Here is a 72,089-nt window from a genome sequence, read left to right on the forward strand (position 1 = left end):
TATTAGATTCCCGATCCCTTATAGTCCAGTGTGTGGCTAGTGAGCTCTTTATGGCGCTGTAGAGAAGGAAGATGTCACTCTGTAAGCCATATTAGTTTCTCAAGTCTTAGAAGGTCAGGAGGGCCCTGTTGGAGACCATGTCACCTATTGTGTTAATGCCACGGAGCCGCGGTGAGGTAGTATCCAGGCGAGGTAGCAACCTTGATGACTGTCTGACTACAAGTGCTCCTCCCCTCCCGTTTTTGCAGGCTCATGGGCAGTTGATGGGCTAATTATAAACCCATACCAGCATAATACCTATTGGGGTACAGTATACAGTGCATGTAGATTGTAATATACACCACATAGTGTTTATCTTAATTAGAAATCACGTTTTATCTTTAATAATTTGAGTGTGGAAGGGGTCTTTCTTGGTCCTTATGAGAAGCCAAGGGAGGGCTTCGAAACATGTCGACACAGGAAGTACTGCCCATTGAAGCATAGTACCTCCGTCTCATTCCCCATTTTTAACAATACCAGCCCAAAGGAACATTAAAATGTATTTTTCCGAGAGCCAGGTAGTTTTTTAATTATACACCACTTTCACTCACTTCTGACCCTTCCACTCACACTCCTACACCACACATAGTATTGTTTCATAAGCAGTGCTCCCGCGTATGAAGCATGCCACCAAGGGTCCTTTTGGTGGATGAGGGGTATTTTAACAGAGCTAGGTGCTTTCCATCAGTGTAGGAGACACATGAAGTCTGGAGGAACACTTCTTTCCATTTCTATATGGGTGGATCCCCTTGTTGATATATATTGACTAGAGGAGGATGCATCCACCTCTTATGCTCTATAAGCATTACCTCTTCACTCAAGTCACAGAAGCTGATATGCAGGGTTTGAGTCAGTAGATAACTTTCTCCAAGGAGCAGGAGAATGGCAAGATAGGAAAAAATTGAGGCTTTTGATTGATTTAGTAGGGCATAGAGGTCAGTGCCTAATTATGCCCTTTTCCAAAAAAAAAGACTGAGACGTACTTGAAGCTCAAAGAAGCATTGTGGGCATATTTCAACTCTAAGAGAAATGTGGACCAAGAACGCCACAACTTCATTTCATCACACCTGGAGCCAGGCAGATCCTCAGCAACTTGCATTGTGAGGCTAGAAAATCTGGTTCAACATTGCTCCATCAATACAATCACCAATGAGGACGCTGTGCGACTGCAAGTCATTGAGGGCTGCCTATCACCAATCACGCAACGTAAACTTCTCAAAAAGCCAATCACATTTGGAGAAAACAGTGTGAAAGACAAAACTGGGGAAATAATCAAAAACAAAGGAGCATAGCCTAATGCAAGGAAGGTGACCAAAATAGTAGGAGTGTCTCTCACACAATCAAGAAAGACCTATAAGACAAAGAGAAATGGAAAGGGGAGAGGGAACAATGAGAGTTCTTAGGAGAAGCAAAATCGGAAAGCAGTGAGACACCACAGAAGAAGATATGCCACACAATACTATTGTACTATGTACCCACAACAAGAGGAGGGTGTGGAAGAGTCCTGGTGGAGTAGAAGAACAAAGTAACAGGCAGGGCTCCTAAATAAAGCATAGATTAGAACCATAACTCGTGTCTGTGTGATCTGTCCACCCTGCACTCATGAGCGGATCCTCCGTGAGAGCGGAGGAGCATCGCACTGTAAAAAAAAATGCCCAGAGCAGCTATAAAATAAAATGGTAATAAAGTTTATTTATTACCATTTTATTTTTCAGCAACCTGTCCTGAATCGAGTGTCAGGACGCGGCGGGGCAATTGCTGCTGAGTGGCAGCAGGGAGCTGTGCACTTATGTTTAAAGTTTGCATGTCCCTTTGGCCGGCCGTCTTGCGACAGCCAGCCAGACATGCACATTTTAAACTTCTCTAACCTGGCTGTCTTAGATAACCGGGTTAGAGAATGCACAGGCCTCCAGCGCTCCTAAGAGCGCTGAGAGAGGCCACTACCGCCAATCCTGATGCTTCTCCCATTCTGTGAGAGCAGCGCCAGAATTGGGTAGTGCAGTTTCCTGGGTCCCGGGCTTCCAGGAGAGAAGACACCTGAGGGAGGACAAAGTTGCGCAAAAAGTGAGGAAGGTAAGTGGCTTTTTTAAAATTATTTTAATATCACCCGTAATTACGTGTCAGCCGTCATCGCATGCACTCAAGATATAACAACCCCTCCATCTACGACAGAGTTGATCCCCCCTCAAATGCATCAAGGTGGGTTACTTGAAGATTATTATATGGTCTCCTACCCACTTCAGGTGTGCATATATTCTATAGTGTTTGCTGGCGGAGTCCATGCCCCTAATATCCCAGGATAAGAAGGTGTATCTACGCTGCCATATGTCCTGGTGTCACTGGTGTTGAGATTGCCTTACTGTAACAAGAGCTTTTCTATTAACTTCGTAGCACGGAGGCCAACAGGCCAAACAGAACACGCCTACTCACCAAGATAGAGGGCAACAGAAAAAGTTTATGACTACTAGTCGAATAGTCCAGATAGATCTCAGTATGGTACCAGGGTAGTAACTCTAATAACACACCCTGCGGCAATCACTGGCATGGGGGTGGGGGAAACATAGACAGCGCAACAGGGATATATGGGTGCAACAATGAGCTGGCCCTACAAACCTCATGAGATAGTGAGACCTACTTATAAGGGGAGTCCCCTGTTAATAGGGATAGAGTTGTTGAGGGAGGATAACAGCGTAAATGGAGAAATGTCCCTGTTGGGATCACTGATGTAATAGAGCATAGGAGTGTTGAAGGCCTGTTTGTGGGATAGTGGCGCCCTAGTGCTTTTAGTCGGTGTATATGAGAAGCTAGTGTGTAGCATAACACCTGGGAGAGTGAACTGTTAGAAGGTGCAGAGAAGTGAATCACAAGGGGCGATTTAGAAGATGTCACCTGCTGTCTGGGGTTTACTTGTGGGACTCCCAAGGCAGCCTCGGATTGGAGAGGTCGGCAATCGGGCATCGGTTGATGGGCCTCTGGTTGAGGCCAGTTGATGGTCCGGTTTTTTGGTCGACTAAGGACTCCACCCCTGGTGTACAGTGTGAAGGACTGTTGTTACAGCCTTAACAAATATGATCTTATGCAGATGAATTCAGCCCAGAGGACTAATGTCAGAGGCAGAATGACAATCAGAGCTTCGCTCAGACTGTCACAGCGTGAGGTGTGCCTGCCTCCCTCCATGTGTGACAGAGTCTGCAAGGAGCTGCTGATGGGAAACCATTAGCAGTTACCTTTCAAGGGACTGCAGCTGGGGAGAACACTGGAGGTGGGGGTTGGTGAGGGCCAGCGAGGGAGCTCCTCAGTTTAGTTTCCTCCTCCTCCACTTCATGCAAGCAGCGGAGATAAATCAGTCTCTGCTTTTCTCTTTTGTCCACCAGACAACAATTACTACAGTCAACAGGGATAGGTTGTGGCCTTAGTTGACTTTGAAACTGGAAAACCAGGTTCAAGTCCCTGCCTCAGTTCAACATCCAGTGATTCTCTGCAAATCACTTAATCTACATGAACCTAAACAAATATAAAATTGCCCTCTGTAATGTTATCTGGTGCTCATGTAAAGCGCTCCAATGCCTCTGGGCCCAGTTCATTCTATATAAAACTGCATGTAAGGAAAGTGACACCTTTTTTGTTTATTTTTTCATTTACACACTAGCATCATTCCCTTTCTCCGAACCTACATGTGATGCTAGCCGCAAGTAAAACAAAAAGCACAGATGCACCTTTCACCAGTCCCTGAACATTGGAGGGCCTTTCATATGTACTGCAAAAAATAAAATGAGTATCATAAAGTGAGTGTAAAAGGCAGTTTAATCAAAACATCCACAGCAAACGTAAAGATAAAAAACACAATTGAAAGTGAGTTCCTAGTATTTTTGATAATTCTGTGCTTCTAAAGTACATTCTTTTCATTGGAATGTTAATTTCCTATTTGAGTCATGGCCCTATAAACTTTAAAATACTTTTATTATTGCAAATGTTTGTCATCATTTAGCTCAATTATCCTAACTAAGCAGTGTATTGCGAAAGGTTGTGATCTGCGAATGAGGGCCACTTTTTTTGGGCTTCCCGGGCCGAATTGTGGCCCCAAACCCAACCCTGCCCCAAGGTGGGTCTCGCGGAGTCCGAATGGGATGAGTCGGTTCCTGGGTATCCACTGGAGGGAATGCCATGGGATGCCTCAAGGTAGCTGCCGACAGAAGGGCATCCTGCCGCCCTCAGAGGCCTGTCCGAGGGCAGGGGCAGTTGTCCTTGCAGGCTTCAGAGCCCCTGCTGGTCGATCTTGTCGATTTCACATTTGAGCAAATTCAGACTGCAGTTTACCCAAAAGCCGTTGTGTAACTCCATTAAACCTATAGATTGTATTTTTGCTGAAAAAGCAGTAGCCTGCCTTTAAAGTCAGTGATATTGGCAACTATTACAGTTTTATCTAGTTTAAAAGGCTAGATTCTCAGTTTAAATGGTGCAACTTCTCTTCATTACACCCCCGCCCCCCTCATAAAATAATCCTCACTCCAATGCAGCTCAGTGGGCGGCTAATACCGTTCTCCCTCTTCCTGTGTCAAGATCTCAATCTGCAGTACTTCGAATTCAGGAAATGTTGGTGTTTTTAACATAAATATTGGGTCATTTCAGAAGGCAGGTCAGCTTCACTCACAGGAGCCCCAGGGTGACTTGCACAGCTCAGGGTGATTTCAAGGTGACAGTGCAGACCTCTCTGTCCCCTTTTACGTGATTTCTGTTTCCATCTGTGGAATGTGTCTGACTCTTAAACCTCTCCTCCAGGGCCTTTCAAATGTTGGAGGCAAGTACGAGCACTGCTGCTGGCAGCTGTCCACGCCGCGCCGGCCAATTGCTATTTTAGGCGCCGCCATTCCCGACCTCAGTTAGAAATTCGGGTCTGGAATATAGAACCGTACATACGCCTGTTTAGCCTCGGCGTTATCATTTCTCTGCGCCTAGAAATTATGTTGGATGCATAGCGAGCTATAAAAATAATGTGCTTCCTGTCAAGTGGCCGACGGGTAAAACTGATCGTTATTTCACTCTCGTCTCCCCTGGTATCGGCCTAAAAGAACCTCTGGCTGTCCCGGGTTGAACCCAATATTGGCGCCTGGGCCTGGGTATGGTTGCTTCCATTTTGAGTGAATACATGGTACACGTGAATCTGGATCTCTCTGTGTTAGATTAACTTTCTTAAGTAGTACCTATCAGTGTGCCTGTTTTAGATCAGCTTTGTTCCTCACGTTTCTTTGGCTGTCGTGTTATATATTAACATTGGTCTACAGGTGATTGCGGTTGTCCTTGTTTTAGGTGAACAGTCCTGTTGGTTTTGTAGATTTCACTTTTGTATATTATTTTACTGTGATTGTGTCTGCCGCTAATGAACATCAGTACATATGCTTCTCTGTATATCTGTATTTTGTATCTCTGGCCTATCACATATCCAGAGGTGTTCCTTGGTCATCCCCTTTCAGCCATTGGTTCATTTAGGTTAGGCCCCTTCAGCCATTGGTTCATTTAGGTCAGACCCCTTCAGCCATTGGTTCATTTAGGTTAGGCCCCTTTCAGCCATTGGTTCATTTAGGTCAGACCCCTTCAGCCATTGGTTCATTTAGGTTAGACCCCTTCAGCCATTGCTGGAAGAAAGCGTCAGTCTTGCTCGTTCTTGGATATTATGTCTGTTCGCCTGCACAAGAGGGATTCTCATTGCGGTGCATGCAGGGTGGAGTAAAGTATCCTTGCACGACAGTGGAGGCCCAGTGTGTTCCTAAAATTGTTACCCCACTCCCTTTGATGCTGCTCCATTGTTGACTTAACACCTATTTAGGATGGTTTCACCTAAAAGTGGTTCTACATTTCTGCTGATGTTACACCAACGGTTATTTTGCACCTAAAATTATTTTACACTCTAATGTGCTTTAGGCTTTTAAATGTTATTCACGCTCATGCTGATGTTGCGCCAATTGAGATTTTGCACCTAAGTGTGCTGTCTACCAAATGTGATGTCAAACCTAATGTAACATCCTACCACTATTTTCTCTTTGTACTGAATGATTTTGTACCTAATTATAGTACCACACTTTTATTGACTGTACAAAGAGTGATTTTATACTGAACTGCATATGTGCTGCAAAATTAGATTTTTGCTCCGAAATGTGTTTCTGCACCCAAGTGTGATTCTTGCTCTTAAGTGTGATTCTTGCTCTTAAATGTGTTTTTGCATTTTAAACTATCTCCACACTCTTTTAGATGTTGTACCAATGATGATTTTCCACCCAACTGTGACTTTGCACATAAATATCTTTTTGCATCTAAAAGTATTTCCCCATCCATGTTCATGGTGCACCAAGGTAATTAACACCTACATTTCTTTTTGCACCTAAATGTGATTGATATTTGCTGCAAGTGTTTTCACACTCCTGTTGATGATGCTGCACCAGTGTTGATTTTACACCTTGAATGATTTTGCACCAACTTTAAATTATTCTCCTAAATGCGAAACCACACTGTTGCTTGCTTTGCAAAAACTTGTGATTATGGGCCCAAATGCGATTTTTGTACCTAAGTTCGATTTTGCACATAAATGTAACTTGTACTTCAAATGTTTTCCACACTCAAGCTGATGCAAGAATGATTTTGCACACTCGTGTGCTATCAACTTGATGTGAGGGTATTCTAATGCATACTTTTTACAAATTAGTGTGAAAAATGACTGTCACATTTTCTCTTTATACCGAGTGACATCCCTTGCCGAAATCTTGTGGCTGTTCGATACTGAACCTGCATCTAAAAATAATACCTTACTCTCAATTTCTCCTATTTCCCCATACCCATCAAAAACGACTATCAAGTTCACAAACAGTGAGCCATGACAGCCCAACCTAACACCTTAATCAGTGTCAAATACATAAAAGTAACCTACTCATGTGTTTTCTCTAAAAACATGCCCCCTGTACTAATACACTATGCTGTTCCTGCTTAGTATCAAACCCCGAAACCGGTCCTAGGATGCTTGTTTCCGGTCCAGAGAGGGCCTGGCTTGACAGTTGGGCTGGACTGTTCCCAGGAGGCACAGGGTCAAGACTGATTTGCATATAGCCAGGTCTAAACTGGGGTGTCATGGTGAGCAAAAGAATGATGCATTTAACCCAGATCTCTTGACTGGGGGTGAATGTTTTGATTTGTTCTGCATTCCGTCCATCAATTGTGTGTCTTTTGCTTTCTCGCCCTAAGTGTACCAGGTATGCTCAGACGTGAGTCCTGGGCTCTCCATGCCACTGGAATCAAGCTATTCTGGCTGAAGAGGGGTGACACCCCGAAACCGGTCCTAGTATGCTTGTTTCCGGTTCAGGGAGGACCTGGCTTGGCAGTTCGGGCTAGACTGTTCCCAAGAGGCACAAGGTCAAGACTGATTTGCATATAGCCAAGTCTAAACTGGGGTGGCATAGTGAGCAATAGAATGATGGATTTAACCCAGATCTCTTGACTGGGGGTGAATGTTTTGATTTGTTCTGCATTCTGTCCATCAATTGTGTGTCTTTAGTATCAAACAACATAAAACTCCCTTACAGGAAAAAAGTATTTTAGCTTTCCAAAACCACCTGAGCTACACATCACCCTGAATGAAAATGGAATGGTATGAGTTAAACCTTGGATAACAACCTGCATATCTTCACCATATTGTTTGATACCATGAAGACCTTAAACGCTTCTACTGTGTCCACGGGTGTTAACACTGATACCATGTCTACCATCTTTACTCGCTAAGACACTTGTAGCTCACTCTCCTCCACTATCTTTATAATCACACACACATCCCATGGGAAGTAGAGCCTTACAACATAATGCCAGCATAAATTAAGATAGTCGCGACCATAACCATGAACACATTAGTCCTACACTGACACAGAGTAAACCACCATCAAGGACAGTGGTGGCCGGTAATTTTAGCAGGGAGGTGGTGGGCTGGACACACATGCACACATATGCACTCACTCACAGCCATGCATTCACACATACGTGCACACACACACCCATTAACAGCACTCACAAATATTTCCATTCATACATACAAGCATGCACCAAAGATTCAAACACATAAAACCTGCCTGTGCTGCTGCTTTGGGGGGGAGCCTCGGAGGTCCCAGGAGGATTGGGACTGCTGCCTCCTCTCAAACGCTGATTTTAGGTCAGCCAATGAGAAGAGTCAGCAGTCCCTCACTCGTCACAGAGTGGGATGTGGTCAGTGAGACTACTGACCCCGCTCCACTCTGTGACGATGTATCACAGATTGCCTCGGACCTGGGCACCTCAGTTTTAAGCCCTGAAGTTCCCAGGGTCCCCCTGGGCACTTCAGGGCTTAAAACTGAGGTGCCCAGGTCCGAGGCAATCAGTGACGCTTTCCCTTGTCATGTGGGGGTGGGCCTCAAGGCACTTTTGCCAGGCTGAGGAGGTCACACCCACAGGACTGGGAAATCCTCAGCATGGCAAAGTTCAGCTCAGGCAGCCAGGCGCTTGCGCATTCAGCGCATTTACAGGTCCTGGCTGGTTGACCTGAACAAGAAGAGTGTCTGTCAGGTTGATCTTTGCTCAGCCTGCCGCACTCTTCTTGCGGGTGAAAAATGTTAGGGCGTGATTCCCCTGCCCACATGAACGGGCAGCGGCTGATCAAGGATCAAACCCACAGCCCTCCCGGTAGATATCACCACCCTCGATAGAGCCTCCCTTTGTCAACCAACCTTCTGGTGCAGTCTAGCGACAAAAAAACAACAGCACATACCCTGACTGTCCACAGAAGGATTCAACCAACAATAGGTGTGATTTACATGAAAGCTGCAAGTACTTGCATTATCCTTCATTACAACCATTTACTACTGGCCTGAGCAGAATCTCTTATCCACCGCCAAAGTAACCTATTTGTGATCAAATTGAAGTTGGATCACCTGCATGATATGAGGGGCTCAATCAATCAAATTCTTTATTCAGCATGAATACTGCTACCATAAAGGATCATAAAATATATCACAAATAAATATAACATTTAAAATCAATAAAAATTAAAACAGTCAAATCATTTCTAAAAATATTTGTTAAAATACAATGCTTCTCCTAAGATGTATTTCGCCCCAAATATAAATTGCAGTACTAAAACATACGAAAGGATTCTCAAGTGCAAGAATATGACGTGCCACCGTTTTAAAATCCCTGATAGTTTGTGCAAGAAAAATTGTTTTAAAATAAAGTTTTCTCAAACCTTCATAAAAACCACAGAATAAGATAAAGTGCTGCGTGCTTTGTGTCGATACACCATCACAGGGACAAGGCGTCACACTTTCAGGATATTTATTCATATCAGGAAATGCAACCAGGTGATGAGCAGTGCCCAACCGCATTCTGGTTTGGACAAAATGGTGTTGCCAGTTGGATACCAAGATAAGGTGTGATTGGCACCCGACTGGCAGATGGCTCAATGAATGTGTCATAACTGTTTGCTTATAGGATTCTTCCTGTTATTTTTACAGTTAAATACAGTCACAAAGCAATGTGTTTTCTGTCTGCATTTATTTTTAAAAGTGGATAAATATAGAAAACTGGGCTTTTTTAAGTGACTCTCTGTGCTGTCTTTCACAAATTATAGCCCAACAGCTGAGCAGAAGGCCAGCATGGGAAATTAAAAAACAGAATGAAATTTCTTTAAATAATGGCTATGTACTTTTTGCTAGAACCCGCCACTCACTGATCATTTGGATACCTCTCATGTATTTGATAGCGGATTTCACCGCCTGTGAGGCATTACATTGATACTACATATGTTTAATCTGTGATGTAACGCCATGTCATTTTGGTTATTAATGACTTTGCTGACCATTTAATTATTGTTTTATCCTCATTCTTTATTTTTGTATGCCTATTTCGTATGTTCCTCTTTTTTCATATTGTATGTATTGCCTTTTTTGGAAACAACCAATAAAAAAACTTTTGAAATAAAAAAATAAATAATGGCTATGGCAACATACATTTGTGGTATAATGCTAATATTTACCTGTGGGTGTATTGCTATGTAATATTTGGCAGCTGAAACACGACAGACATCAAATTATGACTGCGTGCCTAGTAGTTAAATAAATATGTAAATGTACAGTTTTACAACTTCATTTATCCACAAAACACAAAATAAATATGGATAAATACAGATGGAAATGTTGAAAAAATAAATACCATAAAACCGGGAGCCCTATATATAATTCATGAAGGAGGCCTTGATTACACGCATCTCAATGGAGAGGCTACTTTCGTGGTCTCTCAGCACAGGTAGATTGAACAATAAAAAATCTATTTATATATAACAACCATGGAATCTTAAGAGCATAGTCTAAGGCACGATATGAGGGGCTCATTTTTTTAAATGACAAGCAGCCCACTAGTTCAGCGAAGGTGCTGACCGCCACTTCCTTGACTGAAGACGGCCCACCTTACAGATTCTCCCCTTCCTGATGGGGATATCTGTGCCCTCAGTGGACCTATAGCTGGGGGTTGAACTGAAGTCACATATGACTGGGAGTGGATGGAATGTTTTTTTCATCCTCTCGGCATTCATTCACTTATTTTTAACTGAAACAAACTCTTAAAGCAAAAGTTTGTTTCAGAACAACAACTTTAAAAAAAATTGACACTGGTACTTTAGCACCAGAAAGGGCATAATTTGCCAAAAAAGGACAGTAATTCCTAATGAACACAAATTCCTGCCAGGTGCAAACTACAAGTCTGCGCTCTTTTGGCTCGTTTTGCAAGTTCCATCGAGATGGCCACCATACACAAGATTGTTCCAGGTACTATCAGATATATATTCTTTCTCATCTACATTCAAGGGATTCTTGAAAAGTTCGCTGTTCACACTGTAGTCTTGGACAACCATTCTTACAACCAATTCCTTGGTTTTATATATATTGTTTTTATATTTGTTTTACATTTTTATTAAATCATCACCAATACTTTAAGTACATGAGAATTTAATGAGAGTAAATGTTAAACAGCACCATATGAGAAAAAACCTATATCATAAGAGCTACAATTAAACTGGGTGTAAAATAGCAACTTCATCATTATTATAAAGAAAAACCATTTAAAGATAGGAAAAATAAAGAGACAGTTATCTTCCATACAATCCGGTAGCATACTGGTACCTTTTTTATACATTTAATTACCCTCCTTCCATCTTTTTAGAGGGGCTCGTATGTTTTCTTCTTTTCTTCTTGCTTTTGGGACCTTTTTTCATATACCCCTTTTTCTATGTTATTAGTGGCTAATAGTCTACCTAACCATTGCTGAAATCCGGTTGCCAGAGGATCCAACCAAGCTGAGGCAATGCATATTCTAGCAACTGCCATGGCTATGAAAAGAAAGGGACGATAGTCTGGTGCATCATTATTGCTAATTCCCAGCAGTATAAGTTGGGCTGTTAGATTAATTTTTATTTTCAGGGATATATTCATCAACTTTTCGATTTCACCTAACCAAGTACCTAGAGCGGAGCATGTCCCAAACATATGCATCAGGTCGACTTCAGTACTGCTGCAGCTAGGGCATGTGATTCCATCCTGTCCGCCCCACTGAGCAATTCTAGCCGGGATATAGTATAATGAGAACAGTGTTTTGTAGTGTTGTGCCTGTAATCCTGCCGACCGGAGCACTGTGCTTCCTATTTCCAGGGACTCTAAAAATATATTGTGTTCTGTGCCCAGCTTTTGTTCCCATTTAGACCCATGTTTCTCAAGGTCATCCTGGATAAGTGTAGCCAGCTTCGAGTAAATCTGAATAATTGTGCACCCTTCTTTAGAGCGGACCACATCCACAACTCCATTATTGTTGAAACCTATTATCCCCCTTTCTTTGGGGTTAAATAACTCTGGACTTGAAAGTATTAAAACAAGTTCCTAGTATGTATCCCAAATCTGATTTGGATATCACTAAATGCTAGTATACCCGATGTATCTAGAAGATCTCCTATCGAGCGGATTCCTGCTTCCTCCCATCTTGACATAATATTATCCCGAAAGATCTCTGGCATAGTTGGATATTTAAAGAGTTGCGTATAAAAATCAGCCAGCCATCCCCGACATTTCTTTTAAGGGATACCCAAATCTTAAAAGCCGCGTGCAGAGTTTTAAATCTAACTTTTTTATAGTAACTTGGCTCACTATAGTTCAGGAAGCAACCCCGTGCGACCTCCCCTATTAGTAGTTCATACACATCCTCTGACCCGGGTTGATTCCTCTGCTCCTCTGTTTTCCCTCCCAACAATACAGGCATATGCCGGTGAGTGGCAGCCCTATAGTATACTCTTAAATCAGGGACCCCCCCCATCCTCCTTTCTCCCTTGCTAATGTCATGAGTTTGAGTGCCCTTCTAGTCTTACCGTGCGACCAGATGAGCCTGTTGAGCATATTTTCCATTTCTTTGAACCGGGACTTCCCAAACCCCAGAGGGATAGTCCTGGAGAGATATACTATCTTGGGGAGAAACAGCATCTTTATTATGTTGCATCTACCTACAATAGAGAGGTGAAGATTATGCCACCTGTCGAAGTCATTTTTCCCTTTCCTTATTATTGAAGCAATGTTAACCTCCACTAATTGCTCAAGTTCAGATGTAATATTTATCCCTAGATATGTAGCCATATTTGTGACTCGTGTATCTGCAAAAGCGGAGACCCTATTGACGACTATTTGGGTTTTCTGCTGGTTAAGCTTATACCCTGAGATTAGCCCGAATTCAGCTGCTTCGTTACCTATTTCGGTGACTGCAGTTTGGGGTTCAGGTGTAACAACCGCCAAATCGTCCACATACACGAGGATTTTGGTCTCCAGCTCCTGAAATCTCATTGCTTTAATTGTACAGTTTCCTTCAATTCTTCGTATCAGGGGGTTGATGTATATGGCAAAGAGTAGGGGGAGGAGGGACACCCCTGTTTAGTTCCCCTTGAGATCTGTATTGGTTTCGTATACTCCCCATTTACTCGAACGCAGGCCACCGGGTTCTTGTAAAGGCCCATAATTGCCTTAATAAATCCTTCTCTTAGCCCATACCGTTCAAGGGTACCCCACAGGTAGTCCCAGGAGACCCCGTCGAACACTTCGAACACTTTCTCAGTGTCGAGAGGAATAAGTGCCATAGGGTCTCCTGACACAGCTGCTGCGTCAAAGAGTGTTATTGCCCTACAGACATGTTCAGTGGTTCCCCTTCCAGGTATAAACCAGTGCTGTCGTGAGTGGATTACCTTACTTATGATGGAGCTTAATTGAGTAGCAAATACTTTCGAGAAGATTTTGGAGTCACTGTTCATTAGAGTGATAGGTCTGTATGATCCTGGTTCTCGCGGGGGTTTGCCTTTTTTTAAGAAGATGACTATTACCACCTGAGCCCAAGACTCAGGTATTGAGTTCCCCCCTTGTGCCAGTCTGAACGCTTCTAACATGCCCCATTTTAGTAGATATTAAAAAGATTTTATAAAATTTCAGGGGGATCTAAACCGGCCTCACCGCCTTGCCGGAAGGGAGATTCATCAGGGCCCTGTGTATTTCTTCCCCTGACAAATTCATCTCCATAAGGTCTATATCGTTAGTGGCAAATTGCTTTATTTGGATGTTTTTCAGATATTCACTAACAGTGTGATGGGATGGCTCGAGTTCCTCCTGGTATAGTTAGCTATAATATTTATGAAATTCCTCTCATGTGCCCCTAGGTTCTTTGACGAAATTCCCATCTTTGTCCTGTATCTCAACTATCTCCCCCATCACCCTTCTATGCCTTGTCCGAACAGCCAGCATATGTCCTTCTTGCTCACTAAGTTCATAACACCCCTTGCGTCATGCAAGAAGTTTCTCAGCTGCCTTGGTTGATGAGATTTGCCCAATTTCAGCTTTAGTCAACGCGATTTTATGTATCCAACCCTCTAGTGGTGCCCCTTGTGCTATTCCCCTTATGAATTCCTCTTCTTGAACAGCCATTGCATAATATAATGTATTAGCTCGTTTGGTTTCCTGTTTTCTCCTTCGAGAGCTATAGCTAAGTGTCTCACCTCTGACCCCGGCTTTGAATGTGTCCCGGACCACCCCGCTACTAGCACTGTCCCTATTTATTTCCAAAAAACCCTCAATCCAGGTATTCATGTGTGCAATATAGTCTGGGTCTTTTAGCAAACCTCTCTCGAATGTCCAGTCTTTTCTCTCCGCCCCCTTGAGATTAACAGTTAATACTAGAGGGTTGTGATTTGAGAACACTCTAGGGTACTTTTCTATGGCACTATCTGAGGCTAAGTGAGATGAGGAAAAAAAATAGCTAAATCGTGTTACCATTTTATGCAGCGCAGAATAATACGTGTTCCCAGGATCCGGAGCTTTAGTCTGTGCCCAGATATCGACCAGTACATTATCTTGAATCAGTGACAACAAAGCCCTACACACCTTGTTTTTACGGCCTGAGTATTTGCTGATGCCCCCTCCCATCTAATGCCCAAGCCATTAATGTTTAAGTCACCACATAGTATGACTGGTGTTTCTCGTGAAGCCAGCTCTGAGTTCACCTCCACCAAGACCTCCAGATCTTCACCCGTAAACCCATAGACGGAACAGAAGGTGAAACTATATTCACGGCAGCAACCTTCTGCCAACACCCACCGTCCAAGTTTGTCTGCCTGGTAATTCTTCAATTTGACATCAATCCTGCGAGATAATATAGCGACCCCTTTGGTCCTGGCCCCCTGCGACGTATTCGCAACCAAGTTATACCCAAGCTGCTCCATTAATTTACCCCTAGAGTCCTCAATATGTGTCACCTGTAAACACAAGATATCTGCCCTTAGCCTTTTCAGTTCTATTGTGATTCTTTGCCTTTTGTTTTGGTCATTCAAACCACATACATTAATTGATGCTTTTTGAATTTTCAACATCGAATATCCGGAAAAACCTTCCCTGAATGTGTGTTGCCCCGAATTGTCCTTAACTCCTCCTGTTTCAAATCAGTGCTGTTTGCATGTAGCTTGTGTCCCCTATTTCTTTTATGAACCTCATGAACCACTTTTCTACACCTGTTTCCCCCCTCCGGTACCACCTCCATGCCCTCATGCTCCTCCACACTGCCCCCCACCCACCCCCCCCAAATTTGAGCAAATAGGTCATAGCATGACCCATTTGATGTCGCTTGTATGGCTGCCGAGGTGCCCCCATGCCCTACCCCCAGCCCCTATAGATTGCCCATCTTACCCCCACTTCTGCCTTCCATAGTACAGACCCTAACAACTGAATATTCTGGGAGAAGCACATGTGGGCAGCATTGCAATTGGTAGTGATGTAACTGGTAGTGATCCAATTGTTTACAATGTTATTCCTCTGAAGACTCTAAAATTTTTATCATGGAATGTGGCAGGTCTGACGAATAAATTACACTGTACAGAGTGGGGGGCCCTGGTGGACCAACACGATATTTGTCTTTTCCAGGAGCCTGGGCCAGGGATGAACATTTCAGAGTAGGATTTGCCACTTACCATGTCCCTGCTAGGTAGGGAGGCAAAGGAAGACTCTCGGGCGGTCTCACTATTTGGGTCGCACTCCATCTGGGTTGTACAGCGGAGAATCTGCTTACACACTCCGATGATGTTCAATGCATAATTATCAAATGGCCCAATTCTTTCAAGTTAGCCACTGTGAACGTGTATTCACGCCCTGTAAGTCTGGCGTCTGAGTCGCCTACTATAGATGTATTATCTAATTTTCTTAGTTCACTGTTAGGCGACTGCCACCTCTTGGTAGCTGGTGATGTGAATTGCCACTATGAGCCCCTCTTGGGAATTAACGAAGGGGCACTCATGGGAGAGGACGACTATTGGGCTATTCCACCTTGCCAATCCCCCCGACCAAAGACATGGTCTCCGTTGGCGACCCAGATCTTGGCTCTTGCTTTAAATAACTCTTTAAGGGCTTGTAACAGGCGTACACCGTCCGACATTTCGTTGATTTGTACCTTTAACAAGAGGGGCCAAGAATCACGCCTGGACTATTTTATGGTCGAAACAAGGTTGTGGTCTAGAGTTGTTGACTTCAGGGTAATCCAAAGGTCAGATAGCGACCACAATGCATTATGCTTGGAAATGAAACCCTTAGGCCCAACTGAAATTTTAAGACTGGACCCGAATGACCCAGATGAAGGGCTGTTGCTCTCTAATAACAGAGGTAGGGTAAAATGGGGTAAACTATTGCAATCACGAGATGATTTAGGCAAACTATATGATATTGTCCTCCTTAGACTAATGGAGGTCGAGGTCCTAATCACTAAAGTCCCTATCCCAGATTATAATGAAAAGCTAAGGTCTATTCATTCGGCCTTAGTTTCAAATCTAGCTGAAGTTCTTAATCCCATGGCTTCAGCAAAGAAGAAAAGAACTCCAGCTGCGTCCTGGTACAACTCCACTTGCAGGAAGGCCAAGTCGAAGTTGATTTTGGCAGTCAAATCGGCAACATGCAAATCCCAGCTCAGGGACTTGCGATTACATTATAAGGGGGTAATGGCCAATGCAAGAAAAGACTGGGACATGGACAGGTGGACTAACCTAACCACTTCTCTGGAAGCTAGGGACGCCCGTAGATTCTGGTCATTAGTTAGTACAGGCTCGGGGGAACTCAGATCAGCAATAGAACCTAACATTGCTTCAACGGCATGGGAAGCACACTTTCAAGCCCTATATTCAGACAATCATCCAAAGGATGTTGTGTTGGCACCATTAGTTTCATCCACTTGCCCAGAGGTACTAGAATTCTCCCTGGAGGAGGTAACTCGTGTGATTTGCAAACTTGCTGTGGGTAAGGCCCCGGGGCTCGACAAAGTCCCGGGGGACTTATTCAGACACCAACCAGGGATTTGGGACCCTTATTTTTTCATCCTCTTTAATGCAATCCTTAGAGGCATGCAAGTCCCAGATACTTGGCTGGGAGCAGAGATTGTCCCGATTTTTAAGAAGGGCTCTCCCCTGCTCCCAGCCAATTATAGGCCTATTAGCCTCATAGATGTCCCGGAAAAAATGTTTGCACGGCTGGTTCTGGATCGTTTGCTGGCGTGGATAGAGGAAAATGATATTCTAACTCCTCTTCAAGCAGGGTTCAGGAGGAACACGTCCACCATGGACCAGATCTTTCGCCTGATACTATTATACTGGAAAACGGCAAAGATTGAGGGTGTTAGCCACCGGTCTCCGGCCTCCGGTCCGCATTCGACCTAGTCCAACGCGACAAACTTTGGGGGGTCCTCAACAATCTTGGTGTTCCGCAACAAATTCTGCAGCTATTGATGAGACTACATGAGGGGAACTTTGCCCAGGTTAGATGTGGTAGGAATGGGGCACTGTCATCAAGGTTCCTGGTCGGCAGAGGTGTGAGACAGGGTTGTGTCTTGGCACCAACCCTGTTCTCTCTCTATGTCAACTGTGTAATTGCTCATCTGGAAAATGTACCAAACAATGATGCCCCAAGGTTGGCAGGTAGGAGGGTTCCTGCGATCATGTTCGCCGACGATACGCTCCTTCTCTCTAAGTCCCCCATGGGAATCCAACGTATACTGAATGGCTTCGAAGATTTTTGTCGAATTCGTGGTCTGGACATAAATGTTAATAAAACAAAATTCATGATATTTAATCCTCCGGCTTCCACCCGTGCTAGCCCGACCCTGGGAAGTGTAATGCTGGAAAGGGTCACGACATTTCAATATTTGGGGGTCACTCTCGAAGAGAATCTCTCCTGGGGTCCGCAACAGGTCAAATCACAATTGAAATTGTCACAGCTGGCGGGGGGTATTCTTAAGGTCTCAAACTCATCGACATACAAGCCAGTGAGCCCAGCCCTGGAGATTTATAAGACCCAAGCAAGGGCTGCAGCCCTCTATGGTGGGGAGTTGTGGGGGCATTTAAGTGGTTCAACCATTGCGAAAATAGAAACCAAATTTATTAGGCAGCTCCTGACACTCCCTCAGGGCACTCCGCTCCTCCCCCTCAGGTTAGATCTGGGACTAGGATCAATAGAAGACGAGCTAGCACTAAAGCCCTTAAGGTTTTGGTGCAGGCTATGGGCAACACCAGATCTGTCATATTACAGGCAAGAGCTCAAGCAGATATTAACTTATAGTAGCTCTGGGAAAATCCCCTGGTTGGCATTTATTAAACATGAATTCTTAAGATTGGGATTATCGCCCTTATGGGATAGCCCGGAAAGCTCCTGTTGCCAAGTCTCGAGTAAGTCCCTTCCTCGGATTTTTAAGGAAAAACACCTGAATTCCATTATATGTGCTTCTAATACTGGTACCCTGACTAAATCATTTCTAACTGTCAAAAACGTCTATTTCTTTGAGAATTTCATGGATATTGTTTTTCCGCTCCAGGCAAGGAAACTCTTTTTACAATGGAGATATGGCACTTTAGCTTTAAAAGCCTTTACTAGCAACTGGTCAGTTACAGCAAATAAGTCCTGCCCCGGGTGTAGTTGTGATGTAGAGGATGAACTTCATGTTCTCTTCTTCTGCCCTGCATACATCAAATCCAGGAAGCACTGGCTGGTTCCCCTTTGTAAAAACCTTGGTTTTAAAAACTGTTTACCAGCTTTTAGAATTCTCAAGTCCGACTCATCAAGTCCTATTGTCTTTGCACTTTCTAAGTTCTTGCTAGCTATGTGGTCGAAGCGGCGCCAATTAATTGACATTGAATGTTAATGATTAAATACATTTATTTTTATCTTTTTATAAAGACGTCCAATGTTCCTATGAAATTTATCTTTTAAAATGTTAATGGTTTTTAACCATGTTTTTATTAAGTTTTATCTTGTACTCTTTTATGGCCAACATGGCCGAAATAAAGAACCTTTGAATTGAAAGAAAATAACGGGTGATGAATAGGAGAAAAATATCCAGCACTTTCTTTTATTTTCTGTTTTTTCTACCAGTGATTATTTCACCCTTCCCTCGTTACATTTTTTGTTCGATCAATACATATCTGTCCCCATCACCCAGTCTCCAAATGTAGGCTTAGCGTCACACTCTAGCTTCCTGTTGCCCTTGTAGCCCCGAGTTCTCTTGTCTCCTGTAGTTCCTTCAGGTAATCTTGAGCCTTGATTTCTGACATCAACACCCTGACTTTTCCTCTGTATAGAACTTTAAGGGGCGCAGGGCTCAGCAGATAGGCTTCGGTGCCGAGTTCCCAGAATGGACGTAATCTCCATTGCCTTTCCACCGTGGTGTGGCAGCAATCTGGGCGTGCGAAAAATGTATGGCTGTTATGGGATTGTTTCGCTTTCGGTCTTGCCTTATCTGAGATGGACTGCCAAAGGAGGAAATTCGCGAAGAAGACTAGGATCGCCCTGGGTCGTTCCGATTGCCCTGCCGTGATGTTTTTTCTCTGGGTCAATGAAAAGCGATGAGTCCACTAAATCTCAGTGTCCCAGTTCCAGTTTGATAGTTCGGGTAAGGCTCCTTTCAAAAGGTCTACCATGAAGTTTCTTACATCGCTGCCTTCACAATTTTCCGCAATCCCCAGGAATCGTAGGTTTCTTCAGCACTGGCGATTCTCAAAGTCTTCGAGCTTCCACATCATGTCAACTGCCTTTGTCTCCTGAATTTCCTTATGTTCTTGCATTTTCCCTAGCTCACACTCGAGGGTCGCTGTTCTCTCCTCGACATGTGTCACCCTTTCTTTCATTTCTGAGCACATTTTGCTCACCTTCCGGATAGATCCCTGTAATTTCTTTGTAGCCTGGTGTGCTGTGTGGTTTTCTTGGTGAGCTTCCCCTTGTATTTGTTTGAGAGTGGCATATATTAGGTCCATCGAGGGAGCATCATTAGGGCTGAGAGCAGCGCTATGTGTCGTTTGAGTCTGATCGACCATGCCTTCGTTGTAAACCTGGCTTGTGGCAGAGTAATCCCATTTTAGCCTGCGGGTGGTTTTGCCATTACCATCCGTTCTGCCTTTTTCCCCCTCTAGATCTCGATCTGCGCTTTAGGGTGGCTGCTCTATCATTGCTTTTATTAACAGATGAGTCACCAGTCCCTGATTCTTCATCCGTGATCTCAGGGGTGGAAGTTAAGTGCTCTGACTCGTCTGTGAGGGAGAAGATCTCCCCCCCCCCATAATCCAGTAACCCGTTGAGTTCTTCAGCCATGGCTCGCCCAGCCGCCCTTGAAATGCTGTCGCCCCATTCTGGTAGGTAGCAACAGTTTCAATCATAATGTTTCAATGACAGTATTAAAATTAAGAGAATTCTTCTTGAGCAGTTCCAAGTAAATTTATTGAAAGCACGGCTACAGCATCCTCTTGAGTTGAAGTCCAGATGCAACTGGCATTCACATACACATGAAGAACATTCTAAAAGAATATAGAACCAATGACAAAATTAAACGTGGCGCATGCCAAAGAAAAGGAAAGAAACATAGCAATATAATGAATGTAAGATGCAACACATCTCCCTCATTTAAAAAACAAAGAGGGTAAGATACATCCAACCTTGCATATCAAACAAAATCCTTAAACGCTTTTGGAGCATATCTTACACGAGTATTAGTTTTGATTCTGTGAGCAATGGAATCAGAATTCTGTCCCTTAATAGGGCTCTCACTTTGGTACTCTGCATTCCTTGAACCATGCATCAAATACTCAGGACATTTAGCAACGCTCCTTGTATTCCATACCTTACCATCCTGAGTAATCACACTGTTACTGAAAACTTTTTTTACTTGCATGGCTTTACCATATCTATTGGTACCTTTGCTGATTAAACCAGGTTTACGGATTTTAACCCAATCTTCAATTTTAAAATCATGAGCCTTTGTTTTCCACTTTTTGTTATACCATAAACTGGTTCTGTTTTGTTTATTTTCTACTCTTTTGGCAGTGTCATGTATACACTCACTCTCATGTGAACTTGATTTGCATTTCTCTCTAAACCACCATGGGCAAACACTGGAAGCAGGGTCTCTTCCCTTGAGTAATTTGAAGGGACTGACCTCAGTGGTAGAGTGTGGGGTGATGCGATATACCCAAAGACGTTCTCTGATAGCAGCAAGCCAATTTCCACTTTTTTTGAGGGAGTCAATCACATAACTAACCCTGGGCGTAGTTTGCGAAATAGCGCTACGCGTAGCTTCGCAAACTGCGTAGTGCACTGTGCAAGATGCTGTTCGCACAGTGCTGGATGCTTGTCGGCACTGTGCAATCAGTGTAAACTGCATGTTGCACAGTGCAAGCGGTCGTTTTCTGCCACTCGAGTAGATTTCTACTCGAGCGGCAGCTTTCTCAACGCAGACTGGTAGTTTCTCATCGCGAGCGGTCGCGAGCATACGCGACCACTCGCAATGAGAAACCTGACCTCCCCGCGTTGAGACGCTCGCCGTGAGGAAATAGTCTCGCCGGGATTGTCATTTTGTTTGCTCGCGATCGCCAATTTGACGTTGAGGACCGCGAGCAAGCAAAAAATGACCGCTGCACTACACACTGTGCTACGTGCAATTCGCGTAGTGTGAAGTAGCGCAAACTTTGCAAACTACGTGAGCATAGCGTAGTGCTTTGCTCAGGCTTACACAGAACCCTTTAATACACGGTTGAACCTCTCAACTTGTCCATTTTCATGCGGTTCGTAAAGTGATGTAAGTCTATGTTTGATACCATAATTTTTAAGGAAAAGTTCTATTTCCACAGAAGTCAGCTGTAACCCATTGTCTGAAACAAGAATAGAGGGGCAACTCTCATGTGCAAAAATTTCTTTAAAGAAATGTATAACTGCATCAATGGTGACATTGGGGACAAACTTAACTTCAGGCCACTGCGAATGATAGTCAATTAATACTAACGCAAAACGTGAACTATCAGGTAGTATGTGGAAAGGACCAGAAATATTGAATGCCACTTTCTCCCATGGCTCTTCAGGCCATTTAACAGCTTTAAGTGGTGGTGTATGAACTTTCAACATTTTCTCACTTGAGACACATTCCTGACATTCTCTGACAACCTTGTCTATGAACCTGTCCATACCAGGCCACCAGAAATGATTCCTGATGACCTGTTTCATAGCTGAAATACCAGGATGTGTTTTGTGGCATAATTTTAAAATAACATCTTGTACCCCTTTTGGAGGGATACATTTACCATCCTTGAATATAAAGTTTTCTTGCATAACTAATTAATTGGCAACATTGAAAAACGGTAACAAATCTGACCTTAAATCATTCTTCCTTGGCCATCCTTCTTTAATGAATTTCACTAGATCACACCACTTGTCATCTTCTAATTTACTTTTACTCCATAATTGTTCTGTGATATCTTGAAACTGTGTAGGAATAACATAATTAATATTCAAAATAAAATCCACTTCTTTGATATTATTTATCAAATCCTGGTTGCATGGAAAATGTGACAAGCAATCAGCAGTCACATTTTTTTTTCCAGGTACATATTCTACCTTGAAATGGTACTCTTGAAGTTTAGAAGCTAAGCGAGCAATGCTGGCTGTAGAATTCCATCCTCCCCCTGTGGAAAGAATATATACTAAAGGTTTGTGATCAGTTTTGATGGTAAATTTGCTTCCCCAGATATAAATTCTGTAGTGTTCTACAGCCCAAACACACGCTAATAACTCCCTTTCTATTACAGAATACTTGCATTCAGCTTCGTTAAGCGTTCTTGAGGCAAAAGCAACATTGTATTCACTGATACCTACTTTCTGAGACAACACACTACCAAGGCCATTCATGCTAGCATCCACCGTTACTATGCAATCCTTCCCCATACGGAAAGGTTTCAAGGTGGGAGCATTAATGGTATCTTTTTTTACACATTCAAAAACTTTTTGTTGTTCAGAATTCCATTCATACACCACATTTTTCCTAAGTAACTTCCTTAATGGTTCCATTTTTGTAGCAAAATTTTCCACAAATTTGCTATAATACTCACACATCCCTAAGAACAATAATAATTGATCTTTGTTAGTAGGTGAAGGTGCATTTTGAATGGCATCAACATTAGATTTTTTTGGAAAAACACCTTCACCAGAAAGTGTGTGACCTAAATACTCGACAGAATGTTTAAATAGTTTGCACTTGTGTGCCTTGAGGGTAAGCCCAGAACACTCCAACCTCTTACAAACCTCCTTTAAATGAGTTTCATGTTCTGTAATGTTTTTTGAAAAGACCAAAATGTCGTCCTGAAAACATTTAACAAATGTGTCTACATCCATAAATATATGGAACATAATCCTTTGAAACACCGACACTGCTGACGCCAAACCAAAAGGCATCCTGGTGTATTGAAACAGACCTTGTGGTGTTATAAAAGCGGTATATTTTTTAGACTCTTCAGTTAGTTCTATTTGATGATATGCAGACCTTAGATCTAATGTGGAGAATATTTGTGCTCCATCTAACATTGAGACTAGCTCATTGATATTTGGTAATGGGTGACAGTCAATCACAATGTTTGAATTAAGACCTCTTAGGTCAACACATACACAAAGTTTTTGATCTGGTTTGTGCACCAAAACAATGGGCTAAACCCACTCAGAAGACTCTGTGGGCTCAATTATCCCTTCCTCAGATAATTTATTAAGCATTTGTTTCAATTCATCTCTCACATTAATGGGTACGCCTCTTAACTTTTGTTTGACAGGCGTGGAATTCTCTTTTAAAACAATTTTATGTGCAAAATGTTTAAGTTTTCCTAAGTTGTCGCAAAACACTTTGTCATAAGTTTTAATAAGTTTAATATCTTTATCCTTGTTCACATTGTCATAAACAACAGCAATGCTTTGCATCTCTTGTTCTGAGCATAAAGACACTGGTTTTTTTTAACGTGGATTTAACACTATCCCTAGTCTCCACTGGTCACGCCAACCCAGGACATTAATTCCTTTTATAGTAATGTATAGCTTTATATAAGCACATCTTCCTTCAAATTGTAGCTGAACCAGAAAAAAACCTTCAATATCAATTTTAGAACCTTAAAAACTTTCAGCAATAATATCAGATTGTTGCAAATTTTCATAACAGTACACTGTGCTCAATTTTTCATTGAAATATTGTAAAGTAATGATTGTCCACAGAGAACCAGAATCAATCATGAGTTCAATGTCTTTGTCGCCAATCTGAAAACTGGACTTGGGAGAGAATACATAAATGCACTTCATCCACTTGGGCAATGTGTGTGATGGATACCACATAACCTCTGTTATGATCAGGAATTTCTTTGATGGAGTAACTTTACTAGTTTCAGAGGTACCCACAATTGCACTCCTGGACTGATTGTATCGTTTGTCTCTACAAACACATCCAAAATGACCTATTCTTCCGCAAATTTTACATTCTCTGTTAATAGCAGGACATCCTTGAAAAGAAGCAACATGAAATTTGCTTCCACATATATAGCACCAGTTACGTACAGTGGAATTGTCATTTCTTTTGTAAAAGTAATTATTATATCTTGGAACTGCTTTTTGGGTTTTAATGCACATATTTCCTCTTCAATTGTGTTTTTGTCAACACAGTTTTTTTTACTGCGTTTGACCGTTTCCATCCACTTTTCGGACATTTTCATAGATTTAGCTGTTGCGATGGCTTCAGCCAAATCTGGATTTCCCATGAACCAAAGTCTTTCTTGAATTGTGTTGTTCTTAACATGGACGATTATTTGATCACGAATCATCTCATCCGTGATGTTGCCAAAGTTGCAATGAATACTTAAGGCACGTAAAGCCGTTACAAAGTCATTAAATAATTCATCCTCTTTTTGAGCTCGAGTGTAAAATTTAAATCTATTGGGTGCAATACTAGTGACTGGTTTGAATCTTTTCTCCATTCTGGCCAATGCTTCCACGTAAACATTCATACCATTCCCATCACCCTCACCTCCTCTTGTCTGTGATGTAATTTGGGGCAAGGCTCTAAAAACCATCTGTCCTTCAGATCCGAGACAATGTAGGAAAATACTTTTCTTCCTCTCAGCGCCCATGCGCTCACCATCTATTGCCTTCATGTAATTAATGAACTCCTCCTTCCACCTTGTCCAAGGTAGAGGAGGATCTCCTTTATTTTGGAGAAATTTTGCTGGTGGATCAAATTGCATTTTGCTGATATAAAGGTTGTATAATGTTTTAGAAAAATGAGTAGTTGAATAAATATAAAATGGCACAGTGTTACAATAAAAATAGCATCCATTCGTTATCCATATATCTGGATATGAGAATTTCCAAATGGAAAATGTCTGAAAATATATTAAAGTAGATACATATAAGTAAGTAGTCACTAACATACTGTTTAAAATTCACATTGAGCAATGTAACTTGTCCGCGCGTTGATCGTACTTGCAGGGAAAAAAAACTGTAGACAAATGTAATGTCAGCGCGGTGAATCGGCAATAGAGAAAAAGAAAATAACTGGTTACCTAGGTAACCAAAATGGCTGACCTTGCGCTGCACGCACGTGATGACGTCAGTACGCTGGTGACATCATCTGGTCAATGCTTGTTTGGAGAATCTTCAACCTCGAACGCTGACAATCTCCAAGGTGACCGGGAAGAAAGGAGATAGCCACGGGAGGTATGTTGAGAGATTACTTTCAAATGATGCAGTCAGACTTGCGCACAAAACAAACAAAACGGAGAATAATACGAAGATTTACCAATCCAAAGTAGTTGTCGGTACTCATATGTCATCCGCAGTAATAAAAGGAAGCAATATGAGTAAGCTGAAAACTCTGTAGTTGCAGAAAAGTGAAATTAGCATAAATAAATAAAAATCCGGTGTGGTTCGATAACCAGTCGCTCTACTCCCATGCAGTAAAGTAGGTAGAGTTGCTGGCTAACTCGTCGCCAGTATTAAAATTAAGAGAAATCTTCTTGAGCAGTTCCATGTAAATTTATTGAAAGCACGTCTACAGCATCCTCTTGAGTTGAAGTCCAGATGCAACTGGCATTCACTCAGAGGAATACACATGAAGAACATTCTAAAAGAATATAGAACCAATGACAAAAGTAAATGTGGCGCATGCCAAAGTAAAGTAAAGAAAAGGAAAGAAACATAGCAATATAATGAATGTAAGATGCAACAGACAGACTCTATTTCGGTTAGTATTGGCAAGCTGTCTGGGACAAACATAGGATTTCCATTACCTGCCTGGTTAGGCGGTCTGTCTCCTCTCAGCCTCTCATTCTGTGGCCTCGATGCCTGCTTTGTTTCCTGCTGTTTGGGATGCTGCTCCTCCTGTTCCTCAATCTGCTCTTCATTCCGCTCTGTTGCAGAAAATTGTACCTGCCCGTCTGTTGCTGGGGCTGCGGCTGCAGGGTCGGAGCTGGAGAAATCAGTTCCTGGCTTCTCCTTTCCCGGCACCGCCCGCAGAGGTGAAGGCAGAGACTGAGGCAGGGATTTCTCGGCCGTTGCCGCACCATTAGAAAATGCCTCCGTGATTACTGGTTGTTTACCACGATCTCCAGGGATGACTCGGCGGCTAAAGCGTCCGTCTGTAACCCGATCCTTGGCGGGCCTCGGGTAGGCCTACTCCGCTCTCCCAGTTACGTTGCCGCACCAGAGACCGCGGCCCGTTGCTGTCACTCCAGGATCTTTCGCAGCATCCTTCGGCGCTCTGTTTACTTTGGGGGCCATATCCGCGGCTTGCAGTAGTCTCCCATGGGCGCAAACCGCTAATTCTGCCGTGCCTCTGAGAAAGGAGGCGACACGTTGTTCCAGCCACCACAGCCTTTTCCACCAGGTTGAGATGCTGCGCCCCACCAGGTAAAGGAAATCAGTTCTTTGCATTCCAATACTTATCCAAATCTAGGCATTGTTTTATTTTTTATGTGCACTTCGTTTAGTCCTCAAAAGCGGGGCATTATCGAAGATAGGAGCAGGGCACAGAGGCAGCTCTCTCCCTGGCGATCAGTCAGCCGCCATCTTGCCCCCCCCCAATTCCTTTGTTTTCCAATGATATCCAGCGCCAAAATCCATGCATCTTACACATGTTAACATTACATGAAACTTGATATAATTTAACATAACACAAGATCATATATGTCATTGTGGATGTCCCTGGCTTCTTTAACATTGGTCATTGGCTTACTGTGGTTTTAGGTGAACATTGGTTTAAAAGTGTTATAACCACACCCGCTCTTTTTCAGATTTTTGAACGTCTTAGCCACTTACACACCAATATGAAAGACACAGCACAAAGTAAAGCAAATGAGAGACTTGTACACAGCACTTGCCTCACCTTGCAAGCTGAATTTCCTACCCACCGTGACACAATCACACCAGAGACTAATGTTCTTTTCAGACGTAAAATCTTTATTTACAGTCTAACACAACAGATTAAGACCTAGAAGTACTTAGGTCGCTGCCAAGTTAAGTGATAGCTGCACAGTCATATCTCATTGAAAGCAGTTCTAAGGTCTTTGGTATCACATGAATTATTTTTGCTTCATGTCTATGCCCCTCTCCGTACTTATGTAGAAGCTGAGGGATGCGGCCTGCCTCTTTAGGCAAGTAGAATGTTCAGGCACAAGTATCTTCTGCTAGACCTTGATACGTTAAAGAAAACTCCAACTCGCAATTCGCTTGAGTCTGTAAAACTTCAGTGCAAAAAAGAAATAAGTCTGTGAACCACAGAAATAACCAACAGGGGGCTTACCTATGCATCCGCAATGAAGCTCAGCTCACCAACAGAAGGCAAGACCCAAATTCAATTATAAGGAATTGGCGTAGGGCAGCACTACAAGCCAGTTTGCTGCGCTGCCCTACACCAATTCAAAAGGGCAGGAATGCACAGTATTTACAAGATACGGTGCATTCCTGTCCTTTCATCCAGCGCACAATTTGCAGCCGAGCGCAAACGCAAGCACCCTTGCACCATGGTTCAAGGGTGTCTGTGTTGTTTGACATGATTATTTTGTAGCAGAACGGGGCACCTTCCTGCACAAAAACAATCATGAGAGGCGTTGTCCTCGTTCTCTGTGTGCACACGTGGAAAGAGGAAAAAGCAAGGAGAAATGTAAATATTTCTCCTTGTTACGCCTGCTCTGGGGAGGCATACGTTTTTGGCACTGCCCCAGGTTTAGATGATGATGTAAATCATGGGCAGCGTCAAAATCCCTGGGTGTTGTGTGGGAACACCCTCAGCAATGCTCATGGAATGCGTCCTTGACGCAGAGTAACGCAGCAGAGTGCTTGCACTCCCTTCCCTTACTTCATATCTATGAGGCCATGCTGAACCACGCAGGGTGGCTTTGCGTCACCTCATAGACACGATTGAGAGGCCTGCGCCACCGGATCCTCATAAAAAGTGCGCCCTGGAGGCCTCCTGTAAATGAGGGCCAGAGTACTTTGTGTTGAACACATGATTTCTCATGAAGAGTACAAGCAGGTGCCTTGCTGAGCTCATGAGCATTACTAGACGGTGTTAACGAGTAATAAAAATGTAAACAGTTTGAACTGAGCAAGCTGGTTTGTAAATTTCACGTCTGGGAAGCGGGGCATAGCACATTTAAGCTTCAGAGATGAATATGTCTGGTAGGCAAAGTTAGCATGTGCAAGAAAACATTGCTGCTGGAGGTTACTGTTGCATGTAAATGCATATAAACTCTTCACAGATGTTTGCTAGGACCTGTGCATGGAAAGAGGGCTTGGTGGTCTTTGTGAGTTACACAATCTTTTCACTTGCAATTGAGGCGAATGGAGACACTTTGGGCTTCACTACGCAAAAACGAGCATGACAGAGATGGAAGCTTTGGTATTTTACTCTCTACATCATCTCACACAACTTCACCTATTAGTCTTTCCTTTATTATGTTTTTATTTATTTTTTCACTAATTAATTAATCTACCTTTTCTTTCCACTGATTTTGGTATGGTAAACTTAAACTGATTCAGTTGCACCAATGGGTGTGTGTTATAACTAAGAGTTATTGTCCCTGCGCATATTAAATATCTGATTTAGAAGTTGTGCTTTTGTTATTTATAAACTGAAGCCCCTGAAGAAGGGCCAAGGGGCGCGAAATGCATTGGGCACGCTACATCATTGTATCATCTGTATCAAAAGAATTCTCTGTGTCAACAACAGCATAAAATGCTTTATTGAAACAATTGCACTTGTTTTATGTGAACAATGTTTATGATTATGCTTGTATGATTTATTGACTTTTTGTTTGCTATTTTGTCAGAGCTTTATGAATAGTTGGATAAACTTGAAAATTTGAGTAGTTTTTTCAGGACGACAAGCAGCAACGCAGTGCTACAATGCACAGTGGTCAAGTGTAATTACTTGAAATAAGGTGTTATTTAAGGAGAAATGTCTGCTCACATCTAGGTTGAACTCCCTACCTTTCAGTACAGACCATCCAAACCAGACATCAGCATCTTTATGGTGGCTCTGCAGGTGGAGAACCAGGTCCATATTCTTACTCTAGAGAGTCAAGTCCCAATAGAGGAATTCATTTTGAGCTGTCTGCTGCCTCCTCAATGACTAATTGTTTGTTTGAACTGTAAACATTGTGCCAAAGTGGTATGTTGAGAATTTTGAAGTCCCAACAACATAATTACGCTTTCATTCTCTGCTTATTGCATGGATGTTTCCTGTATAACACTTATATAAAATGTGAGCAACTGATTAAATAACTATCACTGATTGCACTTTGAGTGTGAGTTATCATCAAAGAATTATCGAAGAAAAGTTTCCAAAAAATCAAAATTATTGAAGAAGTAGAATATTTCGTCAATATTTAAATGTTATATTGTGGTTGGTTACAAAGGGTACCACTCACTGTAAATAATCAGCTTTTTTGACAGATGAATAATTCCTTTAAAGATTATTGTTGATCCATTTGAATAGCACACATGCACCAATGAATCCACTGAGTTTACCTAATCTGAGTAAAGAAATTTCAATATTCACAAAAAAACAGCCAAAAATGACAACACTTTACGTGCCTGCTGGCTAAATAGCAGAGATTGTGTGCTACTCACAGTGCTTCAAAAAGCAACTATGTTTATTTGACAGCCCATTAAGCAGCAGATCAGAACCAATTCCTCTCTGCAGGTAGGAAACAACCCTGGGTGGGCACGTCAGTTTCGCCCATTCCTATTGGGCAGGATATAGCATGTGGTCCATCGCTATAATATGCATGGTTTACATAAAAGGCTTAATCCACACCCCAACTAACTGAATCCATATCAGTCCGTGTCTCCTTCTGTCCTATACTGTTTGACATTCCAAAACAAACCCTACAGAGGTCTTCCCACCAGAATCACTGGCCGAGCCTGCATAAATGTGACCCAAAATACTCACAACTGTGTTCTCCGACAACGCTACTGCTATCCAATAACACAGTGTACTAAGCCAACAAAACTACAGAATGCTACACACTCCCCTCTATCCCTTTTAGACACAGAATCACAATTAGGAACACAAAGCATCTGTATCAGTAACAAACATCAACAACCAACTTTTCTCTAGGCCAGAAATTGCATACAAGTAAAATGGTATGCCACCTCGAATAATGTTGCATAATACACTACTAACTGCAACATCTAAAGTTAACACGATAAACTAACTACAGGCTTGACAGAGTAGTGTTTTACCTTTCCAAATAGCACTGTTTTGTCGCTACCAGCCCAGATCTATGGCCAAATAGCAGATACACTGTGCTATTTAGTTACCAGTCTATACAATCAAGCCTGCATATTTATTTATTGCAAGCCATATGGTGCACAGCTAAGTGCAGAAGTTTATTTGTATTTTCCCAGGATGCTGACCAAACAGTGCCTACTCTCTTAGGTTATAATGGATGATATTAAATGCTATATCAATCTATATATGCCTGAACCTTGCCCTAGTTGTCTGGGTGACTTAGGGCCTGATTACGATGCTGGTCGGACTCTTGTCTGACCGGCACCGTGGTGGAAGCAGGACCCCCCAATTAGAAGTCGGCTGTCCTGCTGCCCGTTTTACGATGCGACTGCCTTCAAGGCGGTCGCAATGTGTATATTTTCTATTGAAATGTGTGCTGCGGGCTGCTGCACACGCCGCAATACAAAATATACTCATTTCAAACATCCCTGCACTATTTGGCAGCACCATGTAGTGCCTGCCACATGGTACAGGGATGTTTAGGGGGCACCATAGGTGCCACCCAGGCCCCATAGGAGAGGGCCAGGGGGGAAGGGGGCCCCCAAAGTCACTTTCAGCCTGCCTTTTCATGGGGGGTGAGCCGCCAGGAAAAGGCAGGCAGAAAGGGACTTTGTAATCCCTACGTTGGTGCCTCAGCAGGCACCGCCCTTATTACAGGGAATGGGAGTCTGACTGCCGCACTGATGGGATCCTTGATTCTAGCAGACGCAGTGGTTTTTCCCCCCAACAGCTAAGCTCTGACTGCCTGCATCCAAATGCGGCGGTCGGACCAGTGGGCTGGAGGGCAGTGGGATCCTTAGTGATCAACTGAGGTAGCACTGCACGTTCAGCACAGATGGAAAATGTTCTGCCAGAAAGTGTCATAGAAAATGTAAATCCCTCAGCCAGAACCCACCCACTAAATATGGTGGGTTTTAATTACGTACAATCTTAATTCTTTACGTAAATAAAATCATTACAATTTAAACACCATCTACAATTGCACGTAAAATTTAAATCAGACTGAATCTAAAAGCTAAAGATTAATTACAGTAAGGTAGGAATTCTCAATGAGCAAAATTGCAGATGATTTAGTGCGTATTTGTCAAACAACATATACATTCATCCAATTGCTCAAACAACTTTAAAAAATGTGACAATCCTTCTGCACAATTGTAAATTTCCACCCAAGCAGTCAATGCATTTGTATTGTTCTAGTTTCCGTAAATCTAAAATATATTCTGTAGTCTTATACCCCACTACTAAGGGCTATACCAGTTGTTAAAGGCCCAGAACTTGAGTTATTATGAGGAAGTACCCATGTCGCCAAAAGCAGAATGGCTATAAGGCTATTAGAACATCCCACTCACTGTGGGTAGGATGTTCTAAATTAAAAAGGGAAAAACAGAAAGACAAACATAACGTTGGAGCAGTAGGCTTATACCATCCATTATTAGCCCTGCGCCAATTTATTATCTTCAATAGACAGTCTTCATTGACTTCAATAGACTATGGAAATACCCTACCAGCTCATAAGAAGCCTGCAGACCATCCAAAACGCAGCAGCTTTTTCACATAGCATAATCACTCTACAAGAACGTGTATTTTGTAGCTGTCTCCACATTTGTAAAGCGCGAACAATCACCCGTAAGGGTCTCTAGGAACTGGGGGCCGTCGGGAAGATGAAGCAAGCTATTGCCCAGAGTCACATGGTGCTGGGGTAATCTGCCACCGGCGCTGGGGATCGAACCGTAATCCTCAGATTCCGGAGTCAGTCACCCTGGCCATGGCGCCACACCTCTTCCCTCATGTACTCTGTGTTCCTTTTTCTCACAAGTATAGTACTCCCATCACCCTCCTTCTCTCAGTTGCTGTTCTTGCTTCTTCCCTTCCCACCCACCTTCTGTTATCGATCTTGCTTCCCCAGGTCCTTGTCTGTATGTTTCCACATCCCCTCTCGCCCATCCTCCATTGTCTGTGTGCGTTCTCATCACCGGGCACCCTCCATTGTCTGTTTGCTTCCCCATCCCACCCTCCCAACATTGTTTGTTTGCTTCCCCATCCCCACCCACCTTCCGTTGTCCATTTGCTTCCCCATCCCCACCCACCTTCCGTTGTTCATTTGCTTCCCCATCCCCACCCATCTTCCGCAGTCCATTTGCTTCCCCATCCCCACCCACCTTCCGTTGTCCATTTGCTTCCCCATTCCCACCCACCTTCCGTTGTCCATTTGCTTCCCCATCCCCACCCACCTTCCGCTGTCCATTTGCTTCCCCATCCCCACCCACCTTCTGCAGTCCATTTGCTTCCCCATCCCCACCCACCTTCCGCAGTCCATTTGCTTCTCCATCCTCACCCTCCCACCCTCCATTGTCAGTGTGCTTCCTCATCCTTCCCCACTGGATGTCCTTTGTCCATGTCTTCCCCATCGCCCGCCCTCTGCTGTCAATTTGCTTCCTCGTTGTTTTCTCTGGATTGCCCTTCTCTCCCCTACGCACAGTCTTCTATACAAACCTCCCTCACTTTGTTTTGCTTTGTGCCCCACCCACTTCCCCATTTGTTTTATTTTTGTTGTTACAAAAGTAAATTAGCGCTCTTTTGAAAAAAGCATTAGCACTACATCAACAAAGTGCATTTTGTGCCACATTCCCTTTACTAATAAATCTCGGATTGGTAAATAAAAATACACACCTAATTTTCTAGGCTTGTGCATTTCATGTTGGCGCATGTCTACAAAATGACACTACGGATGAATCATAGTAATTTTTTTCAACATTATTTTGAGCAATGCTGCACCGCAGCTGAGCTGCCCTGCACGGTTCCCTTGAGATGCAGGCCAAACTTTTTCCCTGTCAGAAAGTACTCCTCTCATCTATCTTGGAATGCAGGTCCTCCCTTGATTGATAAGAGCTGCTGTTGCCTACCCTGCAATTTAGCACAGTGCACTCAGTAGATCTCCTTAGCTCAAAAAGTAAATATGTGTTGTAGCCTTTTTAGAGAAAAGGAAAACTGGCAGTTGTCTCTCACTTCTCTTTCCAATGAGCTGTGCTCCAATAGACACAGTTTGTTAGGAGTCGCACAAAACTTGTTAGAGGATCTTTCATCTGCATGGGGAGTCATAGGTGGAATACCACCCTAATTTACAGAAAAAGATAACACACCGTAGTTGGCATTTTACAGTGATTGGTTAGTGCTTATGCGTAATTCATCCAGAACTCATATGAATCTGAATGATGATGATTACTCTAGAAATCCCAGCACTCATAACTAGTCAAAGAAAATACTAGAAACGCCCTGGACAATTTAATCGCATCTTATGTCGCTGCTGGGCCTGTAATTGACCTTTCCCCATGTCCCTTCATCCCCTCAGCAACAAGTCCATGTGTTCTGCCTCTCCCAGATTCTGGCATCTCTTCATACCTCAGTTCCCAAGGATTCCCTATTCAGAGGGTAAGTGGCACTCCTGCTCGGCTGAAATGTTTCTACTTATGTACTATAACTAAGCCTCAGTGTGAAATTCCGCTCCGCTTGCGGACTTTGCAGAGTTTTTCCTGCTCCGCATAGCATGCGGCGTTCCGCCAAAACTCAGCTCTGCAGAGTTTTTCCCTCTCTTGTGCTCGCTAACCTTAAGTTAGCGAGAGATAAAAATCTTACTCCAGATCACCCCTATCGAGATTTCTCAACGCGGATGGTCGCTACCGCTCACGTTGAGAAACCTTCCGTTCACGTTGAGGAAACTGCCGCTCAAGTAGAACATCTACTTGAGCAGCAGAAAGAAGCAGCGCCCTCTTGCGCTGTGCGTAGTGCCGTACCCGCTGATTTTACAGTTCAGGACAAACACCCGGCTCTAAAAATCTGCGTGAACAGCACAACGTAATGCACCCAACCACTTGCGGAACTCGGGGTAGCGCGGCAGAGTTTTTGGGTCACTTGCTGAAAGCCTGGGCAGAGAGGCTGTTGTTGCCACTCGCTGAAAGAGGGATGTACTTTTAATGGCTCTTCACCCTCAGAGCTCAGCTGCTCAATCTCAAACAATTTAACAGAGAGATCTCAGCAGGACTGCATGACTGTTGAGCTCACTGATGGAAAAATGGCAGAATAGTCTGCAGAACAACAGTTCTCTAGAGCCAGACAGGAGACTTTCCGTCCCAACAGTAAGTCTTGCTGGGTGTCTCTTTTGTTTGGCCTTGGAAAAGCTGAGAGTGGCTGCAAGTTGTCTAGTCTTTCCAGGAGTCCTTGTATAGAACCACAAGGCCTATAGTAGTTGGTGATGGCACTGAATGAATTAAAAAAGGACAGGTTCCAGTCAAAACTGGAATCCAAATTCACTTCTTTTGCACCTCTCAGTGCTCTCAGAATGTGCCTTTCTTTGTATCCTCTCAGATTCGATGCGGTGCACCTTCTGCCCACTGACCCTAATGAGCTGCTGTGTATTCTACAACCATTTTCCCCAGCCATTTCCTCCTACTGTGTCCCAGATGCTCCACTCAGTACCCACAGTGCCACAGAATACCAAATTCCGTGCTCACTCTCTGCTCTAATTGCTGCCGTACACCGAGCTCCTACAAACGTGTGTCCTCTCCATGCCACTGTCACCCCTCCTACAGCATTGTACAGCACACATAGAAACAGCAAAATGCCATGAATGATTCTTTATGTGCAGGAAGGTGTCCCTTCCTTCACATAAACAATCTTTTTAAAAAAATGACAAGCTGCAACTTCTATGTGTGCTGCATTCTACAGAACACATAGAAGTTACAAAACGCCATTACTGATTGTTTATGTGCACGAAGAGACACCTTCCTGCACATAAACAATCTTTCTACCATATTCTTCTGAATTTGATGCATCCCTGCTTTTGGAAACTGATGGGGCGCGGTGTTATCCTTCTTGGCTCAACAGTTTCCTAGTACAGATGCCCCTTTGTTCCTAGAAATCCCAAAGCCAAGACCTCACTAGCCAGAAGGCAATCTTTGATGAGAGCAGCAACTACAGCCTGGGTCTCCCTCCCAGTTCATCTGACACAGACTACACTTTTCCTTGTTTTTAAATGACAACTCAAACGCATCTGTTGAATCAATTCCTTTGTCAGTCCTCGACTATTTTCAGATGCCTCCCACTGCAACAATTCTTTCCTAAACCACCTTTCTGCCACATGTTTTATTTGTACATCTCTTCTGGTCCTGTATGCGCTGTATTAAACATTAAATGAAAAACTAATGTAATGAACCCTCAGCCCCCAGCTACAATTACATCCAACTGATGTCTTCCAGTCAAAGATTTGCCTCTAGGTTCCCTTCCTACTGTACCCCAGCTGAAACAATGGCATGTGCCATAGAGCCCCTACTTTTCCCAATTGGATGCCCCTTCCCCTCAGCCCCATTTGCCTGCAGAGTCTCTGCCCTCACCATCAACAGACTCTTGCCGTGCCCACCACGGTACTTCTCGGTGTCAAAAGGCCAACCCTCCCCTCAGTGCCTTGCAGCCTAAATGCTGTTTTCTCTTGAAGCACCCCTGCTTTAATCTCCTGACCAATTTCCACAAGCAATGTTTATTGAACACCAATTGCTGCTTCCAAGAGCAGCAAGACCCCCTCCCTCCTTCCGTGACTCTGTTACCCCGAATGTGCCACTTTGGGTATGCTCCAGGTGCCATTCCTCCAAGCACCTACCCTTAGTTGCCATCTAGAAGCCCCCCAGGTGCCCACTCTGCTTGCCCACTGCCCAATTATCACTACTAAGTTCCTCCTGGCGACCGCTTTGACTAAGGATAACTCTGCGGTGCCACAACATTAATGGGATTCCGGACTCCCACTTTCGGAGCCCCAAATGCGTTCTCTTTGGTTATCTTCTGGTGCCACTCCCTCTTTGCCCTATATACCTGCTCCTCTGCTCTCCAAATGCACACTCTAGACACCCTATCTTTAATCGCAGCTCTGCCTGCCACCACCACCAGTGCCCACTTAAATTCACACCTAGTCTTCACTACCTGTGTGTCCCAAATGTCCACCATAGACATCTGCTGTCAAAATGTCTGCTACCACTCGCTGGTCTCCAAGTGCCCCATGTTAAATGGCCCTTTGCCCTGTCCATTTCTCAGCTGCCACCTTTTCCTGCTTCTTGGCCTTCCCTCCCTCTGAGACATCCTCTTCAGGCACACTTGTTTTCACCATACAGTTGCCTCAGTGGTCTGTGCCCCCCAAACACCCAATTCCTTATGTATGTGCTTCCTCACTCTTGCAGTGTTTCTCTTAGGCCTTTTGTGTTTTGCCAGTTATCACATACTGTGCTTGATTTTTAGGTCTGGCTTGACAGCGAAGCTGTGACCTGACCTTAAAGGATCAACCTAATAAAAGAGCTTTCAGGAGTACTACAGAGGGGACTGTGACTCCGCCCCCATGTTGGTGGACAATAGTGCATGTTTTGGTTGGGCAGAAACTACACTTTAGCAAAAAAAGTGCTTCCTCGCCACACACCTTGTGTTTGTTTATCGAGCTGCATGACCCAGCAGCATGGGGAATGCTCACTAACACGCATAAAGTATCATGCTTACAAAGGGATAAAGCACACATTTTCAGGGGCAGGTGAGTGGTTCTGTTAAAGTGTCTTAGAAAAGTAGATAATGTGCAGTGCTTATGTCGTTTTTTCTGGCAACAGCACATATCTGCTTCCCTTATCATTGCTAACTTTAGACTTCGGAGTGCAGTTGTCTGTTTGAGGGCAGTATGGGATTTCCAGGACTACAGCAGTCCATATGCATTTTTAGGTCTGCCCGAACAGGGAAGCTGTCACTAGGCTTTATATGATCAACAAAAAAGAGATTCCAGAATCCTAGTGAGAGAAGGGTTTAGGCTCCACCCAGCCGTGCTCATGCTCTCTTGTGCCCTCTAAAAACGGACTCAAATCATACTAGGTGAATCACCACCTAAAGGCGACCTAAGGCCGGCCGGGGTTATCTAGAGTACATCTAATACGTTGAGAGAAGGCTAAGGCCGAAGCTACTCCAAGCTACACCAAGCAGCACAGTTTCAAGGCAAAAAAACTTAAATTCTAACACAAAAAGAAACGAAAGGAAGGTCAGGAAAAACCCAGCAGCCCTGACCCCACAAAATCCAGAAATGTTCAAATCAGAGGAATGTAAATTCGGAAAATAAAACAACCAACAATTTAATCTCCTGATGCAGGAGGCTCCCCAGGGCACATCCTCTTAACATCGCCATTAATACAATAATTCTTCGGGAAAGGAAACCCTAATCACAAAATTGCGTTTCTTGAAGATCCCATCTCAGCAATATACACAACTCCTAAGGAAACACCGGGCCTGCTGCACTCCTTAACCCCACAAAAGATGGATCAAGGACTTGAGTGTCAAGGGTTTGAAAGGGGTTTGCTTGGCTCACCAAGTGAAATAGGGCCACTAGCTGCTCCTCAACTAAGTCCAACACAAAAAACCCATCAAAACGTTTGTGTGTACTGCCAGGAAGTCTCACACGCCAGTGTTCGAGCCCACATCCAACGCCATCTTGGTCGAAGCTCAGGTTCATGCATCAAACCAAGCACACTCCACCCCACGTACAACCAGTGGGTAGAAGCTAGATCGAGAAAGGCCATGGAACACTAACCACAAAGTTATGGTCGATGAGGAGGCTGCCGAAGAAGCAATGAACAGCTCTTGGTCATGTTCAATTTCTATTTCGGATAATATGGACCTAGTCTAGGAACTGGAAGTTAGAACAATAATCTCAGACAACCTCCAGGACCCCACAACTGGAATAGCAGCCAATAACAGCATAATACAAGTGTGGTCAAAAAACAAAGATTGCAGCGCTAGCCCAGACCATGCACTATAAACAATAAAATAAACTAACAAAAATGTAAACTTTGTCACTAAATATCCCAGTCAAGGAGCTCTAGTTGTAATGTACTAAAAAAATGCAAAAGACCATCTCAGGAGCGGCCAGAATGACCAAAGGGTAATGAAATACTGCACAACACAAGGCGAAACAACAAGTCAGCCCATAACAACTCTCAGTTAGCCGGACACGTATCGGCAAGGAATCACTCTTAACAAAGCTACAAACCTCAATAGATGCCCTAAACGTTCAGTCAGACAAACTCGGTGCCCAGATAGACCGTATGAGCTTAATGGTCTAACATTTCTGGAATAAACCTCTAAACCCAAACCCTAACAGGCCTAATAACTAGGGTTCAGGATGTATGAGTCTGCATCACCGACTATAGGCAAACTGTCCACCCTTCCGGAAGTCCTATCTAGTCTTCCGGAAACAATAAAATCATCTCTGGCAAGTAAGCAAAACACAGGCATACGATTGAAAGTCTTAAATGGGCTTGGGCAAAACCAAGCCTGGATAATCAACATCGACAGCCAAACATCCCTCATGAAGATGTCATAGAATACTGCCAATAAGCAGGAGCTCGAAGAAGTTCAATTGCGAATTTCGCCCCTGGAGTAACGTTCCCCAGTTAGCAAGGAAAGGACCCCTCCGCCCAAACCTACCAAAGAGAGGAAAAACGTGCCAGAAAGGCAAGAAACAAGGCTGACCCAGGGAGGTCGAACTTAACGGGATCTACCCAATATTTGGGGCAAGATGAAATGACAATGAAGGGTGTCCTACAAGTAACACACCAGACTCTCTTATTGACGCAATTGCAACCATAGATCTTGCAATGGCAAATTCTTCCCTCCTGCTGAAAGAAGTAACAAAAAGCCACAAACAAGTGGACCTCAATAATTGCATTCACAAAGCAAAAGAAAAAAAAGCACTATTCAATTCAATTCAAATAGACTTTATTCGGATTTCAAAAAATCATCCATAAAAGCACAAGATCCAAGTTAAAATACACAGTTTGATACTTCAATTTCGGGCCACTATTTATGATAGGTAACAAAAAGTATGACTTACAAAGACAACAAATAAAATACAAATATACTTTCTTACTAAACTATGCATATACATACAATATATAAAAATATGCTGAGATGTAACCTCTGGTTTTATAGGAGCAAGGCAGACATGTTGCATTATGTTTATACATATTAGGCCTTAAAGTGCAAAATGCATATGTAAACTAGTATGGTACGTTAAGTTTGTGCAAATTAGGCTTCAAAGTGCAAAAATGCATATGTAAACAGATGCAAAGCATTAAATTTATGTAAATTAGGCTTTGATGTGCAAGATACAAAATAAAATTACTCGATTTTCAAAGACCTGCGTGAACGTACAATTGCATTGAGGAAGCCAGTAACTCTAAAAATTAATTCATCTGATTCAAGCATTAAAAAGTGTCTGAAAGCATGATTGTGATCAATCAGATTGTGTTTCCTGCAATAAGGGATTAGGTAATACTTTGTATATTTCCTGTAAAACCCGCAGCCAAAAATAAAATGGAGCATACTCTGGGTACCACCAAGGTCACAAGGGCAATTTAATTTTGACAGGTTTTTAGTGTAGCCCAGTGGGAAGCAGATAAGATTTACAATGCTCCTGTCCCTGAATCTAAATAATAAGATCCTGTTCCACCTGCCCATTTTTTTCCGTAAATAGGGCTGGGGTAACATCAGAGATTCAGTATGTAATTCCCGGATCATTAAGTAGTTTATTGTGGATTGTTTCAGTGAGTCCACTCTTTCCCTCTCATTATGGAAATGTTGATAGAGTGCCCTTCTCACTAAATTTTTATGGGAGCAGTCAATCTGGTCGGGGTTTGAAAATAGGTGACCATAATTGACGCTCACAAGGCTCCTTTCTACCGCATTTATCCATGGGATTAGACTCGAATTCTCACTCTGCAAGCAATCCATAATGATCTCACGGGAAAGGGAGGCTGCTGGGTTTTGCCAAATCCTTAACCAAAATAATGCAGGTCTGGCTCTTATAAAATCCTCAATATAATGCAATTTTAATTCATTGTGACATACGAAGGTCGGTGCACTAATAACTCCCCCCAGGATCTTCCGGCAAAATCTATTCTCTTCTCTCTGTAATTCTGAGCAATTTGAGAATCCCCAGACTTCTGCTCCATACGTTCCAGTTGGGAGACATTGGGTCCGGTAAACTTGTAATAAGCTGGAAACAACATCGGCCTGGCGGGGTTGGTGAAGAGAGGTAACAGAGTTAATAGATTTGGAAAGTTTATTTCTCCCCATTGCGACATGGGGTTGCCATGAACCGCTATTAGAAAATAACAGACCCAAGTAGGGGAAAGTGCAAGTGCTTTTTAGAGTGTTTTGACCTATCGTAATCTTTGAAATTTTGTAATTCTTAGGACCGCAGGTCATTATAAAGGATTTATTAAAATTAGTGCACAAACCTAAATCGGCCATATAGTTAACAAATCCCGAAATTAAAATACGCAGAGCATTCGGGGTGCGGCCCATAAGGACCGCATCATCTGCGTAGAGTAACGCCGGGATGGGTTTCTTGTTAATAATGGGAACATCCTTGGTCAGATTGCATAGGGAATTGGACAGTTCATTAATATATAATATAAAAAGCAGGGGGGCCAAGACGCAGCCCTGTCTCACCCCCTTGCCAATTAAAATATCATTTGAAACCTCGCCTTCATTGTTTATTCGTACGCGGGCTTTCAAATTGCGATGGAGGTTGGCCAAAAAGTGGACTAAGGCTTCATCCAAACCATAATTTAAAAGAATGGACCATAAGCGAGAACGGTTTACAAAGTCAAATGCTGAGCTTAAGTCCATAAAGCCAAAATATAAAGGGGATTGTTTAGCCCGTGTATACTTGGCCATAAGGAGATTAAGGTTCAGACATTGTTCCACCGTGCCTAGTTTACTCCTAAAACCCAACTGACAACGGTGGATAATGGAGTTCTCGTCTGCCCAGGAGCTAATTTTATTGAATAAAACCCTTCCGAGGACCTTCAGGGTGTTATCGATCAGTGATATTGGTCGATAACACCCCGGATCCATCCTATTTCCCTTTTTAAAAATAGGTACAATGGTACTACTAGACCATGTCGAGGGGATGGACTTCTTACTCAAGTTATTAAAGAGGTTGCAGAGTAAGGGGGCCCAAAAGCAAGTATTCGATTTTATCTGGTCCTGTTCCTTTCAGGAGGATTGGAGAAAGAGAAAAAAAGCACTATTAGTACTCCAGCAGCTTTGCAATCTGCAATCCAAACAAGAGCAGGTGAGTGTGAACTGCGTCGGCAGACCAGAGCAGGTCATCAATTCTCACGGAACCGTCTTCATATCTGAGCAGAGCCCTATTCCAAATGAGACCCTCCAGACGACACCAAGCAGGTTTCATCCCAAACAAGAAGGCACATGAATCCAGAACTGACAGATTATGAGAAGCCACACATCAAGAGTATTAGTGATAATGGCCATGACTGGAGAATCAAGTTACAACGCACCAAGCGGTCAAAGAGAACATCAACTACCCCAACTAGATAGAGAGGCTCGTAGAGCACTCATAAGTCTGTGTTAATCCACAGAGACCACCGTCAATCTCAGCAACAGGATATCACAAATCTAGCCCCTCTAAATTCTGCCATACCATGAATGCCTGCCCACGTCTGGAGACTTGCAGCAACCAACTCCTACCAGAACCATAATACACCTCACAAGGCCCACAGGTCATTCTTAACAGAGGAAATATTCTAAGGTTACTGGCAGAAATTCCAGAGCTGAAAGACATAACTTCCTCAGATCTACTATTGATGGAATTTCTGGCAAATAATAACCCTTCATTACCAGAACTCACATTAACAACTTAGAGTACAGGGGAAATAATGTCATCAGTTTTAGCCCCTGCAACACCTTTGAAAAATGGGGGCTACTAGTAAAGAGAAACAGCGTTTCCCCTGTCACTGAGAAAGTGAGCCTAGCCCACGTAAGACATCGCCCCTGTTTATTAAGTCTTGAGGGGTGCAAGAATCAACTTGATTGCTACAACAGAGGGGCTGCGTCAAGAGGGACTGCCAAGCAATGGGCACAGTGGGACTGGATCCCCACAGTGCGAAACGCTGCAAGGAGTCCATGAATTAGTCACCCAGAACAAACTGGGTCGGAGCCCACGGCCTTGCACTTATTGTCGTGGAACACAGTTGAGGCCCAAACCTTACTCCAAGATGGCACCCCCCCACCTCAAAACTGGAAAACTTTCAACATCATTGCTCTGCTAGAGACCTGGTTAATGGCAGCCCTTCCAGTAGTAGGCTACAAGCACTGCCAATTCTTGGCTACGAAATCTCAACATTATGGAAGGCCCACAGGGGCCCTTGCATTATACATATCTCTTAGTTGAGATATCTCCACTCAAGAAATACCCTCCGCAGACCTAGGCCTCCAAATAATTAAGTTTACTAAATGGGCCAAAGACAACAGACCACCATTACTTTTATTCAATATTTATCTTCCCCCTAATTCAGCTAAAAAAGAGCTTCTGTAATCTGTAGCCTCAAAGACAACAGTCTATAAGCAAGCAAACCCAACATGGGACATAATCCTAATGCAAGATTTTAACACAAATTTAATCTATTCTCTGAATGAAGACGACATGTTGGCGGTGGACAACTCTTTTTGGTACGTTCCAACACAGACGAAGCTTGCAGTCAAACGGCAAGACCCAATCAGGGAACAACTTGTGAGAACGCTGGAACCCTTAGGTATGAGGGTGCTGAATGGAAGATTCCCAGAAGCTACCCCCCGAACAACACTTAGTTTATACCAAACTCAAGATCTGTTATTTATTACAAAATTGTGCCATTGTCACTATTTTCACTTGTCCAGCAATATAAAGTTCAATATAAAACAGATAGCGATCATTCATACAGATGCCATCGCTAGGGTTAATGCCCCAAATGCACCCACTGGCTCCATTGGAAACAGGCATTCTGCACTCGACCAACCTAAAGCGTCTGAGATGGAACTGCAAATTAAGCAGATCTTGCTATCATGGCTAAAAGCCTTTTGATCAATAGCATTAATACTAGCAGCAGCCAAATAGATGCATGGACAAAGTTTACTGCTGACCTGCTAACACAAGCTGCAGCCAGGAAATCAGACCCACCTAAATCGCGATGTCAGCCAACAACCCTTTCGGCTAAATGCTCCTCCCTAAGAAAAGAGGTAAAGAGAGCCATCAGACGTCTGAGAAAAGGAACTCAGCAGTCTTTCCTCTGGGAAAGAGTAAGAGGGCTAAAGAAACAATATAAAAACCAACTTTGGGATGAAAAGAGAGCCTGCAAAGAGGCATTCTGGACAAGGCTAATATTCAACGGCAGGCAGAGAAACTCCAGGAAATTCTGGGAAACAGTAAATGGTCTTAATAGACCAGCAAAAGTGCTAAGCAATTTAAGCATACCAGAGCCACTATGGGTCTCCCACCTTGTTAACTTTTTAGCAATTGACAAAGTTCTAACCGACCCTCTTACAATCTCGGAACTCACGTCCATGAGCCAGCCCAACCAAGGTAAAGGGAATGAGTGGTACTTGTTCACCAATGAAGTCATTCAACATTCACCATCTAAAGTTTAAAAAGTCATACTTGCTGGAGCGCCAGGGCCAAATGGCATCCCACAGGTCATCTTTCAAGAAGATCTATAGTGAGAGGGCTGGTCAGTCGCGCTATCTGCACTATACAGAAGTTCAGGTAGGCGGCATCATACCAGAGAGAATGCGCAGTTCTACCATAAATCTGGTATTTAAAGGAGGTGATAGGGCCAATCCTGCCAGCTACAGGCTCATTGCCCTGCTGCACTCCAAGGCAAAGTACTATGCCTCCCTTATACTAGCCAACCTGACCGATTAGTCCAACTCAATCAAGGTTATCTTGCTAAACCAATCAGGCTTCAGGAAAGGTGTAGGTACGACAACAAACATCCTAGCAACCTCCTTCATGATTGAACAAAGTAGAGGGACAAAGTAGAAATTACAGCTTTGCTTTGCGGACTTTAAATTTGCTAGTGATTGTGTCAATTGGGGGATACTCTGGAACAAGTTAAGGAAATGGGGAAACCCCCAAAAGCTACTTCGAGCAATAGGACAGCTTTTACTCAGAAACTTGGATCAAGTGAAAATCAGAGACAGTACCAGTATATCTATGGAGATACTTACCAAAAAAGGGCTCAAGCAGGGATGTGAGCTTGTGCCTTACCTCTTGATGGCAGACCTTTCAAAAACATTGGATTAAGTAAATTCCCATCCACCACGGCTGGGTCCAACCTGCCTCACTCATCTGTCATGCGCAGACAACATTGTGCTTTTCAGCATGACAAAACTGGGCTCACAAAGATTAGTTAAAGCATTGATCTCTTATGTCAATGCCAATCACCTGGAGATAAACACAAAAAAACAAAACTATGACCATCTGTAACCAACCATGGCAGGCATCCACGATCTTCCTAAATAACACCAGTTGGAAGTGGTTGGCTATTACAAATATTTGGGAATGTATCTGGACTCAAAAGGCAAATTGTTTCACCAGAAACAATGTTTGGTGGAGAAAGGGAATACCCCAATCCCTGCTTTCAGCACTTTAGCAAAATAACTGTATGGCCCCTCTTTTCAGCCCCTATTAGCAGTCATCTCTGCCAAGTTACTTCCAACGATCACATGCGCAAGTGCAGCCATGAGAGGACAAGACACTGTGTTACTGTACATACTGCAGTCCTGAGCCTACAGGCGAGCATTTTCACTGCCTCAAACAGGGGCGGCTCCACCGTTATGGCGGAGGAGCATCGCCCCCCTCCCTGCTGAAAGTCAGCAGAGGCAAAAGACAAAAATAAAATGATAATAAAACATTATCATTTTATATTTAGCCCTGTGGGCTGTTATGCGGGTGCCAAGAGCCACTGGAGATTTATTGCTTTCACTGCTTCTAAAGATCAATGCTGCCTACTAGGATGTCAAAGCACTCGGAGGTTGTGCAGAAAGATGAAACAGAAAGACCCCTATATATAATAACGACTAATAGGTGAATAGATACGTTTTCAGTTGTTCACAAAAAAACGATAAGGGATTGAATGGAACATAGAAACAAGAGTAATGCACTCCAGGTTTTAGAATTAAGATCGCTAAAAGACCTTCCATCCAGTCTGGAGCATCTGACACAAGGGATTGCAGACAAGATTAGCAGGCGTGCAGTGCAATTGACGAGAAGTGTATTAACTGTTAAACATCTAATTATGTAGGAGGCCAGTCTGATGATGGGCACAATAACATCAGCATGGAGCCTTGAAAAGACATAGATGATTTAGAGTTAGGCGAACAGGTGTGGTTGTTCAAGCCACAAGAGCCCAACAAGTGCATTTTATTCTGATCATTTTCTTGCTATCAGGCGGATGGATAGCTAACATTTTGATGACGGAGTATCCGTCCACTGAACTCTAAACCAGGCCCCTAGTTTTTAGGTCTCGCCTGAGCTAGCGCATGCGCTGCACTGCGAGACATTTAGTTAGTGGATTTTTAAAGTGCTACCAGAGGCTTTTCCTGGCCTCAAGCTTGCGTTCACGAGCGCATGCACGCGCGCAGCCGCCAGCTTTCAGCACCCGAGGTGCCATCAGGATGCGATCACTTTCACTTTTGCCGCTTTTACTACCCCCTCCCTTCTCCCCCTCCCTCTCTCACATCGCACGCCACTCGCCAGTCTCGATCTAGTATGCAGGTAGGACCAGCATTAGATGGTGAGCCTTCATCGCCCAAGGCGCCATCTGGATGCAATCACTTTCACTTTTGCTGCTTTTACTACCCCATACCTTCTCCCCCTCCCTCCCTCACATCACACACCACTCGCCAGCCTCGATCTAGTATGCGGGTAGGACCGGCATGAGATGGTGAGCCTTCTTCCCCTCGAAGCATCCACTGTCTTCCTTCACCATTTCAAGTTGGCGCTGCCGATAGTGAGGAAACTACGTAGGATGTTTCTTGCACGGCGCTATTTAGGGCCGCATGTGCAGTCCGGCGTCTGCTCTGACAAGGGGGAGCCCTCACGCTCCCCCGCTGGATAACTTCCGGGAATCCGCTCGGGAACCGCTGGACTTGTTGGAATCATCTGCTCCGGTGGTAAGGAGTCTGGCTGTGTCCTTTTTGAGCTATTTTTTGCCCTTATTCACCTCCCGGGAAGACACCCTAGGGGTATCTTTGGTATGGGACGTGTCAGCTTTCTACCCGTAAGGCCCCTGAGTTGTTTCAGTACGGTTCGGTTACCAGTCTCTCGTTATATTTAATTACCGGCCGGTACAGCAGCGCCCTTCTGGCCCTGGCTGTGACGTCACCTCTTGCCATTTAGGACCATAACAATTTCTTGTACGTGGGCCCTCATGTTTTTCCATCTTCAGTTGACCCACGGGCAGGCGGGATGCAAAGAGTCAGGACCGCTCGCAGCCATTGGCCCACCACATCCTGACACACATTCTGACTTTACAATTTTTGGAGTAGGAACCCCACAGTCACTCGGGACACTAATATCCCAAGGAGTTTTTCTCTAATCCCTGCCTGGTTTCCATTTCGTACAGCCTCCCCCTTCCCCCCTTTTTCCATCACGCTTTGGGACTGGGTGATACAGGACCCTCTACCCCGTTACTGATATAGTTCTATGTGATGGCTTATTTGGACATTAATGAGTTCCCTCTGTTTATTCCACAGGGGACTTTCTCTCTCACCCGCCCTAAATACGTGTATCTTTGATCTGGATTTGGACTTATCGCTCCGGTACCGGGCTGAGACCATAGGTTCCTTTTTCGGCATACTGTCTTTCATTTGAACTCCTGTCTGGCTTCCATCTTCATCACGTCTCGGCAAGTTTGAGATCGCTAGAGGAAGGGTTCCCGTGCTTCTCCAGCTTTTAACAAGAATACTGACTATTGTGTGAATCTGTAAGTAAAAGATATATTTTTTGTTGTGATATGTTTTTCTTTAAGGGATACCTTTTATTTCATTTGATTTTCGATGTTCCTGGACTTTAGACGTGTTTGACTGATTTTATGTAAACTCAGGTATTGTTTTCTGTCTTAATGGTGTTTACTCATTTCACAGTGCATATGTGATGGGTAAGGTTTTTTTCAGGTATCCCTATTAGCGTCGTCTCTGTATTGACAGCAATGCTGTTAAGTTAGAATAGTAAACCTATATGTCCCTGTATATTCTTGCATTGATCCTCTTGTGCAGTCAATATTGTTGCTGTTCGATATTTTTGTAGTCGGTAGTTTCCCATGCCACCGTGCGAAATTACACACATGAGACACTGTAAACTGAACTGCTCCAGGACGTGTTCTGATGGGGATACAGGCTGAGCTCCAAGTGCAGTTCACGAGACACGTGCAGTATGGTTATTGTTTCAGCCATATCCATAATATGATTCACATTAACGTTGTTTTTAATGCCAATAAAACAAAATAACTGTAATTCCTTAAAGCACAAAAACATAAACACAATCCCTTGCCCACGTAAAGTGCCGAAGTTATTAGTTACAAACACAAACTAAATAAAATGCAAGCAACTTTGCATGAATTAAAATGTCTCTATATTTTGTCAAGTGTATAGCATTGAGGAAACAAGTGATGTGAGTATTACGAAATCTCTTATACACACTTGTTTATTGCAATATCTGCAGGGAATCGGAAAAAGATTTCTGAATGGTGCATTCTGTAAAGAAAGATTTGGCCTCGTACTGGAATCATATCTCTGCAATGGGCATCCAAACCAGTTCCGGGTTAACAAATAGGCAAAGTAGCCACCGGCCTATGACACTCTTCTAACTCCCTCTCACTACCCCCTCCCTTCTCCCCCTCCCTCCTTGTTAGTCACCAGTACTCTTATCACAATCTTCCCGCGTCGCGCCCCTCCTTTGCTCGTCTTCCTTCTCAGCCCTGCCTTGTCCACTATTGTTCCTGTCCTATCGTCTTACCAAGGATCAATAGGTATCGCTTTTGGGACCTTATAAGTATTTAGTTATGCAGCACAATATCCTTGGTGCAATAACATCAACTGTTTCATGGCTAAACACTTATAAGGTCCCAAAGGTGAGACCTATTGGCTATGCCAATGCTTGTTTCTATTGGCAATGAGTGAACAGAATATGTGTGACAAAATATGACAATGTTTATGATGTGGTACAGAATTCTGGATAATGTGCAAAAGTTGTAATAGGCATTTAGGGAGGCAAAAAATGAAATTGCAGTACTGAAGTCAGGTACTGTGGTGGTTTGAACAACCATCTTGCAAACATGAATAGAGAGAAAAGGCAGAATCTTTTTTAGGACTCTCACACTGAAGAAGCATGTGGAAACAAGTTTGAAGCTGTTCGCCTGTATAGAGAAACTAGAATAGAAGATAAACCCTATATTACAGGCTAAGGAAGCAGGCGGGGTGCTTGGCCAAGATCGGAAAACCACCAGTGACAGTCCCATGTAGAGGGTGTGCCAAAGACCAATACCTCAGTCTTGGATGGACTGAGGCAGAGTGAACTGTTACTCATCCAGCAATCAATGGGTGACATGCAGGCCTTCAACTGGGGCAGTGGGTCTCCATCAAGTCTCAGGAAGAACTGTGTGTCATCAGCATATGAGAAGAAGGTTAGACTGAGAGAGAATTTAAGCTGCTGTATTACCAGTGTTAAAGAGCACATGGCGTTCATTTAGGACTGTGACCAGAACAGCCGGCTCCAGAGGTTAGACAGAAGCTAAATTGTTGAAAAGATGAGATTCCAGGAGTAAAGATAGATGGGATAGGAATTAACTAATGATTCAAACATTCTGAAAGCTACTGGGTGAAGAGAGATGGTCCGAAAAAGGACTAGCACTGAAAGATCTACTGAAAGTTTTTTAAAGTGAAGGGGCCTATAAGTGCTTGTTTCAAAGGATTAGGGACGTGAGAAAAAAGTTGTGAGCTGAGGAGCATTTTTTAGTGCCCATGATTTCAGATATTTGACAGGACAGATGTCTACAGAGAACCAGCTGATAGCACTGTGATTGTTTTGTGAAATTGTGTCATCCTCAGTGGAAACAAAGAGATGACGCTGTTCTCAGTGGATGAAGGGACAATGATGGAGTAGGATGTAAAAGAGGGCAGAGCGCTCTCGGAAGGCTTGAAAGTTCGGGATCATTTAGTGATTTTGTCCTGGAAGACATTGGAAAGATGTTAAGAATGGTCCTCTCCAAACACCAGATGGACTCAGGTAAGAGAAACAGCAATTCTTTATTGAGTTAAGTTATCCTGCATGGAAAGCGATGCTCACCCTAGGCCAGCCAGTTATCAACTCTCTAGCTCAGAATATACCACTTCTGGGTCGAACGTGGAATGCACTGAACACAGCGCTCCACACTCCACGCTGGGAGGTTCCTTAACATAACATGCCTAGGAGAAGATTACAACAAAAGACAACAGCGCAAGGTTTGTGGCGGAGTACTTGTAGATTGATAGCTGTCTGAGGCTGAAAGACTTCAAAATACCGAGGACTCACTTAACTTACTAGGAGCTTGGTAGAGGCCGTTACAATAGTAATGGGTTCTGGTGCTGAGGATGGGTTTCTGTAGTCATGCAGCACCTTTAGATAGACAAGCTTGTCACATTGGAGATAAAAAGAAAGCCACTTACGTTCCAGATGTTTGCACAGGTGTGTAGCCTCTTTAAGAAAGGGACTCCTTCGTGCCTGCCTTTGTAGGTACGGAGGAGTCTAGAGCGGCAATAACCCAATCATTATAGGGAAAGGCAGATGTTGAGGTTGGGGAACAGAGATTGAGGGGGAACGGAAACTAAAGCAGTGACATTCTCAGTCAGTCTAGTAACCAAATTCTGTGAGAAGAAAGAAAGAATCTTCTGGACAAAGCTACGTCTGTCTAAGTGCTTAACAAATTGCTACACTTAAAACCTACCCAAAACGTCACCCTTGTCACTCACTCATACTGGAGACGATTGGACCATATATAATCAACAGGTGAGTAAAAAAACACAATAAAGTTATCTAAATACCAAAATATACAAAAATAAATTTATTCACAAAATCTCAAATAAAGAAAACAGTACAATCATTAGCATTAAGTCTAGCAATAATCACATAAACAATACATAATTACAGTAGACTCTGCCGTTGTGGGTATTATCGACATCAGCAGGTCTAGGGAGCGGCAAATAAGAGGAAAGAATAAATGAAATGGCACACGGATCACTCCGCACGAGCCTGTGTGATAACACGTGGAAGACTAGGTCGGGGAGGCAGATATTAAATCCAGTGTGTGACCGTTTAAATGGGTAGATCCATTTATGTATTGAGCAAGGTTTTGACAAAGCTTTAACAAAAAGATTGGCACTTACATTGGTGGGGTCATCAGCTTAGAGATTGAAATTGCCTAACATAAGAAAATGGCTAGCCTGCAGACAAAGTGGGGAAATAAACTACAGACATGTAAACAAAGTTGCCCTCATATGCCACCAGTGATGGTAAGCTTATCGGCCAGGTAAGTAGGGGTGCTGGCTCTGATGGCTAGGAGCCTGTTAATTGAGTCCGGAAAATAATTGAAATTGTACTTTCAATATCCCCCTTCGATTTGGATTTGAGTTTAATGGATTAAATCTGGTTTGATTAAGTGCCTATTTTTTGTTTCTACAAGAACAAAGTAATTAATCACCTCTGTGGTCAGGTGGGGTTTGACCTAGGCTATTCTGATTCCTGTTGCAATCCCTATTACGTCTATTACCCGCTCCCACTCTTCAACAGGACGCTTTTTTGTGGGGCAGACTGTTTCCTGGCTGCACTTGCTGCTTCTGTCCTGCCTTTTCATCCGCTCTTACATGCTGAATGTTTGATGGGTTCTTGGGAAGAATGGGAACCCTTTAATAGATCAGATGATCTATTATCCAGTGCTTAATTTGAGCCAGTGGTTTCTGGTGCTCGGCACCGGCCCCAGTCAGCACCCGCGCTTGTGGCAGCCACCCACAAGGTGGCCTCTCTGGCTAAGTTAGACACGACCACAACAACAGCTAATTATTAATGCACTATGCTTTGAAAATGACTATTACCTGCCGTCCAAGCCATTCTTATAGCGTTGGGGGCCTGAAATAGTCCCAATTGTTACACTTGTAGGAGTGTGGTGGTTAGGAGTTTTGTTGGTACTGTCATTGGCGGTGCTGGCAGGGGCAATGTGTGGTGCAAGCTGCAGTGGCATCCTGACGAGAGCCCTGGCACTTATTATTTTTACAAATTAAGCACTGCTCTTATCTCCATGATCTTGTCAAGAGTGGGAATAATGCTCATCAAGTAGTGGCGCCTCACTAGAGCCCTAATACATTTTCTACCTCACAAGTTATACCCACAATGGTACTCCTCTCTGGGATAATACTGCAATGTCTTGCTCTGCATCCATCTGGGGTTTGAGCACTTCCCTTGGGATCTGGCTGAAACAAAGAAGCATCTCGATTGCCTACTAAGGATGCTGTGGAACAAGAGGAAATGCATACTCAATTTTAAAGATGGCCGCCACTATTTCCAAAAGACGTAATAGTTTGGGAGTCAGGGGCAATGTAGTTCGGACTTGGTGCCGTCACATAGTGCGTCCTTCCAAGAGGTGAAGCCATTCACCAAACGTCCTGTTCCTTGTCCAGTTCAACCTTTCCTTCCTTTGACTGGAGGTAATAAAAGTAAACTCAACGTATGATGCATACGCGCTCGAGTATCTAGAGGTAAGGCATGCTTCATGACAGTATCCAAAGATGGTCCAGAAAAATCCTGATGGCGAAAAGGCCAAGTTTTTCATCGGCGAAGGGGCACATTGCAACCACTGGCTCTCTGAAAAGTGAAGATAACCGCCCTGGCACCTGACACATCGTACAGTTGAATAAACCCGTAACAATCAATAATATGTTAGCAGCGTATTAAATTGTCACTCATATTGTTATGCCCCCATAACTAAGAGAATTGCTATCAGTTCTATGGCCCAGGCAGATAGCAATGTCAATAATGGATACCCCTATGTTGTTTCTTTAAATAACTCCAGAGATTGAGAGACTAGACTCTTCCTACATATCTGCTACACTAATGTTAGGTTCTGTGTTTAGAATGTTGGGCAAATGAGCCAATTTGGCAACCACTGCCTGGGTGGAATGAGGATGATGGGGGAGGACCTGGCAGTTGCTAGTTGTTGTTTGCTCTGCCGGTCGTATACATGCCACTTCTTCAATAAACTGTGAAGAACCTACTGACGAGTCCTGTGTATTTTGGGGACTTTTCAACTACCCTTACCCAATGAAGATAAAACCATCAGAAATCCTCCCTCAAATTCATAACATTCTGGGGCATATTTACAAGTTCTTATCACCACAGGAACCCTTAGCCTTATTTACAAGGCAGCGTTAAGCCACTTAGCGTGGCTTAACGCCGCCTTGTAAATAAGACCTACTTTCATGCTACACTTAGCGTGAAAGGGGCGACAATGAGTGTTGCAGTGGGTGTTCCACCGCAACACCCATTGATTTTAAAACTGCCCCCTATTTACTAGGGTGGCGTAAATATGGGGCAGAGCCAAAATTAAGACCTGGGAAAACCTGGTCTTACCATGACGAAACGAGGAGAAATGATTAATTTCTCCTCCTTTTTGCTGTGTTTGTATGTGTGCTACATTGTGCAAATCACCATGAATGATTGTTTATGGTCACAAAGGTCTCCCTTCCTGACCATAAACAATCATTAAAAAAATGACGATTTGCAACTACTATGTGAGCTGCACAGTGCAGCACACATCGTACTTACAAATCACCATTAGTGATTGTTTATGTGCAGGAAGGGACACCTTTCTGCACATAAACTATCATTCTCTCAACACAGGCACCCTTGCACTATGGTGCAAGGAGGCCTGCGTTGGCGCGAGGCAGCTGAATGTAGCACCAGTGGTAGGCAAAACATAGAGGTGCGCCGTTTCATTGTAAATACGGCGCACTTACTGCGTTTTCAGAGTAGCGGAGCGAGGGGTTGGTAATTTTACCTTAATGCCGCGCTCCACTATTCTATTGCAAATATGCCCCTCAGTGTGTAGTTCTGAAACTCCCATTCAGTGTTGTTATCTATAGTAACAAGGACATGTTAAACAGTATTTTTCTTCACTATTTCCTAAATACTACCAATTTGGTATTTGTGTACCAATGTTTTAACCACTTAAACCACAGCCTACCCATATTTGAGTCAGGATCCTTTCATCAACACTTCTCAGTCTTTGATGTTTACAATCTAATAGATCTGAGTTTTCTTTCATAATTAAGTGCAGATGCTAAAAAGGAAAATACAGTGAGATTTCACGGGTATCTAAATACAAATGTGAACATTCAGACTTGGGGTAATGCCAACGAGGCAATGGAAGACTCCCAGATCCCCGCACATTAAGATGTGATACTTGAGATTAGCGTCTGGTACGTAGTTCCTTGAGGCATTTCCAATATATGTGGCTTAAAGACTACACTACTGTAAATGCTAAGAACGTTATAAGTCATAGAGGAGGTCTATTACCTTTAGGGGGTACAAGGCTGAAGCTCGCTTTACCTCATAAAACCCCTAAACTTTAAATGGTTTTATTCATTTGATGCATGGTCACACAAATCACCCTTCCCCCGCCATCTTTGAAATGCTTAATCTGTTGCTCCATCTTATTAAAGCCATACTGTGGCTACATCATGTAGAAGTAATGCAGGATGTATGCTTTGACACAGACATGCAAGCATGCAACTGGTAAACTGATCCCATATCACACTGTAGTCAGTTTAATTTAAATCACTTTCCCGAAACCGACTGCAGTTCAACATGTGTGTTAACATACGGACAGATGTGTGCAGTTTCACAAACAGTGACTGTTCTTAGATGCCTTTTTCGCCACTGAGTTTAAGCGGCTGTTGCAATTCTCAGTAACCGTAATGCATTGCGACACAAGAATTTGGGTTGTGGAAACCTGCAATGGTGACACATTGGATGAATTGTGAAATAAACCGCTAGAAGTTCCACGATGTACTGGGCGATCAGAAGGTGGGCTGGCTTTGGAAGCTAGGGTGAGCTTCGCAGAGTCATTGATGGTTGGTTGATGGACTGCGGCCTCAACACAGTGTGCTCTAGCCACGGGCTGGCTCCCTCAGAGCGGGTGGTGGCATATCAGGAAAAAATTTCATTTTAGCCTACAGCGTTGTTTGAACAGTTACTGAACCATTGTGCTTAGGAAATATTTAATTTCTTACAAACTAGCTTTACTAAAAGCATCTGATGGCCTCTGGGCAGAGTAACATACGCATTAAGAGTTCCATGGAAGGAAAATGTGAGGAAATGCCAGGCGAATACCTACAATATGATAATTGAAGCGATCTAAAGTTGCAATTGTGACGTAACAGGCGACTTTGAAATGCACTACCACAAGGCCCGCTGTGCTGTGGGATGCCAGAAATCAGGGAAGCCTTTTTCATGCCCAGAGGGAAACAGCAATAACAACGCAGATTTTACCACGCAATACTATTACATCGCATGCATTACAATGCATGAGATGTAACAACACATAGCCTTTACTACACATACCACTACATCGCATGAGCTTTTACAACGCATGCGATGTAATGGCTATCCAAGTCGTTGTGAGGAAACTGAGGCTGTTTCCTCACAACGACGTGCACCGCCCCATAAACAACGCTGGAATCAGGAGAGAGGAACCACAAGGAGAGTGAAGTAAGGGGGATTGCGCTTGGGGTGGGGGCAGTGCTTTAAATGGGCCGGCACTCACCGGTACTGAGTACCGGCACTTTTCATTTTTATCGCTCTGAGTACCGGCACTTCTCTGCTGCCAAGGAGAGCACCGGTACTCATCAAAGGTAGGCTCATTGTTGCTTTGGCTCACGAGCACGGACAAGGCTGTCTGACCGCCAAAGCGCCTCTAGCCCAAGCTGAGCCGCCTCTAAACAATTCAGCAGGGCTCATTAGCATAATGTTCGGTGTTCACCACCACGCTGTGTTTGACAGAGCAGGGCCCATTCAGGCCCTGTGCTGTCAATCACATTCACACCATGGTGTGTATTTGTGCACACACTCGAATCCAGGCATCCCGCTGACAGCAGCAATAGCAGCAATTAAGAAAGCCATGGGAGATAAGGGGTGTAAAATGGCCTTAATCCCACCTGAGTCTTTTGAGTAAGTGTCTCTTTGCTTGTGTCTGGGTGTTTGCCTGCTTGTGTGCGCATGTTTGTGTGTGTGAGAAAAGCAAGTGAAAGAGGGAGAGAATCCAGACACTAGGGAGGTATTTTAAAGGACATTATTGAAATGCTTTGTGTGGGCATTGCTCTTGTTTCTGTGAGTGCGCACACATATGTAAGCAATCGCCCACATAGTAGAAGTGTCTTATATGTCTTGTCCTTAATCCCGCCCCTAGCCGCGCCCACTTTCTACACTCATAGCTCATTTTAAGAGTACCTGCCCTTATTTTTTCCCATTTAAAGCACTGGGTGGGGGTTACTTTTGTTGTAGTGTTGTAATGTTTGTGTAGTGTAGTGTAGTGTTTTAGGGTTTAGGGTTGTGTCGGGGGGGGTCGTGCAGGGTAGTGTTTCAGTGTAGGGTCCGGACTGGGGGTAGGGCCAGGGTCGTGCTGGGGTAGTGTTTTAGGGTTTAGGGTAGTGTTGTAGTGTTTGTGTAGTGTAGTGTTTTAGGGTTTAGGGTAGTGTTGTAGTGTTTGTGTAGTGTAGTGATTTAAGGTTTAGGGTAGTGTTGTAGTGTTTGTGTAGTGTAGTGATTTAGGGTTTAGGGTAGTGTTGTAGTGTTTGTGTATTGTAGTGATTTAAGGTTTAGGGTAGTGTTGTAGTGTTTGTGTAGTGTAGTGTTTTAGGGTTTAGGGTAGTGTTGTAGTGTTTGTGTAGTGTAGTGCTTTAGGGTAGTGTCGGGGGGATCATGCAGGGTAGTGTTTCAGTGTAGGGTCCGGACTGGGGGTAAGGGCAGGGTTGTGCTGGGGGTAGTGTTTTAGGGTTTAGGGTAGTGTTGTAGTGTTTGTGTAGTGTAGGGTTTAGGGTAGTGTTGTAGAGTGTGTGTAGTGTAGTGTTTTAGGGTAGTGTCGGGGGGTCGTGCATGGTAGTGTAGTGTTATTGTAGGGAGAGGACTGGGGATTGGGGGAGGGTTGTGCAGGGGTAGGGTTGTGCAGGGGTAGGGTAGAGTCACTTACCTTGCAAACTTTAACCACGAGTATAGCTTCACCACGCATGCCTTTGCGTTGTAATGGCATGCGTGGTAAAGGCATAGTCGTGGTAACATTTTGCAATGTAATGGCATGTCGTTGTCATTGACATCGCCTGGAAATACTCGCGTTATAATGGCACACATGGTATTGGTATGTGATGTAATGACATAGATCCGCCCAGGGTACATACATGAGAGTCTGTGATGATGGACTGTTGGACTGCGACCGTAGCACAGATTCATGGTCAGTCCAGTCCTCTTTACAATCCTTTGTCTAATGAAAGCGCTCCCATGGTAGCGGGCATGTAGAATAAACGTGAATTTGTGCTCTGAAAATGAACATGTCATGTTGGATAAATATATTTTAAGGAGTTTAATGCAAGATACGAATATTGATTGCTACCACTAAGTCAGAAACACCCCAGAGAGCATGCAGAACTCCCACAGGGGGAGAGGTGTGGTGCAGCAGCCGGAGCGGCAGACTCCGTAGCGCAGGGCCCGCGGTTCGATCGCTGGCAGCAGCTCAGCTTAGTATCATGTGACTCTGGGCAATAGCTCACTTAATCTGCCCGACGAGCCCCAGCACCTTGAAACACTTAATGGGTGATATGTTCACGCTTCACAAATAGGAATTATACAGGAAAAAACGCACAATCTGATTGGTTGGATCTACAGGACACCACCATTTAGTTCTAAGGGAATCGGTCCCTGAGTCCTGAAAAATAAAATAAAAAAAGGATATAAGCGGGCAGGGTTGTGATACCTTCACCCCCTAGCCCTTGTGGACACAAAATATAAAACAAATAGTTTGGGGTCATCATAGCCCCATGGTACACCCGGGTGAGCCAGCGCTGCTCCTGTGTGGTTCATGGGTATTCCCACGAGACTCCTGTACTTTTTTGGGGGGGGAGTCTGTGGCCCAGTTCGCTGCTTGTGGGGATGTTAGCTGCCCGCAGGGCATTGGCTGTGCTAGGCAAGGGGCTGCATGCCGGCACGGAGGGTTGGGCTAAGGGACTGGCCACCTTGCAGTCAACCGCAACCCCAAAGATCATGGGTGGCATGGGGTTCGTCGTAAACTTATCATAATAAAATATTAGTTTGTGTTAAAAACATTGAAATTTACTGAAAAAAATAAGGTTAAAGTGAAGTTAACCATAAGTATTCGAAAATATAAAAACTCTATTGTTTTAAAACCTAAAAGTCAATTAAATTCACTATATATATATATATATATATATATATATATTATCTACTGGCGGTCGCCAGTAGATAGTTATAGTTAGGACCGTGTTCCCATAGGAAATCTGAAAATTCTATTTTGAATAACGTTGGCGCCGGTTGACGAATCCTCGCAAATTTTTCAAAATAGGTGGGGCGCTCCGCACCGCTCCTACCCTGAAAGTCTCGGGGGGATTCGTGAAGCGGGGGCTGAGAAAAAAGGGGGGGCCCAAAACGCGTTTTTCCCATGCAATTTTCCATAGGACCTTTAGTCCAAGGTACAGCCCGAACGGCTGAACAGAATTACTTGAAATTTGGCAGAGAGGTAGTCCTCAGTTCAGGGATGTGCCTTTTGCAGGTCTGGTGTAAATCTGTTCATTAGCTCCTGAGAAAATTGCAGTTAAAAGCATATATATATCTATAAGCGCGCACCGTGCGCGTACGGTAAGCATACCGTACGCGCACGGTGACTTGCGCGAGCGCAATTCTGATTGGTTGTTAGATGTCAGTAAACATTCGAATCGGTCGAAATCAGGAATGCAATGAAAAACAAAGGGGGAAAACGTGAGAAGGGGGCAGGATGGACAGGTCCTGACCCCCTAGCCTTTGTCAGGGGGTCACTGAAGGACCCCCAAGGGTAAAAAAAAAATATTTTTTTTGCGAAAAATCGCGGGGTGCGCGCACCGTACGCACACGGCACGAACAACGCATCGTGGGCGCTTGGTGCGCGAAGCGCACCAAGCGCTCACAGCACGCGCACGCGCACGCGCGAAGCTCACCGTGCGCGTACGGTGCGCGCACGGTGAAAAACCTGAAAAAATAAAAATATTAATAAATACATAACTTAGCATTTAAAAAAACGTACAAATTCACTTAAAAAACCATAGGTTTCACACACGTTATAGTTAGGAATTAGCATTTAAAAAATCTTGCAAATTCACTTAAAAAACCATAGGTTTCACACATGTTATAGTTAGCTGGACATTTCCCTCGTAAAAAACCATTGAAATTCCCCCGTTATAGTTAGCGCAGGCAACTATAACTCACGCGACCGCAATCCTCTGCTGATGACGTCAGATATTACATCACTGTATTTAGACACCTATTTACCCATTTCTTCTTCCATTAATCTTTAGCTATACATATATTACAAATATTTATTTTTCAGAAAGACACATATGTAATCAGTGATGTAATATCTGACGTCATCAGCAGAGGATTGCGGTCGCGTGAGTTATAGTTGCCTGCGCTAACTATAACGGGGGAATTTCAATGGTTTTTTATGAGGGAAATGTCCAGCTAACTATAACATGTGTGAAACCTATGGTTTTTTAAGTGAATATATATATATACACATACATACATACATACATACATACATACATATGCCAAACAAAGTCTCCAATCCCAAGGAGCCCCGACCCTTAAGGGTGGCCTCACGGAACAGTGAGCATGGAGCAGCTCACCAACACACGCCGTGACCAAACAAAGATGCGAGGCCCATCTCGGAGATAAAAGCATTTATTTCAAAGACAGCAGCACTAATCTTCTATCACCTTACGCGTTTCGGCTGTCGCCTTGCTCACAGGTAAGAAGTTAACAATTGCAAAGTGCAGTGCTTGCTCTTTTAAACATGATATCACATGACCATTCTTTCGAAATACTGGTCCCATAATGCATTGTACTGTTCGTAAGTTCATTACACATGGAATCAAAATTGATCCTCAATCAGCATATTATTTCAGCATTTTTTCATTTTTTTCTTTGGTACCTGCATCATTTTAGTGGAAATAAATTCCCGCAGCCATGTGCATTTTTTCAATTTTATGCAAGTGCTCACATTCAGCATAGGTCTTCGAATCAGCATGTCTCTCCGAGCGATCAGAACACGGGATGTTCTCCCATCCGACTCCCTTCCACACAGTCTGCTCTTTTTGCTCTTGTGGCATTTCCTAAGTAGGTAGGGCGACTGCAGTGGGTCATGCTCCCGATTTAAATGCCAAACAAAGTCTCCAATCCCAAGGAGCCCCCGACCCTTCAGGGTGGCCTCACGGGACAGTGAGCATGGAGCAGCTCACCAACACACGCCGTGAGCAAACAAAGATGCGAGGCCCATCTTTGAGATAAAAGCATTTATTTCAAAGACAGCAGCACTAATCTTCTATCACCTTACGCGTTTCGGCTGTCGCCTTGCTCACAGGTAAGAAGTTAACAATTGCAAAGTGCGTTGTGCTTGCTTTTTTAAACATGACATCACATGACCATTCTTTCGAAATACTGGCCCCATAATGCATTGTACTGTTCGTAAGTTCATTACACATGGAATCAAAATTGATCCTCAATCAGCATATTGTTTCAGCATTTTTTTTTTTCTTTGGTACCTTCATCATTTTAGTGGAAATAAAGTCCCGCAGCCATGTGTTTTTTTCAATTTTATGCAAGTGCTCACATTCATATATATAAATGTATCTTTATTTTTTACTCTTGAGTAGGGAGGTCACAACCTAACAGGACCTTGAAAGAATGAAAGGCTGAGTGGACCCAATGTTTCGAACCAGTGACCATGAGGCCACACACATATCCCTGCAGTCGATGCGTTAGCTCCCTGAGCCACTAGATTTGCCTTAGCAAGCATATCAGACAACATTTTACATAGTTATTGCACGATTCCATGAATTCTCTACAGACACATCACAAATAAAAAGAGCAAAAATAGTGAATTTACAGAAGACGCCGGTTTCGCATAAATCTCATGTCCCACATTTCCTACAATCCTATATCAGGTATTTGGTCCTTTGATATTTAGTTAGTAGACAAAGATATAAAAAATGAATCACTGTTTCTTCCTATCCTATAACGTGCCTCCATTTATCAGTGGTATTGCGTTATACCCCTCGATTTTTAGTCATTTTGGACAAGGAAGCACAACTAGTCGAAATCTGACACATAATACATTGCAAGCAAAGGTCTCAATCAGTTCAAGATATTGTTCTTCTTGCCTCAAAGTCTCTTTCGAACAAATTCAATTTTAGTGCCATTACAAAACATATTATCTTCTACAATTATCTGATGAACACAAGTACAGAGCGCTTTTGTACTTTTCCTGGAAATTTCTAGGATTAGTGAACGACTACGGTGAAAAATGCAAATTTTTAACATAGTATTTATTGCAAAATGTTAGTCCTCAGATATCCTAATGCCCTGAAGTAACTCAAGAAATCATGCTCGAGGTCAGGGTCCTCCATGGAAAACCGAAATTACCATAAGAAGAGCACACATGGAGGATAATCTCCTTGGTGCAAGTGGGGGTCTAAAGATAAGTCTTCTTGACCCACTCCACCTCCAGCAGAGACATCTCAGAGCTGGGGCTAGTTGACATCACTCTGCCCGAAGGAGTGCCTCCGGCGGCGTTGTATGCATTCATTTCAGGGCGTAGGACAGGTATAGAGAGGATAGGATAGGATTAACATTTGTAGAGCACACAAATGCCGAGGCGTCTTGGCGCTAGGGGGAGAGAGAGGGACAAAAAGACACCTCCTCATGCCAGTATTACTGGCAAACAATGTCCTCTTTTCATGTTGTCCGCACAAAGGCAGCGAATGTACTAGAACTACCTCTACGTATAGTGGAGACCAGGTGAAATATTCTTACTGAGGTCTTACAACCTACTGCTACCTTGGCCAAGCAACTACTTCCTCTCAGTGAGGCACTCTTGGAACCTGTGAAAGATGTGTGGAAAAACCCCTATTGACTACCGCACTTAAACGCAGGATGGTAAGGAGATATCGGCCATCAACGGGTGGCCCACCATTCTTGTCAATGCACCTTTACCCCGAGAGTCTTGTGGTGCGGGCATTTGAATGTTGTACAAACCATATCATGTAATTAAGAAAATTATATAAATGAATAACATATTCACATTAAGATTGTCAAACTTATGTAGGTTGTGTAAGTGCTAAAACAAACACAAACAGTAATCAATGTGGCTTGGCATGCCTGTGGTTTTCTCGCATTGACATATGGTAGGCAAATATCTAACTATAGTGCAGACAGTATGACATTTCCAATAAGGCAACATAACGTTATATAAATTGACAGAAGGCAATGAAAGAGGGCTAGTTTAAGTGTTCTTACTCAGGGGAGAGGGGGGGAATTAAAGTTTATTCTGCCAGTGAGTCTAAGATGGTTACGGTAAATGGTCTGTTAAGAGAAGAGATCTGTGGTGGAATATAATAACAGCAGGAGATATTCTGTATTGTATCTCCTGTTCACCCACCTGATAGGGAGTAGAAAATATCGAAGGGCATTGGAAAAAGATATTTAAAGCAGGCAGTCTGGTCTTTTCTTTCCTCAATGCAGCTTGTCACCTGAGGAGGTATACCCATGCTTTGTGGGACATGGCGGCATTGGTTAACATAAAAGGACGGGACAACCTTAAAGAAAATGTTGCTGGGGTGGTCAGTGGCAGAGAGGACGCCTCTAGACGGACGGACTACCCAGGATTTTGTGGCACAGATTTTTTCAATTTTGTGTCGCTAAAACTTAAATTTTGTGGCGCACCCTTGGGTTTCTTGCAGCAAAGTGGAGAAGTTTTGATAACTTATTTACTTTCCAGGGCCCAATTGCACTGACAATTAATTGAAACTAGTGTAAAGAAGTGTTTTTTGCTACTTTTTATTATTTTTGATCAAGGGGCTTCTTATGGAAGGTACATGGGTGTTCCCACAAGTCCACCAATGGTTCTTCATGCAAAGTCTTATCTACTAACAATGGTAGATGGGACTTTGCACCCAAAAAAATATGACACCTCCTTGACACAGGCCTTTTCTTGGAAAAATCTTCTAATTTCACCAACCTTTTCAACCTCTGCATGTGTGCAGCACATAAACGATATTTGAAAAGTTTTAAACTATGTTTCAGTGTAGCTTTTTCAGCTTGAAGGATACCCTTTCAGTACAAAACCTGTGCTAAACATCACACAACTGTGTGCTAGGCACTCTTAACCCCTTCGCCGCGGCGCTGGGGGGGGTGCGGGGTGAGCGCGGCGCCGCCATGCTCTTGACGGAACCACGCCGTCATGAGTCACGGGCGAGCTGTGCTCATGACGGCGTGGTTCCGTCACGACTCCGCCCACTCGTTATTTTGCCCGCACAGGCGGGGAATCAGTGACGCGTGGGCAGAGCGGCCACAGCATGACGGAACCACGCCGTCATGAGCACACGCCGCCCGTGGCTCATGACGGCGTGGTTCCGTCATGCGCACGCAAGGGGTTAAAGAACGGTGGGGAAGAAAGCAGCAGCACCATATCTAAGTAGATATTGTGCTGTCCTACTCCCTCCTCCTCCTGCAACGCAGAGCAGCCATTTTGGTTACTGTGCGGTGTTGTGCAAACATCAAAGTTGTCATGGTTTGAAGATAAAGAAGAGTTTAGGACAAGAAGGTATGCAGGGACAACGATTGATACTTACAGGGAACCGCACCCCAGAAATACTTCACAACACTACTACGATCATTTGTATAAAAATAAGCTATTACAGTTACGTTTTGGCCTGTGAATACAAAGTGAAGACTTTGCTTACTACATGAAGAAGGTTTGACTCATATGTTATCAATTTCCCCGATCTTATCAATAGAAAGATCAACTTTATTGAAAATATGTTTTAATATGTATAGCATTAGATCATGTCGACACGCTCTACTATTCTGTATGAAAGGGGTATCTCCACAGATATTAGCTGCTTTCATAAACTTTTATCTTAAAGCCAAAAGATTATTGACCGCAAATAGTCCGATGAATGCATCGTGAGGATGACCCCACAGTGACTTCCTTAAACAGGGCATAACATGAACTTTTGTCATGCTCAAAGGAAATCGTTAAAATCTGATTTTTAATATAGCAGTACGCGTTATTTTTATGTTTTATTATTGGTGCAATATTTTATGTTTTTTATGAACTGAAATAATAAAAATTATCTTATCTGTGTTGTGCTTCATTTTAATGATTGGCTGCTTTCGGTGTAATGTTATTCAACACTCGTCTGTACTGTACTGCTCACTCTGATGTAAGCATCATTTTCAAAGTAAATTTGTGTCACAGCCGTAAATACATTTTATGGGGGATTGCATGCAAGTCTCTGGGTCATGCTTCATGACTTCAAAGGCACCACGGAGGAGATAAAATAAACACCTTGCTTGTGTGCTGCAGACTTCACCTTTATTTAGTCCCAGAGCAGTGCTTGGACCAATAAAAGAATGAGCAAGGGGCTTATGCAGGACATTTTGTGGGTGTTTCTGTAAAAACTGAGACCTTTTTACAAAAGTGTTGATTTTGTGATTATTTAGCGAACTGCTAAATCCTATGGTGTCTGCTTAGATATGTAATTATGGCTGGATTACACACCACAGACTCTGTGTGATTAGGGCCATGGACTCCTCAACAGGAGGCATGCTTGACTAAAAATCACTTGACTTCTCAGGACATGTCCAACAGAGATTGATGGATATGCCCTTCAAAGGGACCTATCTCTTCAGGAATAAACCTGATGCTGTCTGGAATGGTGCAAGGTTGGGAGAGCAACCACCTGATCTTTGGGTTTTGCGTCTCCCATGGGGGATTATAGGCAATTTTGAAAATGTTGAGGTTTCTCAAAGGGATTTACTTTCTGACAATGCCAACCTTCACAGTCTCCCCAGCACCAAAATCTGCTGCTGCATCAATACAAAGGCAGGGGCCATCAGACCAACACCTGTACCCCTCTTCCTCTGCCCCTGCACTACTTGGAAAGCCTCTTTAGCTTCCGATTGAAAGAGCGTATGTGCCCCGTAGAAGGACAGAAATCCTCATGAAAGACCATAACATTAGAACAACGAGTCCTACAGATTATAGAAGGGGTTATGGCCTTACCTTCCAGCAGTCTCCTCCCCCCGCAGATCACCGTCCCAGTCCATTTAACCAGAAGGCCACCTTTGAAACCTTCAGCAGTTGCTACCAGCCCTACTATGGAGAGGAGCTGTGGAGTTGGTTCTAGAACAGTAAATTGGGCAAAGGTGCTGCTGTTGGTACTTCATGGTTCCCAAAAACGACGGCAACCTTTGTCCTATCCTAGACTCCGGACTGTGCCTGGCTTAAATTTTTATGGTGCTGGAAGCAGAGGACAGGATGGTATCCCTCAAGTAGAAGGATGCATACTTCCACATTCCGATTCTTTAGTTGTACTGGAGGTTCCTGTAGGAAAGTGGGTTTCTGTTGCAGTTAGGCCTGGGTGGTGTACTCTGCTCCGTTCGTGGAGTATTCTGCATTCCGTGGAGCTTGCGGAGTGCAGAAAACTCCGCTCCACGTGGTGCAGCGGACTTTTTTCCCCGCTCTTGCACAGTAAGTTGCCGAGCGTGGGCTGCCGATGGGGTAGAATTTCTACCTGAGCGGCAGGAAGATCAGCAAGAATGGCAGGTTGCACTGTACTCCGCCACTTGCGGAAATCCGCAGAGTTTTTTTGTCACTTCGCTGAGTTCCGGGAACGAAACTACGCGAACTACGCCCAGGCCTGGTTGCAGTAACCCCCCTACAAATACAAACTTTTTGCCAGATTTCTGAAGCACTTTGACTTGATGTGCCCTGGGTCCCTGCTAGTCAGGTACTCAGGGTCTGTGTTCTTTCCCAAAACTGTACCTTTGTTTCCACAATTAGCAGACCTATAAGTCCCTTGTAAAAAGTACCACTGGTACTAAGGGCTTTGTGGCCACAGAGGGTCTCTAAGGGCTGCAGCATGTATTGCGCCACCCTCAGAGACCCCTCACCTTACATATACACCCTGCCATGGCAGACTATGTGTTTTGGTGCAGACAAAACTCAAGAGTCGACATGGCACACATGCCCACAAACACTGCCTGTGGCATAGGTAAGTCACCCCTCTAGCAGGTCTCACAGTCCTAAGGCAGGGTGCACTATACCACAGGTGAGGGCATAGCTTCATGAGTAATATGCTCCTACAGGGTCTAAGTTCATTCTTAGACATTGTAAGTGCAGTGAAGCCATATTGAGTACATGGGCTGGGAGTTTGTCATTACGAACGCCACAACTCCATGATGGCTTCACTGAAAGCTAAGAAGTTTAGTACCAAACTTCTCAGCACAATAAACCCACACTGACGCCAGTGTTGAATTTATTGTAAAATGCACTCAGAGGGCATTTTAAAGTTGGCCCCTGAAAAGCCACCAACCCACTAGTGTGCAGCAGACTGGTCTGCACCAGCCTGCCACACACAGACATGTTTCTGACCCCCTAAGGTGATATCCCTTGTGCTCTCGTGGGTCAGGAACAAAGTCTGTTTGGGTGGAGTTGCTTCACACCTACCCCCTAGCAGGAAGAGCATTCAGGCCAGTGACCCTTGAAGGCTTCCTGCCCTTTGTAATGCTATCCAGTGCCTCTCCAGCCAGTGGAGATGCCTGCCTCCCTGACCAAGCCCCACTTTTGGCGGCAAGGTCCACTGGAAAATTAGTAGTCAGGAGAGGTGTGTCCCCTCTCAGCCAGGAACACTCCTAAGGTGTCCAGAGCTGAAGTGATCCTCTCCTTAGGAAATCCTCCATCTTGGATGTAAGGATTTTAGCCAATCATGTTAAGGGACGCCCCCTCCCCAAATGGAGGGGACATACAAACAGTGTAGTCACCCTAAAGTCAAAGTAGCCCATTGGCTACTACCTGCCAGTACCGCCCCTAAATTCAGTATTTGGGGGCACCCCTGAACCCTGGTCCTCAGATTCCTGCAACCTACGAAGAAGGATGAAGAAGACGCTGTGCAGCAAAGCTTGAAGAGGACCACTGACTTGGTCCCAGCCCTACAGGCATGTCTCCAGCTTGAAGCGCCTGTGAAGAAGACAATGCATGTCCTGTGGCCTGAGACTTTCAAGAACCCTAGAAAGACTGCCACCCTTCAGCAAAGACAAGATCTCGGAGGACATTGGCCCTGTCCAGAAAACTCCAAGGACTTCGTATCCAGGCATTCACGACCCCTGCCCAATCTGCACCTGACACCCACGACCTGGATCTGAGTCACTTACCTGTCCAGTAACGTCTCCTCAGAGATCCAGACCTCAACTCCATTTTGACTGACCTCTCCTGGACCCCATGAAGTCACCTGCAGCCTCTACGAAGGGTCCCCCTGACCACGACCAGCTAAGACAAAGAAAATTCAACACCAAAAGGTACCCCTGCAACCTCAGCCCCCCGGACTTGGGGAGCCCAACCAATGGAGCCCAGACCTTACCCTACAGCCCAGACCTTACCCTACAGCCCAACTTACCTGACCAGACGGTGGGCACCTTCATCCAGCCTCCTGGTCTGAGCCTACAGCCTCTTGCTGAGACCGAGATTCCCTATTGAAGAGCATTGGATGCCCAAAGCCAAATTGCACCCTGCACCCGGCCAACCATGTGCCGCTGGTGTAACTCCCCCCTGTGCTCAGCTTAACCCCCGGGGCCTGTGCCGTGAAACCGCGGGTACATACCTGCAATCTGCACCTTGTTTGGTGCCCCCAGTCTCCATTGACTAAGATTGTGCCCATTGACATCTGCACCTGGCAACCCTTGTGCCGCTGGTGGTGCGTATCTCCCTTAAACTGAACCTTGCCCAGTGTTGATTTAAACCCCCGAAGACTGGAAGAGTAAGATGGGAATGTACTTGTTAATGCATATTCCTTCCATAGGATTGCATTGCATTTCTCCTATTGCATTTAAACTGTCTATTTTTGACAACTGCTAAGCTCTACTGTTTCTGATTGACAATACAAAAGTGTTTTGTATTACTATCTAGCATTTCAACTGCCTTGCAAAACAATTCCTACTGCTTTCAGAAAAGTATTGGTACTCTTGAAACTGTTACTTACCTTCAACTGAGTTCCTCTTGGTTCTAAAAATAAAATAACAATGTAAGAAATTGTTATTCAAAACAATTGGTCTTTGATTCAGTCTTTGAGTGTGCGTTAGCAAAACTTGCCTGTGTGTACAACAAATGCTTAACACATCCCTCTGATAAGTCTAACTGCTTGACCACACTACCACAGATAGAGGGTTTAGTATTATCTTCTTAAGCCTCTGTAAGCCTATGGAAATTCACTGAACCCTGTGCACACTATACCTTCATTTGGTATAGTATATACAGAGCCAGCTTCCTAAACTTCTTGGTAGGGTCCTCTTACTACCAGTTTAGGGTCCTCCCATTTGGGTTGAAATCGGCACCTCGGGTCCTCACCAAGGTGGTGGCAGTCAGTGGCGGTGCGCCAATTGGGGGCATTGGGGCGTTGCCCCCCGCCTGCGCCCCGCAGCTTCCTCGGCGTCTCTGAACTTAAGTAAACTCTCAGTTTACTTAAGTTCAGAGACGCTGAGGGAGAACTGACAATCATGTCAGTCAGTATGACGTCGGACAGCCCACCCCCTTCAGAGTCTGAAGGGGGTGGGCGGTCTGGCGTCATGTTGACAGACAGGCATTGTCTGGGGCAACAGGCAGCAGCACACAAGTGCGCATCAGTGGGGACGGAGGGCAAATTTTTGCACCATGCCCAGTCATGCGCACTAGTGTTTCCACAGGCTGGCGCATGCCCATTAGGAGAGCAAGGGTTGAGCAAAGGCTCAAACCTCGGTCTCCTAATGGGCTGGTGGGCGGAGCTTAAGCCTGCTCTAAGTCAATCCTGGTGCTGCTCCAGCGCCAGGATTGGCTGAGAGGGTTCTTGCCAGCAGTGATGGGCTGTTCCAGTGTAGGCGCCAGAACGGGCCCGAGGCGGCACGGACCTGCTCAGGTAGGATTGATTTTATTATGTTATTTTAAACCCCCCGCGCGGGTCGCGCGGGGGTTTTAAAATAACATATACACGAGCCGCGACTGGTTGCAGATCATGTTAAGGCACTTCATGTAACTGCTTTACGACCGGGTAATTTGTTTATAAAGTGCTCTTTTTGCTGATGGAACCTCACTCTGACCTTGTTCTGACAGAATGGCCCCAGTAAAAGCGCCGCTGTGCTTCTCACGCTGAGATCAATTCTGCTCTTGCCAGCCCCGGAGAGAGTGGCGGGGAACGTGCGCCGCTTAAGATGGTGGTGGGCTCAGGTAGGAGACAAACTCATTAGAGGTAGAGAATGTGGAATGATTTCCTCAGGTACAATTTCTCTCCCTCCCCTGCGCCCCGCCTCACCCCCTTCCACTGCCGACAAAAACATGTATTGCCAACACCGGGCCATCATTTTGAAAAACAGAAAAATGACAAAATGCGCAGGATGTGATGGAGGAGTAACTGGACACTACCGGTTCTTTGGCACTTAACACCATTCCACTCCCGCCTTCCTTCAAGGATTCCACGGCGGGACAGGCCCGAACTGAGGCCTTCTCATTTATTCTAATCGATTCCAAAACACAGCCAGGGCAGTCAACCCTGCTGCATAATTTGGTACTTCCTTTTGCAGAATTCCAGAGGACCTGATTAAAGTGCTGCTGCTCTTCCGGTCCTTGAGAGAGGTGGAGAGAAGCAAAGGAGAGAGATGGGAGGGTAATAGGGGTCATAAGGAGGAGGCTGGGGCATTGCTGGGTGTATTGCATTATTAACCTTCCTGCTTCCTCATATTTGCTTGAAAATGCTCCATTTATCCACTATTTTTTCAAAAAGTTCACGGGGGAGAACCCCCCAAACCCCCCATAGGTTGTTTAGGCTCGCTCGCCTCATGCAGTACCATGATAATTTTACGCTCACCACTTTCAAATGTCACCAGCCGCCACTGGTGGCAGTGCTTGCAGCTCATCTTAGTAGGATGAATTCCTGAACCTGAATTACTGGCTGCTCAAAGTCAGCATGCTGCAGATGATGTGCATCACATGTTGGCAGCAGTCTCACTAATGTTCAGCCTGGGCATGGATATTGTTCAATATCCATGCCCAAATATCACCTAGATCCCTAACAGCGCTTCCTGTTCATAGAGGCATTACTGGACATAACATCTGTACGAGCTTTCTCTACTCCTCACTGGATCTGGGACATTTGGGATATCATTTTGATGTTTTGGGAAGGAGCTTGAATTCCAGTCCTGGTGCATCTTTGCCTTCTAGATCTAGCTTCCTGCATCCTCTTAGTCACATACACACGCTGATACATGAGGGCTCTACAGTGGTGACTCCGCAAACATGGGCGAGATTTTTCAGACACTATTGTGATCTCCCGATGTGTCAGTGAGTTGCAAGCACTGGGCGTTCGTTTGTCCTACACATGCGTGTTCCTAGAGAAATTGGTCCTCAGAACTAAAGTTGCTTTAATTCCTAAATAAGTGGCCCCTTTCGATCTTGGTCAATTCATTACCCTTCCTACCTTCTAACTGCTCCCTCATTCAACAAAGGTGGAGGAGAGATTATACCAATTGACCCGCAGATGAGCAGTTAATTTTTAAATTGACGGCACCACGGAGGTCAGGTCAGGCGAAAATGATGTTTGCATGATATACAGTCAGGAAGAAAGCCAAGGCAGTTCAAAAAAAGGATTTTAGCTCAACGGATAATGTGTATAAAAATGTGCTATGCCCTTGCCAAGAGGTAACTGATGGAGGAAATGCATGTCCGTTCTATCAGGGCAAAGTCTTCGGCTTCAGCACAGACCGGGCCTATTCCTGTGACTGAGATCTGTTGTGCAGTGGCATGGATGTCCTTCACACTTTCACCAAACATTATTGTTTGGATTCAGAGGTGAGAAGGAATGGCTATTTTGCCACCTCAGTGCTCCAGGATTACCTCTGACTATTCCTTCAGACACGCCACCTGGGGGAGGGGGGGGGAGCGAAGGTTTAAGGCTTTGGAATCAGCTCAATAATATGCAGAGAGAAGTATCCATCACAGGAAAAAGTTTCTTAACCTTCTGTGAAGATCTTTCTGATGGATACTCTATCTACCTGCATATACGTCACCTACCCCACCACCTTCGGTTTTCTGCAGGATGATCGTAGGCTGCATTAAAAAGGTTCTGGTTTAGATTGCTGCGCTGCACTGCCACAAATAACGGTCTTTCCCTCATCACTGCCTCAAAGCGCACGAAAGATTTGAGGGGGAACTGATGTTGGTCTGCCGAGGTTGGCACTTTATGGCTCCAGTGACATCACTATGGTGTTGCTTCCGGACCAAACCGGGGTCATGGCCCATGCGGTGCAGAAGAGCTATGGAACAGTTTCTGAAACCGGTCTCGTGACTGTGGATAGTCAACTGGTGAGGCTTTCCCAGGTAACTACTGGGCTTTACGTGAGCCGGGTCCTGTTGGTGCTCAGTACCGGCAGTTCTAAAAGCCAAGTGCTGATGCGGGTCCATATCTGGCTCTCCATGTTTGTTCTTGTAGTGTCCTGCAGGGACAAGGAACACGGACACGCGGTGTATTATGGAGCTTCTTTATTCTGCGACCACGCTGTACATCGTGTATCGGCTAACCGCCATTCCAGGTCCCCGGCTCCTCCCTTTCCGCCCGCCCGCGTTCTCCCTCGGCAGGGTCCTAGTGCCCCTTACATCATTACAGTCCTCAATGTGAAAAAAAGTCTTAACTCTTCAGCAGTGCCACCCATCACCGGCCTTTGATGTAACTTGAGTGAGACTTTTTTGTCATGCATTCTGCCACGCTCTGGAGCTGATGGAAGGATATGATCACCTGATAGTGACATGAAAATGCGCGCCGTGGTATCCGCAGAACGGGTGATGGGCAGAGCTCAGGCTCTAAATGTAACGGGTTTACAGCGATGACGCTGCTGCACGGGCTGCTAAGTATTAGCTGCTTTTAGACATTTTTCAGCCCCAAACTAACCAAAAGTAAATATTTTACAAAGAGTGTGACTCAACGTCACCAATGGCGTGTTGTGCCTAATGGAGCGTTATAGTTATTTCACAGTCTCGTTATTTCAGAATTGAAGCATTTTCAATATTATTTGCAACAAAGTCATTGTTGTCACTCGTTTATCTTAAGCACCTGACAACCACTGACAAAGCCAATAGTCCTAGCGTGTT

This window comes from Triturus cristatus, chromosome 7 (assembly GCF_964204655.1).
Source record: "Triturus cristatus chromosome 7, aTriCri1.1, whole genome shotgun sequence".
In the NCBI taxonomy this organism is placed as follows: domain Eukaryota; kingdom Metazoa; phylum Chordata; class Amphibia; order Caudata; family Salamandridae; genus Triturus; species Triturus cristatus.